Below are 71,593 nucleotides of genomic sequence, written 5' to 3'. Positions count from 1 at the left end.
CTCCGGACATAATTCCCTAATGCCAGCTCACAGTGGGGAGCTGGAGCTGAGAGACAGAGTGTGGGGGAAAATGAAGGGGCCAATCCCACCACAGCAAACATAGAAATTCGGGGAGCCTGTTGCTTCTCTGTAATTTGAGTGGAGGGTTTTCAACTCCTAGGGTTCCCCAACAACCTATGTCCCTCTAATCCCATGATCCTGGACCAGGCCTACCATAAACCATGTCCTCCAAAGAGGAGGCCCTAAAGCCACCTGGGATTTGGGAGTGGGAGATAAGAGTCCCCCATGAGCCAGTTGGCTGATACCAGCTTTAAGGCTGAATATCCCCTTCGGGTCCACAGCTCAGTACGGCAGGCCTTGGGGAGACCCCCGGGGGTGGTCTGGGTAGTTCCCCTTGCTTGTGCCAAATTAAAACTTTCCCCTCCAAAGCACTTAGTACAGTGCTGTGCATAGAGTAAGTGTTCAGTGAAATACAACTGACTGACAGTAGGCAGTCAATAAATTAGACTGTAAGCCCGTCAATGGGCAGGGACTATATCTGTTGCCGATTTGTACATTCCAAGCGCTTAGTATAGTGCTCTGCACATAGAAAGCGCTCAATAAATACTATTGAATGAATGAATAAATAGATTTGACTGACTGAACCTCAGCAGTGGGGTAGGCCCGACCAAGGAACAGATAAATTAAATCCCTCTGTCCCTTTATTCCATTTTCAACATGGGGGCTTGCTTCTCATCTACCAAAGGGGTTATGCCTTCAGCCATTCTGGTTTGGAGAAGAAGGGACCGCAGGGATTGACCGGGGATAGCGCAGCAGGGAAATCCAACATTAATAAGTGTTCACAACTCATTTTAGTAAAGAGTCCCAACATCCCCTCAGAGAGACTGCCAGAGCAGAATCACTGCTATAGCTCCTCTTGGCTGTACGGCCTTTGTGAACAGGAATCGTGTCTACCAATTATTTTCACCCAGACACTTAGTACAGTGCCCAACCAGCGTGGTTTAATGGAAAGAGCGTGGGCTTGGGAGTCAGAGGACCTGGGATCTAATCCCATTTCTGCCACTTGTCTGTTGTGTGAACTTGGGCAAGCCACTTAACTTCCCTGTGCCTCTGTTACTTCATCTGTAAAATGAGGATTAAGATTTGGAGTCCCACGTGGGACAATCTGATTACCTTGTATCTACCCCAGCACTGAGAAGCAGCATGGCTCAGTGGAAAAAGCCCGGGCTTTGGAGTCAGAGGTCATGAGTTCGAATCCCAGCTCTGCCACTTGTCAGCTGTGTGACTGTGGGCAAGTCACTTCACTTCTCTGTGCCTCAGTGACCTCATCTGTAAAATGGGGATTAACTGTGAGCCTCATGTGGGACAACCTGATTACCCTGTATCTACCCCAGCGCTTAGAACAGTGCTCTGCACATAGTAAGCACTGAACAAATACCAACATTATTATTATTATTATTATAACAGTGCTTGGCATATAGTAAGTGCTAAACAAATACCATAATTATTATCATTACGATTGATTGATTGATGCTAGCAATCAGGGGACCCCACCTACATCCAATCAGGGGCAACAACAAGAAACAGCAATTGTGTTTTCAGGGCGGCCCCATCTTCAGACCCTGGGTCGCCCTTGGAAATGGAGCCGAGCTCAAATTCTGGGAATTGGACTGGAATCCTATCAGAGGGGACTGTCCCTCCCCCGCTAGAACCCAAATAGCTGCCTTGAAGGCAGGGATCAAATGTGCCTGGAATAGGCCTGTTTCTAAGGGACTGACAGTGGCCTGACCATACTGGAATGCAGGGATGTCCCCAGGGGACTGGAAAGCCCACACCACCCCCTCTCCAAACCACACCACACCATCCTCTCTTGACACCACTTCAGCCTCTAGACCTTGATTCTGGCCACACAGCAGCTAGACCTGGAAATAGTTACAGGAGAGAAGGGCTCGCATTCCTCAGACATACATATGCAGGGGAGGGACAGCAGCTGCCGGGGTCAAATTGATTCATCTCGAGTCCGAGTACCCTCTACTCCTGACCCAGGCTTCGTGCTCCGACTCAACGGCACCAGGAAATACAGCTGACAGTTTGAATGCACTGTCTAAGAAAAATGCACAACTATGTGGGACAGGGACTGTGTCCGTCCTGATTCGATTGTATTTACCCCAGGCTTAGGACAGTGCTTGGCACATAATAAGTGCTTAACAAATACCGTCATAATTATTCTATTAGTCAACTGTATTTACTGAGCACTTACTGCATGCAGAACACTGTACTAAGCACTGAGGAGAGTACAAGACAAAGAAAAACAGATATTCCCTGCCCACAGTGAGCTTACAGTCTCATTCTTGAGAGGAAATTGAGTTTGTGTTTCATTGTTTTTTTTCTTTCCTTGGGAGGAGCGCTTTATTTTTGTCTGGTGATTGTCTCCCTGTCACACAAAAGACCCCTCTCCACTGGCTCTGTAACGGAGACACCCTGCTCTGGAACACAAACGGCTTTTGAGAGGCTTAGATGCCTAGAGGTGCCTCGGAGGGTTATCGTCAGCTTCTCCTCCGCTTGGTCTATTCCTTTCACTCCGCTAGAGAAGCAGTGTGGTCTAGTGGAATGAGAGGACCTGGGTTCTAATCTCACTTCTGCCAATTGCTTGTTGTGTGACCTTGGGCAAACAGCATGGCCTACTAGATAGAGCATGGACCTGAGAGCCAGAAAGACCTGGGTTTTAATCCTGGCTCTGCCACTCATCTGCTGTGTGACCTTGGACAAGTCATTTCACTTCTCTGGCCCTCAGTTCCTTCATCTGTAAAATCCCCATTTAAGGCTTAAGACTGTGAGCCCTTTGTGGGATAGGGACTGTGTCCAATCTGATTTGCATGTATCTACCCCAGCATTTAGTAAAGTGCCTGTCACAAGCACTTTAACACATACCACAATTACTCGAGCTGCTGAGCGCTGCTGGTGAAAGTCCAAGCACCAAGCCGACCTCACACACTTCAAATTTATCCTTTCCTGCCTTAACTCTGCCCTCTCCTCCACCAGGCAAAGCTTCTTCTCCTCCCTCATCGACACCCATGCCCGTCACCCCCGCTGATTGTTCCAGACCTTTAACTCTCTCCTTAGGTCCCCTGTTCCTCCCCCTCCCCCATCTCTCACCCCCAGTGATCTGGCCACCTATTTCCTCACGAAAATCAACATGATCAGGTCTGAGCTGCCCAAAGTCACCCCTCCGCCTCTCCCCTCCCCCCCACCGACCCTCTCCCCTACTTTCCCATCCTTCCCTGCAGTATCCTCAGAGGAGATCTCCTCCCTCCTCGCAAGTGCCACCCCCTCCACCTGCGCCTCGGACCCCATTCCCTCTCACCTTATTAAAACCGTCGCCCCTGCCCTCCTCCCTTCCTTAACTTCTATTTTTAACCACTCAATCTCCAATGGCTCCTTCCCCTCTGCCTTCAAACATGCCCACGTCTCCCCCATCCTCCAGTTATCGCCCTATCTCCCTACTACCCTTCCTTTCCAAAATCTTAGAACGAGTCGTCTACAATCGATGCTTAGAATTCCTTAACTCCCATTCTCTCCCGGACCCCTCCGATCTGGCTTCCGTCCCCTCCACTCTACCGAGACTGCTCTCTCTAAGGTCACCCTTGACCTCCTTCTTGCCAAATCCAATGGCTCCTACTCCATTCTGATCCTCCTTGACCTCTCTACTGCCTTTGACACTGTCGACCATCCCCTCCTCCTCCACACCTTATCTCACCTTGGCTTCACGGACTCCGTCCTCTCCCGGTTCTCCTCTTACCTCTCTGGCCGGTCATTCTCGGTCTCCTTCGCCGGCGCCTCCTCCACCTCCCATCCTTTAACTGTTGGAGTTCCTCAAGGGTCAGTTCTTGGCCCTCTTCTGTTCTCCATTTACACTCACTCCCTCAGTGAACTCGTTGGCTCTCACGGCTCTGACTACCATCTCTACGCAGATGACACGCAGATCTACATCTCCACCCCTGTCCTCTCCCCCTCCCTTCAGGCTCGCATCTCCTCCCGCCTCCGGGACGTCTCCACCTGGATGTCGACCCGCCACCTAAAACTCAACATGAGCGAGACTGAGCTCCTCATCTTCCCTCCCAAACCCGGTCCTCTCCCAGACTTCCCTATCACCGTGGATGGCACGACCATCCTTTCCGTCTCTCGGGCCCGCCATCTCGGTGTCATCCTTGACTCGTCTCTCTCGTTCACCTCACACATCCTATCCGTTACCGAGACCTGCCGGTTTCACCTTTACAATGTCGCCAAGATCCGCCCTCTCCTCTCCACCCAAACGGCTACCTTACTGCTATGGGCTCTCGTTATATCCTGGCTAGACTACTGTGTCAGCCTTCTCTCTGATCTCCCTTCCTCCTCTCTCGCCCCGCTCCAGTCTATTCTTCACTCCGCTGCCCAGCTCATCTTCCTGCAGAAACGATCTGGGCATGTCACTCCTCTTCTTAAACAACTCCAGTGGTTGCCTATCGACCTCCGCTCCAAACAAAAATTCCTCACTCTAGGCTTCGAGGCTCTCCATCACCTTGCCCCTTCCTACCTCTCCTCCCTTCTCTCTTTCTATCGCCCACCCCGCACGCTCCGCTCCTCCGCCGCCCACCTCCTCACCGTCCCTCGGTCTCGCCTATCCCGCCGTCGACCCCCGGGCCACGTCCTCCCGCTGTCCCGGAACGCCCTCCCTCCTCACCTCCGCCAAACTGATTCTCTTCCCCTCTTCAAAACCCTACTTAAAACTCACCTCCTCCAAGAGGCCTTCCCAGCCTCTTCTCCCTCTACTCCCTCTACCACCCCCCCTTCACCTCTCCGCATCTTAACCCTCTTTTCCCCCCATTTCCCTCTGCTCCTCCTCCTCTCCCTTCCCATCCCCTCAGCACTGTACTCGTCTGCTCAACTGTATATATTTATTACCCTATTTATTTTGTTAATGAAATGTACATCGCCTTGATTCTATTTAGTTGCCACTGTTTTTACGAGATGTTCTTCCCCTTGACTATTTATTGCCATCGTTCTTGTCTGTCCGTCTCCCCAGATTAGACCGTAAGCCCGTCAAACGGCAGGGACTGTCTCTATCTGTTGCCGACTTGTTCATTCCAAGCGCTTAGTACAGTGCTCTGCACATAGTAAGCGCTCAATAAATACTATTGAATGAATGAATGAATTATTGTTATTGTCTGTGCCTTAGTTACCTCATCTGTAAAATGAGGATTTAGAGCCTCCTCCCTCCAATTTAGACTCTGAGCCCCGTATGAGACAGGGACTGTGTCTAACCTGGTAGACTTGTAATTACCCTAGCACTCAGAGCTGTGCTTGACACATAGTAAGCAGTTAACAGATACCAAAATTATTATTATTATCCCCAACCTCTGCACTTCTTCCAGTGTTACCTTCCCTAAGTAGAAGCAAGAAGAAGAAGAAGAAGCAGAGAAACAGCGTGGTACAGTGAAAAGAGCATGGGCTTCGGAGTCAGAGGTCATGGGTTCGAATCCCGGCTCTGCCACTTGCCAGCTGTGTGACTGTGGACAAGGTCACTTAACTTTTCTGTGCCTCAATTCCCTCATCTGTAAAATGGGGATGAAGATTGTGAGCCTCACGTGGGACAACCTGATTACCTTGTATCTACCCCAGTGCTTAGAACAGTGCTCTGCACATAGTAAGTGCTTAACAAATACCAACATTATTATTATTATTAATAAAAGCTAATCAGGTTGGACATAATCCATGAGCCATATGGGACTCACACTCTCAAGCCTTATTTTACAGATGAGGCAACTGGGGCACAGACAAGTTAAGTGGCTTATCCAAGGTCACACATGAGAGAAGTGGAGCCAGGATTAGAAACCGGTCCTTCTGACTCCCAGGTACATGCTCTATCCACTAAGCCACGTTGCTTCACATGGCCACTAGAACACATTTCTGCAGTGTGACCTGGGCAAGTCACAACCTCTCTGTGCCTCAGTTTTCTCATCTGTAAAATAGGGATTAAGACTTTGAGCCCCACGTGGGACAAAGACTGTACCCAATCTGATTACTTACCTTCTATCTACCCCAGCACTTGACACATAGTAAGTGCCTTAACCAATACCATTATCATTATTATTATTATTATCATCATCTTCACTCCCAAATCTTTCTCTAGGTCCCTGCTGCTAGGCCTCATCTTCATAAACCATTTGCAGGTGGACTTTTGGGTTTTTTTTTTAATGGTATTTGTTAAGCGCTTAACTATGTGCCAGGGACTGTACTGAGCACTGGGGGGGATACAAGCAGATTGGGTTGGACAGTCCCTGTCCCACGTGGAGCTCACAGTCTCAATCCCCATTTTACAGATGAGGTAACTGAGGCCCAGAGAAGTGAAGTGACTTGCCCAAGGTCACACAGCAGACAAGTGGCGGAGCAGGGATTAGAACCCACGACCTTCTGACTCCCAGGCCCGTGCTCCATCTACTACACCAGGCTGCTTCACATGCTGCTTTGTTGACTGGCAGGAGGTCAAGCTGGGGCAAGAGTCGGGGGCCCAGACAGCAGAGAGGCCTGTCAGGGTTGAGTGCTGGGAACAGACCTTTCCGATTCCTCCCAGCACGTTCTTCTGGCTTTGGGACCCTGTTACGGGGAGGAGATTGTAATCTCATTGTGGGCACGGATCACGGCTACCCACCGGGTAGCATCATACTCTTCCAAGGGCACAGTACAGTGCTCTGCACACAGCAAGCACTCAATAAATACGATTAATTGAGTGATTTGATTGAAAGGGGTTGTGAGGGCTGGCTGTAATCCTCAGGTGCGGTGCCAGCATTTGCTTCATAGTTCAGTGCAATCTGCCCTGAAGATGCAGTGAGACACTTCAGGATTGGGTCTCCCCAGGAGCAAGGATTTCATTCACTAGTACTTATTGAGCACTTACTGCGTGCAGAGCACTGTACTAAGCATTTGGAAAGTACAATTCAGCAACAGATAGAGACAATCTCTACCCAACAACGGGCTCACAAAGGGCAGACGTTGTGAGGCTGCTTTCCCTTTCTCTCACCAAGCTCCTTCTGGCTATCCCTCTGCTCAATCCTGTGAGCCCCTCACCCCCCACCCTTATTCCCTTCCCCAAATCCCCTTCTTTCTTTCACTTCTTTCATTCCACTCTCCATCCCACTTACCATTCTACCATTGCTCCAACCTTTCCCGGTTGGACGGCCAACAGCCTCCCAGACAACAGACAAGGAGGCAGGGAAAGTGTCTACCAAGTCTGTCATCTTGTACTCTCCCAAGCACTTAGTACAGTGCTCTGCACTCAGTAATTTCTCAATAAATGCCATTGATTGATGATGTCACACAAACTAGGTTTGGCTCACAATATAATGTGAAGGCATCCATAGCTACCATTTTGCAGAAGTACACAGATTTCATGCACTCTTACAGAGTTTCTCCCCAGGGACCACCAAAAGCCCACTTTTTCCAGAACCTGGGCATTCCCTACCCTGGCCTTTGTGAAGCCTGGCACTGTGTCTGAGCCAAGGAACTCAGCGTCAGGAATTGCGGCAGAGGGAGACTCATGTTGAAATCGAATAACACAGAAAAGTGCCATCAGTCTTCCCCTTTATGCTGTAAGCTCATTGTAGTCAGAAAATGTGTCTTATTGTTATATTGTCCTTTCCTCAAGCACTTAGTACAGTGCTCTGCACACAGTAAGCACTCAATAAATGACTGATTGATTAACTGAATTTTGCTGGGAAACCAGATGTCAGTTACCTCATGTCTACTGGAATAGGTGGGAACAGGTGGAAACAGGGTCCCTATGGTGGGGGAAGATGTGGGTCTCCTGGGTCAGAGATATGGTAGGGAAAGGCTGAGCTCGGGATCTGTGGAAGGAAAAGGCTCTGGGCCGAGGGCCAAAGCTGCCCCGGGGTAAGGCCTAGAGCAGTGGCAGAACTGGGGTCAGGGAGGAGAAGAGTCTGGGCCTGAGAGTCAGAAGATCATGGGTTCTAATCTCAGATCTACCTCTTGTCTGCTGTGTGACCTTGGGCAAGTCACTTTACTTCTTTGTGTCTCAGTTTTTATAAACTGTAAAATTTATACAATTTACTGTAAAACTATAAACTTATCTGTAAGTGGAGATTAAGACTATGAGCCCCATATGGGAGAAGGACTGTGTTTCCAACCAAAGTGCTTATATCCACCCCAGCATTTAGTACAGTGCCTGGTACATAGCAAATACTTAACAAATATCATTATTATTATTAAGGCAGGGAGGATGAGACTGCAATTCATTCAGTCAATTGTATTTATTGCACACTTACTCTGTGCCAAGCACTGTACTGTAACAGTCACTCACCTGGCCTAATGAAGACTGAAGTGCGCTCAGGAGGAAGGAAAGTCGGGTCAGACCAGCCCACAGTACAGTGTAAACTCTTAAAGGGCAGGGACCATCTCTACCAACTGTACCGTCCTCTCCCAAGGGCTCAATACAATGGTGTGCAAACAGTAAGTGCTCAATAAATACCACTGATGGATTGACTGACTGCTTGTTAGCTGTGGAGTTGGGCAGCTGAGGCAATTTGAATCCGCTGACAAGAAAGAGCCACGGCCTGGGACTCACATAACTCACACCTGGTGAGCATCATCTGCACTCCCTGATAGGCAGCCATTTAAGGTAGTCAATCAATCAATCAATCAATCAATCAATCAATCATATTTATTGAGCACTTACTGTGTGCTAGGTACTGTATTAAGCACTTGGGAGAGTATCACAATAAACAAATTATTATCTAATGTAATCAATTAATCAGCTTTTGTTGAGTACTTACAATGTGCAGAACACTGTACTGAGCACTTAGGGAAGTATGCTATAACAGATGTTTGGTGGTTTTTTTTAATGGTATTGGTTAAACACTTAACAGTGTGCCAGGCACTGTACTAAGGGCTGGGATAGATATAATCTAATCAGGTTGGACACAGTCCCTGTGCCATGTGGGGCTCCCAGTCTTAATCCCCACTTTACAGATGAGGCACAGAGAAGTGAAGTGACTTGCCCAAAGTCACAAAGCAGACAAATGGTGGAGCCAGGTGGAGCCTCTGGGACCCAGGCCCGTGCTCCTTCCACTAGGCCACACTGCTTCTCACAAGCTCCTTGCCCATGAGGAACTTACGGTGTAGAGGGGGAGGCCTATGAGAGGTCCATGTTCATTTATGCCCCTGCTGCTCGGTGCCACGGTCTGCTTTACTCTGGTGTTTTTGGATTTGTTTTATGAGGAGTCTCTCTCCCGTTATCGGACTCCTTTTCTTCCCTGCTTCTGGAGGCAGCTACTGTGTTCTGATGGCCACTGGTGGCCCCGCTGGACAACAGACAGGCCACACCCACCTTGTCAGACACTTTACACTGAACACATAGCTGTAACTTAATTATGTCATGAACACCATTCTGTGGAAGTCCGTCTGAGGCCACCTGAACCCAGATAATTTGTCTGGGCTCCCCTTCATCTCTGTCCCTCCATTACCACTTGCTACAGGGTCTTCGCGCTCCCTGTGAAAACAGGCAACGCTTCCAGGCCATGGGACCTGCAAACTGGTCTAGTGGGTAGAGTACAGGCCTGGGAGTCAGAAGGACCTGAGTTCTAATCCTCTTGCTTCATATGTGACCTTGGGCAATTTACTTGACTTCTTTGTGCCTCAGTTAGCTCATCTGTAAAATGGGGATTAAGACTGTGAGTCCTTTGTGGGACAGGGATTGTGTCCAATCCAATTACCTTGTATCTACTCCAGCGTTTAGTACAGTACCTGGGACATAGTAAGCGTTTAACAAACACCACAATTACTGTTCAGATATCTGGCCACCCTATGTCTGGCCACCATGGTTGGCCATTCTTCATTCTTCATTCTTCACTCTGCTGTCCTGATCATTTTCCTACAAAAACCATTCAGTCCATTTTTCCCCACTCCTCAAGAACCTCCAGTGTTTGCTCATCCATCTCCACATCAAACAGAAAATCCTTACTTTCAGCTTTAAAACATTCAATCACCTTGCTGCTCTCCTACTATAACCCAGCCCACACACTCGGCTCCTCTAATGCCAACCTGCTCACTGTGCCTCGATCTCATCTATCTCGTCACTAACCTCTAACTCATGCCATGCCTCTGGATCGGAACACCCTCTCTCTTCATATCTCTCTTCATATCTCTTCTCTCCCTCACTTTCAAAGTCTTATCGAAGACAAATCTCCTCCAAGAGGCCTTCCCTAACTAGGCCCTCATTTCCTCTTCTCCTACTCCCTTCTGTGTCACTCTGAATTGTTCCCTTTATTCACCACCCCCATACTGCCTCAGCCCCACAGCACTTACGTACATATCTGTAATTTATTTATTTATATTAATGTCTGTCTTCCCACCTAGACTGCAAGCTCGTAGCGGGCAGGGAATGTGTCTGATATATGGTTATATTGTACTCTTCCAAGTGCTCTGCATGTAGTAAGTGCTCAATAAATATGATTGATTGATTGATTGGGCTCATTCAGCAGTGTTTCTTTTTCAGCCTAAGCCTCTTCCTCTTCCCTCTCACCACACACAGTTGTCCTCCCAGACCCCCGCTTTATCCCTTAAGCCACACTGCTCCTCCTGGCCACCAGACGAGTGAATAGCACTGTACTCCACTGGCCGTCGGTGGCTGCAGGGGCCCATCTTTGGCTTCCTTTTGGAGGCCTGAGCATCCACCCTGACGACTTCCCCTGAGTGGATCCAGATCACTGTTAGTCTGGAATGAAACCAAAACCAGGCATCGGGAGCCAGGCTGAGGTCAGTCCCTTCCTGCCCAGACATTCCTTCTCCCTGAATGGACCTGCTTCTGTCTGGTAAACAATTCCTGGCCCATCCAGAGCCAGGGTCCTCCCGAACCCGTCTCCTTTGTTCTCTAGTCCTTACGGTCTTCTCCAATAGCTCCGGCCTCCTCCTTGAGCAGGTTCCCTGGGTTCTGATCCCTCTGTTCAGCCCCCTATACCTCCTCCCAGTGCCGATCGGCCCTGACAGTCAGAAGGTCATGGGTTTTAATCCCGGCTCCATCACTTAATAATAATTGTGGTATTTATTAAGCACTTACTATGTGCCAGGCACTGTACTAAGTGCTGGGGTGGATACAAGCAAATTACACTGGACTCCGTTCCTGTCCCACATGGGGCTCACTGCCTCACTCCCCATTTTACAGATGAGGTAACTGAGGCCCAGAGAAGCAAAGTGACTTGCCCAAGGTCATCCAGCAGACACGTAGCAGAGCCGAGATGAGAACATATGACCTCCTGACTCCCAGGCCCCTGCTCTACCCACTACACCATGCTGCTTTCTACTTGTCTGCTGTGTGACCTTGGGCAAGTCACTTCACTTCTCTGTGTCTCAGTTCCCTCATGTGTAAAATGAGGCTTGAGACTGTGAGGCCTTTGTGGGACAGGAACACAGGAACCATATCCAACCTGACCTGCTTGTATCCATCCCAGTGCTTAGAACAGTGCCTGAAAATAGTAAGTGCTTAACAAATACCATTTTAAAAAAATTTTTTGATCATCAGCACAGAGGAAGAGCTAGCCCTGAAGAACTCCTCCAGATTGCAACTGTGCTGGGCTGACCCCTGGATGATAATAATAATAATAATATTTATTAAATGCTTATTTAAGTGCTTACAGTGCCAAGCACTGTACTAAGCGGTGGGGTAGATATACAAGATAATCAGGCAGACACAATCCCTATCCCATGTGGGGCTCATAATCTAAAACTGGATGGGAAGAGGCACCACTGAAGTGAGCCCCTTCTGTCTCTGTGGAAAGAGCTGGTTTAGCTAAGGGCTGAAGCAGCACGGCCTAGTGGGAAGAGCACAGGTCTTAGAATCAGAAGATCTGGGTTCTAATCCCAACTCCACCACTTGTCTGCTAAGAGATCTTGGTCAAGTCACTTAACTTCTCTGTGCCTCAGTTGCCTCATCTGTAAAATGGGGATTAAGATTGTGAGTCCTATAGGAGGCTTGGACTATGTCCAACCTGATTAGCTTGTCTCTACCCCAGAGCTTAGTACCGCACCTGGAACATAGTAAGCACTTAAAAAATACCGTTAAAAAAAAAAAGGCTCCCCTTCTCACTCTTCTTCCTGGGACCAGGGTCAGTCACGCCAACACTATTTCCCAGAAGCAAGATCTTGCTTCCCCACCTGGCTCACCACTGGCAAAGGAGCAGAAGTCCCCACCCTTGAGAACGTGTGGAGAGGCAAGATACTTCCCTGAACAGCATTAGGAGGGTTGGAAAAAGGGTGAGGGTTAAGGGGTAGAGATGATCTTTCATTATTTCCCACACCAGACCGTAAGCAGGGCATCTGTCTGCTTTCTCTATTGCACTGTACTCTCCCAAGTGCTCTTGCACATAGTAACCCCTCAATAAATATCACTGATTGACTCACTGATTGATCGATCTTCTGCCGACTTTGAAGTTATTAGCTGTGCAACATGTGGCTTGTTGCAGCTCAATAAAGGAGCTGCATCCATCAAACCCAGGAAACACCACTCTCTCTCTGTTTTGGTCTCCCTGATGTGCCTTTCTCTCTCTTTCTCTGACTATTATTTCTCCCTTTCTCTCTATTTTATCTCTCTCTTTCTCTTTCTCAATCCCTCTTTCTGGCTCTCACTTTTTTCCCCCTTTCTCTCTCTCTCCCCTTTCTCTCTCCCCCTTTATCTCTCATCCCCTTTCTCTCTCTCTCTCCCCCTTTCTCTCTCTCTCTCCCCCTTTCTCTCTCTCTCTCCCCCTTTCTCTCTCTCCCCCTTTATCTCTCTCTCTCCGCCCCCTTATCTCTCTCTCCCCTTTTCTCTCTCTTTCGGGCTCTCCATCTGTTACTAAATAAAACAATATCTTGCCGCCTTGAGTCAGGAATGTCTACATACCATTTCCATGACCATCAGATCAGATGCTGGGAAGGCTGAGGGAAGGGAATACCAGCTGACTACTAGGAAGTTATTCTTCCTGAATGACTCTTCTTCTTCACACCTACTGGACAACCACACAGCATAGGTATGGTAGGGGCCTATACAGGCAAGAAAAACTGGAGGGAAGACTCACTGAACTTAAAGGCAAATTAGTGCCACGGTCATTATCCGATAAATCTGGACAGTGAGCCTGACCGATCCAGATGACTTTTTGTTCTGAACTGTCAGTCTTCACCACTGAAAATCACCTGGTAACATCACAGAAAAGGCTTAATCCTCTGGAAAGTTTGGGAACATCGTGGTGGCTAGCTCTGTTGAATTTTCAAACTCTCAGTGGCTTCTAGTGCCAGATATTTTTTTTCTTTTTTTTTTTAGAAAAAAACATTTAGTCCACTCCTCTAATTCCTCTAGATTATGAGCTCTTTGTGGACAGGGGAACTTGTCTACTAACTCTGTTGTACTGTTCTCTCCCAAGTGCTTAGTACAATGTTCTGCATATGGTAAGTAGCCCCCAAATAACATTGATTCATTACTTTTCACACAGTAAACACTTAACAAATAGCACAAACACCTCTCCTACTTTACCTTGCTGATTTCCTTCTCCCACCACCCAAGCCACACACTTCCCGCCTAGAACATTACCCTACTCTCTCTACCTCTATCTTCTCTATCCCACCACTGACTCCTTCCCCTCATCCTCCACTGGCCTGGAACTTCCTCCCTGCTTCATATAATAATTGTATTTAATAATGATGGCATTTTTGTTAAGTGCTTACTATGTGCCAAGCACTGTCCTAAGTGCTGGGGTAAATTTGAGGTAATCAGGTTATCCCACATGAGGATCACAGTCTTAATCCTCATTTTACAGTTGAGGTAACTGAGGCCCAGAGAAGGTAAGTGACTTGCCCAAGTCACACAGCTGACAAGTGTCAGAGCCAGGATTAGAACTCACAACCTATGACTCCCAATCCCCTGCTCTTTCCATTAAGCCACGCTGCTTCTATTTGTTAGGCGCTTACTACTGTACTAAGTGCTGAGATTGATACAAGATAATCAGGTCCCACATGTGATTCACAGTCTAACTAGGAAGGAGAACAGGCAATGAATCCCCATTTTGCAGTTGAGACAACTGAGGTGCAGAGAAGTTAAGTGACTTGCCCAAGGTCACACAACAGGTAGGTGGTGGAGCCAGAATTAGAACCTAGCTCCTCTGACTCTCAGGCATGTGTTATTTCCACTAGGTCATGTTGCTCCACCATGATCTGTCATGTGCAATATGACTCTTCTCACCTTCAAAGCCTTATTAAAATCACAGCTCTTCCAAGAGGCATTCCCCAACTAAATGCTTGTTTCCCGTATGCCCTCTCTATTCTGTGTCACCTGTGCACTTGGATTTGTATCCTTTAGTCACCTGATATTCACCTCACCCTCGCCACAGCGTGGCTCAGTGGAAAGAGCACGGGCTTTGGAGTCAGGGCTCATGAGTTCGAATCCCAGCTCTGCCACTTGTCGGCTGTGTGACTGTGGGCAAGTCACTTAACTTCTCTGTGCCTCAGTTCCCTCATCTGTAAAATGGGGATTAAGACTGTGAGCCCCACGTGGGACAACCTGATTCCCCTATGTCTACCCCAGCGCTTAGAACAGTGCTCGGCACATAGTAAGCGCTTAACAAATACCAACATTATTATTATTATTATATATCCATAATTTATGTACTTATATCATTGTCTGTCTCCCCCTCTAGACTGTAAGTACCTTCTGAGCAGGGAATGTACCTACCAATTCTTTTATAGTGTACTCTCCCAAGTAATTAAAATAATGCTCTACACACAGTAAGTGCTCAATAAATACAATTGATTGATTGGTTTAGTGAGTGGAATTAGCCTTCAAGAGTTCCCCTGAGTGGCTCTGAGTGGAGTAAGGGCCATAGCCAATTTTCATCACTGTAAGCCCTTGGAGGGCAGCATCACGGCTATTAACTATATTGTTTTCTCCCAGCACTTAGTACAGTGCTATATATCCTGCTTATATATTACGGATACACATATAATATATTTTATACTCAATAAATCTTATTGATCAATTGATAGACTCATAACCTCTCCTCCAGATCCAACACAGACCTTTATTTCCATACCATCCAGTCAGTATTTCACAGGTAACATCTAAGACTAAAATGTCTGTATCTTCCTGGGGACTTTTTCACTAAAATTGATTTTTTTTAAAAAATGGTATCTGTTAAAGGCTTACAATGTGCCAGGCACTGTACTAAGTGCTGGGGAAGATAGAAGTTAATGAGGTTGGAGACAGTCCATGTCCCACATGGGGCTAACAGTCTTAATCCCCATTTTACAGTTGAGGTAACTGAGGCCCAGAGAAGTGAAGAGACTTGCACGAAGTCACACAGCAAACAAATGGTGGAGCCAGAATTAGAACCCAGGATCATTCTGACTTCCAGGCCCAAGCTCTATCCACTTCTCTTTTCTTTCCCCACCGCTAAGATAATGCCAGGCCCTCCTCCACCATCTCCATTCCTCCTTTTGAGGCGCTGCTCAAGTCTCCATTAACTTTCCGGGAATGGTCCACAGCCACTGGGTCTAGGTCAGCGAGACCTTTCTGCTGCTGGGGTAGCTAATGATACTAATGACAATATTTGTTAAGCACTTATTATGTGCCAAGCACTCTACTGAGTGCTAAGATAGAGACAAGATAATCAGGTTGGACATGGTCCCTGTCCCGTATGAAGTTCACAGTCTAAGTAGAAGTGACAACTGGAGTTGAATCCCCAGATGAGGAAAATGAGACAATGAGAAGTTAAGTGACTTGCCCAGGGTCACATAGCAGGTGAGTGGCAGAACCGGGATCAGAATCCAAGTCCACTGATTCCCCAAACCGTGCTTTCCTCAGTAGGCCACACTGCTTCTGGGACTGGAAGTTGGGTGGCCAAAACACTAGCAGCAGTTTTCTCTTTCAGGTATCCTTCTTCTCTGCTCCCTTCTGGGCTGGTTACGTCTGTCTCTTTCCCAGCGAGCAGAGATGTTGACCAGAGATTTCCTGGTAGCAGGGGGTGGGGCCACACAAGTATTTCCCTCCCTGCTGGACCATCACAACACTGGCATTTCAGGACTGCAACTGTAACTTCCATCCCAATAAAAATCCTAGGGAAGCTCATGAGGTAAAGCAGCGTAGCTTAGTGGAAAGAACAAAGGCTTGGGAGTCAGAGATCATGGGTTCTAATTCTGGCTCTGCCATTTGTCAGCTGTGTGACTTTGGTCAAGTCACTTAACTTCTCTGTGTCTCATTTACCTCATCTGTAAAATGGGGATTAAGATTGTAAACTCTACATGGGACAACCTGATAACCTTGTATCTATCTCAGTTATTAGAACAGTGTTTGGCACACAGTAAGTGCTTAGCAAATACCTTTATTATTATTATCACCATGGCTTAGTAGATAGAGACTGGATGGTCTCAGAAGGACCTGGGTCCTAGTCCCTACTCCGCCAAATGTCTGTTGCATGACCTTGGGCAAGTCACTTCACTTCCCTGTGCCTCAGTGACCCCCATCTGTAAAAGGGGGATGAAGACTGTGAGCCTCATTTGGGACAGAGACTGTGCCCAACCTGATTACCTCAAATCAACCCTAGAGCTTAGTACAGTGCCTGGCACATAGAAAGCACTTAACAAATACTATAAAAAAAAAGTGGCATCCACCCAGAAGAGAACGGGAACTGCACGTTGATAACACAGCTTGGAGAAGCTCTCCTGTCCATTTCTTCTCCTCTAGTCGGGGGACAGACCTGGGAGGTAAAGGGGTGAAACGAGAAACAGTGTGGTCTATCAATCGATCAGTGATATTTATTGAGTGCCTATTATGTGCAGAGCACTGTACTAAGCCCCTGGGAAAGCACAGTACGACAGAATTAGGAAACAGTTCCTGCCCATATTGATCTTACACTCTAGAGGTGCTAGTGGAAAAAGCAAGGGCTTGGGAGTCCGGAGGACCTGGATTCTAATTGTGGCTCTGCCAATTGCTTGTCGTGTGACTCTGGGCAAGTCACTTAACTTCTCTGTCCTTCAGTTTCTTCAACTATAACATGGAGATTCAATGCCCTCTTAGATATGAACCCCAAGTGAGACAGGGACTGTGTCCAACCAGATTAACTTGTATCTACCCCAGTCCTTAGAATAGTACTTGACATATAGTAAACACTTAACAAATACAAAAATAATAATGATAAAGTAGCTCAAATTCAACAAGGCTTTCATTCTGCCCCTCCCAGCACATGCATCCCCCAACATGAAAAACTCCACCCTAGACCAGACACTTCTTGGTGGGGCCTGGGGTGGCTAAGGGTGGATAAGGATAAGGTTTTGGGGTAGCCAAAGGCCCTGGAGGAAGAGGAGGCTGGGGGTAACCAGGATGACAGCCAACAAGAACAAGACAGGGGAACGTGTGGTTATATGGACTGTGTCCAATCTGATTAGCTTGTATCTATTCCAGCGCTTTGTACAGTTCCTGGCACATAGTAAGCGCTTAACAAATACCATTAAGAAAAAAGATTGAGGAGAATCACATGGCACAAAAATAAAATGAACAAAAACAGCCTTTTTCTATCATTCAGCATCCGCGTGGTTAGCATGTTGACCAAGAATCAGCAGGTTAGGATTTCACTTCAAATACCAGCCTGATCCTAGGACCATGAACAAGAACACTGAAGAGAAGAGCTTGAGATTACACCCTCTCACTGCATTCCATCTTGACCAGTCCTGCTCTACTGGCCTTTATCTAGCTCTGCTTCCACAGAAAATGAGGGATGTGGCCAGCTTAGGAGATGGCTCAGAAGTGAAGCATAGAGATGAAGAAATGGGCTGGGGAATTGGAACAATGATGAAAATTTAGAGGAAATGGACTCATTCAACCATGAGAAGGCTTTCCCCGAAGAAGCCCTCTTTTCCAGCTCCCTCTGCCTCATCTATGCACTTGGATCTGTCTCCTTTGGGCATCTGGTATTTGCCCCACCTTCAGCCCCATGGCACCTATCTAGACATCTATAAATTATTTATATTAATATCAGCCTCCGCCTCTGGATTGTAAATTCATTGTGGACAGGGAACATCTACCAATTCTGGTGTACTTTACTCTCCCAAGTGTTCAGTACAGTGTTCTGTACACACTAAGCACTCAATAAATGCCATTGATTGACTCATTGAAAAGAGAAACCCAGATTGGGTTAATAATGGCTTTCAAAACCCTGGGATCACTAACTTCCCTGAGAACAAAACACTGAGGAAGCAGACTTAAAATCCAGCATGATGGATTTAGGTTAGAAGCATTTCCTAACAGTGATGACCACTAGACACCTGAGTAAAGCATCTGTTTATCTGCATGGTTTGCCTAGAGGTAGAAGGGGTTGACGAAGGCACTTTCAACCAGGAGATCTTTCGATTCCACGACTGTAGAGGAATTTTTGCTTAAGACTGTCCTTCTTTCATAAAACTACAAACTCCCGAGCTATCTGGTTGGAGTCTCCCATCAGGAATGACCATAGTTGAGCTCAGAAATTTGCATTTTTAATGGATCCACTCTTACCTCTCATAACTTGGATTCAAAGGGGAAATGAATTTCCAGTCTGAGTTTGCAGTCACAGATGTACTTATCGCCTGTCCCAAGAGAGTGTCATACATAATTGGATGTGAGGCAATTCCAAAGTCGCATCGATGCCTTTTTTAAGTGTTACTATGACAATCACTAGGGAGACGTTTAAAAATAGCCTCAATGCCAATTCCATTTCATCTCGCCGACCACCGGGTGAAACCTCACTGCTTCCTGCAGAGTTAGCTTTTGGGCACGTTTATGGCAAAACCACCCATTTTGCATCCTGATTGGATTTTGGTCATTTCAGACCTTTGATTAGATGGTTGGGGCACCTTAGACCCTTGAGAATGAATAGAGCTGATTCCCAGGGAAAGAAATACACATCCTTTGTCTTCACGAAGCCTCACAGATCGCCCCGGGTCCTTAGAGAAATGGAGTTGGGTGGGTAAGAAATTCTGCTGTAGAAAAGGGGGAAGTGTCTCTAAGTTGGGTTCTCCTTGCTCTCCAGGCTAGAGGCCTTCCAGTGGGACAGAAATAGGAGCCTCTTGGAGTTGAGATTAATGACCTCTAGCTTATCTCCCCTCTCAAACCCTTCCCCCCCCCCCACACACACCCCCATCGGACTGGCCACTCTGTCAATGAGTCAGTCAGATGATTATGCATTCCCGGATGACTGACCAGGAGTGAGGGGTGTGCAGAGACAGAGCAGGGCTGGGGGGATACTCAGAGTCCCACTCAGAGTCCCCTGCAGGAACTGGGGTTCTCAATATATCCCCCAGGGGTCTAAGGGGGTGAATCAGGGTTCCCTGGGAGGGAGTGATGTCAGAGTGACTACCATCTGGGGGTGAGCCTCCCTGCACACCCCCTTTTTATACAGGAACACTTCCCCGTATCGCTGCCGCCCCGCCAAGCAGGATAGTAGATGGAGTGAGGGCAGCTAGGGGACAGGATTTTAGGTGACCAGCTGCTTCCTAGCCTCCACTCCTACTTCAGGAAGCAACTGGCCATCCTGGTTTTCCAGGCATCTCGTTTTCTGGTCTCCGTCCATTCATTCAGTTATTCAATCAGTCGTATTTATTGAGCAGTTACTGTGTGCACAGCACTATACTAAGCGCTTGGAAAGTACAATTCAGCCACAGAGGCAATCCCTGCTCAACGTTGGTCCAGTTCTCCCTATTGGATACAGCAAGGACGGAGCAAGCCTGTGTTGCGCTCTCCCTTGCAAAGCAGGAAAGCCAAAGCCCACTGTCCCATTTTAGAGTGGAAGCTTGTTGTGGGCACGGAATGTGACTGCTAACTCTGTCATACTGTACTCTCCCAAGTGCTTAGTACAGTGTTCTGCACATAGGGAGCACTCAATAAATATGATTATTGTTGATGATGATAATAATGATTATGGTAACTTGTTAAGCGCTTACTATGTGTCAAGCACTGTTCTAAGCACTGGGGTAGATACAAGTTAATCAGGTTGGACACAGTCCCTGTCCCACATGGGGCTCACACTCTTAATCCCTGTTTTACTGGTGAAGTAAGTGAGGCCCAGGTAAGTTAAATGACTTGCCCAAGGTCACCCAGCAGACACGTGACAGAGCAGGGATAAGAATCCAGGTCCTTCTGACTTCCAGGCCCGTGCTCTATCCACAAAGCCATGCTGCTTCCAAGGATGAAGCCAGTGGATCAGGGAACACAGGCCTTGGAGACAATTCTCACCTTAGATTTTTGCATTCAGCTCTCCCCAGGGACAGAGACTGTGTGTAATATCGTACTCCCCCAAGTGCCTAATAGAGTGCTCTGCGCACGGTAAGTGCTCATAAATACGGTTGAACAAATTGAATGAATGAATGAATTCCCACCTGTTCATTCTCTCTCAGCACTTAGTGCAGTGGTCTGCGGGCAGAAAGTGCTTAAGAAATACTCTGAAGCACTTTCTGCAGGCAGAGCGCTCTACCTTTTCAGGGAGCTTGCTGTGTTGTCACTCTCTCCATACCCCCGCCAGCCATTTTCCAACCTTTCCTGGTCTCCTAGTGCAGGACTTTCTAGGGTGGTGTGGGCGGGACAGGGGGAAGGCCACTTGGTAATAGTCTGTAAGGCTCTGTTAGCAAAACAGGGTGCTACGTAGCACTGGCATTATAACCGACGATGGGACGGAGAAGCCGTGCCAAACCCTCTGCTCTGGGTCCTGTCAGGGGTCGGAGTGGATCACGTCAGGGGTCTTTTTAGCAGCGGAGACATCATCCTGGCTCCGCCACCCTGCAGAGAATTCCAAACAAATATAGACACGCGCCACTGGGACGTGGCGTCCCCTTCTGGGAAACTGTTTCCAGGCAGGACTGAGCAGGAAGGCAGCTCTCGGGGAGAGCGAGCGCTGTGAGAGGGATGCCAGGCCCATTGGTGCTTTCTTCTTAATTAGTCACGGGGAAAGCCGGGCAGGAAGGAAAGAGAGGAGCGATATATTCTCAGGCAGCTGTCCCACTGGGCCCTGGGGTGGGATGCCTGGAAGGGCTGAGCTGTTGAGTCACTCCCATGGTATGAGCATCTAGTCTTTCTGCCCGATTCCCACATTCTGAGTGATTGCACTGAGACAGTCCTCCCCACCCCTCTGCTTCCCTGGCTGCCAGACACTTGGTCTGGAATGAACATATTCACCTGCCTCTGACTTGGTCAAAGGTGGGGGCTGGAGGGGGTTACTTGGATTCCCAGGTTGGAAGATTATCTCATTCCGGTCTCTCCTAAAGATATATAAGGTGAGGCGGTAGGGTGGGTCTCAGCAGAGCAGACCTGAGGATCGGAGGAGGGGGACTCATCCCGAAAGAGGACGGCACGGAGAGAGCTATTGTGCGGAGCAGAAATAGAGTTTCCCCCTTTTCAAGAGGGACGGCACGGAGGACAGAGACAAGATGATGCTGAGAGTGGAGGAACTGGTAAGTCCAGTTGAGTCTTATATTCATCAATACTGCTCTTCTGGGATTCAGGGGTGGGGAGGAGCTGTGGAATTGACCCTGACTTCTCCTGGCCAAGACATCACCCACTTTCAGATTTGAAACTTCATGGCTAAAGATAGTTATAAACTGAATTAAAGGGATGCGGGTTGTAAGGATGGAGATGCCCGGTACTGAATTAGCTCTATAGTTGATTTGTGATTATTGTCTTACTGATTATACTAGTGTTAAATTGCATAGATCTTCCAGTTTCTTGGGCAATAGTTTTAACTTCAAAAAAATACGTCCCACCTCTCAAATTTTCCAGCGATATGAGGTAGGGGCATGGTTTTTCGGGAAGGATAGTATGCCAAAATGGGTTAAGCCAACATGGGCTTGTCAGAATGGCTCAGCCTCCTAGTTTGTATATTCATATAAATATTGAACAAATCAGATTCTACTCCCGGGGATTCCAGCAAGCTTATAGCTCCTCCTCTGCAGAGGTGGAATTTCTCGGTAGAATTGGCAGCTGAGAGTGGACAGTCAGCATCCTTTCGGGTGGTACTAAGACAAACACTCTGCTCCCATGATAGGTGACTGGGACAAAGAACGATGGTAAAGAAACAAGAAATTTCCTCCCAGAGGATTTCAAAAATGGAGACTACGAATCTGCTAAAACCTTAGAGAAACAAGAGGATCGGAAAACACTTCGGACACATCACTTTCGGGCTCTGGAAAGTCAAACCGAGGAAACTGAGAAGCAGCGAGAGGCTGAGGTAAAAACTGTGCGGTGTTTCCCTGTTCCCCCTTTCAGTCCAGAGGACAGAGAAACCAGACAGAGGCAGATACTTGGAAAGAAATCTTGAGTAAAACCAGGAGAAAAAATAGATTTCCACCTTTTTGAGAGGGGAATGACTAGTGGAAATTTCCTAATAAATGCACTTGGACTCTGAGACATCATTTTTCAGTATTATGTGACCTTGTCTACACAGCCCAGGTGAAGTGGAAAATTGAGCAATCAATCAATCAATCAATCAGTCAATTACCCCAGGCACTGTGTCATTATCAGTAGTTTTGGAATTGCAACTGACTAAAACACTGGGGCAATTTAGGCCAGAACAACAGCCCTTTAAGACCAGAATTATCCAGATAATTGCCTTCAGTCTCCACCCTACCTCTGTTATGAAGACATAGCCAATGCTGCAGGTTTAATTTCCATGTAACTATAAACATAGGTTTAAGAGAAAACCTATGAAATCGGGATTACAACTCACGCGTTTGTCAAAGAACCAGAGTCATAGAACCTCCGATAGTACCCTTAGAGATTGATTTTCCGAGCACTATTCGAACAATTTGAAAACAGCCAGGGCCATCCATTACCATTTTATGGGATACTGAAGTGTGATTACAGTATGAGAAAAAAGAAGATAACCCCCACGGTCCCATCCAAATAATAACAACATTAACTCTGGGGGATCGGAGTGCTTTTCTGCAGAAGCTCACGTGTTCACATTTCGACGCTTGTTTTCTTTTAGCTCAAGAAGAAAAAACTCGAGCAGCGATCGAAGCTTGAAAGTTTAGAAGATCTTGAAAAAATCATTCAGCTGAAGAAGAGGAAAAAATGCAAGAAAGTTAAAGTCCCAGTTTTAAAGGACCCAGAACCCGAAAAGATAGTAAGGATTTCTCTGTGTCTCATGAAGACTAAATCATACACCCTCCTACTTATTCATTCATTTATTCAATCGTATTTATTAAGCCTTTACTGTGTGCAGAGCACTGTAATAAGTGCCTGAGAAAGTAAAATACGACAATAAAGAGTGACAATCTCTGCCCACAGTGAGCTCACAATCTGGGGTGGGGGTGTGGGGGAGAGACTTAGATTGTGAACCCCATGTGGACAGGGGCCCTGCCTCACCTGATTGTCCTTTCTCTACCCCAGTGCTTAGTAGAGTGCTTGGCACACAGTAGGCTCTTAAATACCGCCATTATCAAGGACTATTTGCTCGGGCAAATATCGGAATCCAGAGGTACCTAGTCCTGCAAAACATCTCCCGGGTAGAGAAACCCGGTCGACCTTCCTTGTTGTTCCGTTTGCCTCCAGCCAGAAGCTGTGGACATCCCTCTATTTCTGAAGGCCGCCCTGGAGAACAGATTGCCAGTAATAGAAAAGTTCTTGTCAGACCAGAAGACTCCAGATGTCTGCGATGAGGTACGCCCTCGGTCGTGTTTCTGGAAGAACACTTATTACCATGGAACCATTTCCCTCCCTTAACGTGGCCTTGCTGGCGGGGTCTAGGAGTCCAGAAACCATTCTCCCGCCCCCTCCATTCTTTCCCTTCTCCTAAGCCACATGGCCGGATAAAGAGGACAGAAAGATCCAAGAACAAAAATCCCCAGACAAACCAGTAGGCCTGGGCTGGGACTTGAGGTGCCGAGGCAGAACAAGGAAACTGGTGACAAGGTTGCCACGTCACCTGGAGGGGCATGTGGGGCCCAAGAAGGAGTGTCACATGGCAGACATTCCTCCCGCAGGGCTGGGGCTGGGTATTTCTGTCCTCAAAAGACCTCTCTTCTGCGGCCCCACACTTCTCTGTGAGAGAGCCAAACATGTGTGTGAACTTGGGCAAATCATTTAACTTCTCAGGGCCTCAGTTACCTTGTCAGTAAAATGGGGATTAAGAGTGTGAGCCCCATGTGGGACAGAGACTGTCCAACTTGATCAACTTGTATCTACCCCAGCATTTAAAACAGTGTTTGGCACATAGTAAGCTCTTAACAAATGCTATCATTATTATTATTATTATTATGAGTCAGCTTGGAACTCCCTTGCCTCACACTCACCACAGCCCCACTGCTCCTAGGTAGACTCTCAGCCTCCACCATAAACAAAGTCAGCACACTGTCTGCTCTCACTCTTCTTGGGGGTCAAGGAAATATTTACCGCCCACTTTCTCTTGCGATTCCGACAGTACAAAAGGACGGCCCTTCACCGAGCGTGTTCAGAAGGACACTTGGCAATTGTGGAAAAGCTGATAGAAGCTGGAGCCCAGATTGAATTCAAAGATATGGTAAATATATATTCTGTTTTTGCTTTGCAGTGTGGCAATGCATGAGGAAAAGTGAACCCAAGGAAAAATGATAGATGGACCATATTAGATCAAATAACCAAGTCGGGGCCAATATCCATAGGGAATAAATGCAGGACAAGTGGGAAGAGGTGGGAAGGGAAGGGAAGAGAAGCAGCGTGGCTCAGTGGAAAGTGCACGGGCTTTGGAGTCAGGACTCATGAGTTCGAATCCCAGCTCTGCCACTTGTCAGCTGTGTGACTGTGGGCAAGTCACTTAACTTCTCTGTGCCTCAGTTCCCTCATCTGTAAAATGGGGATTAAGACTGTGAGCCCCACGTGGGACAAGCTGATTCCCCTCTGTCTATCCCAGCGCTTAGAACAGTGCTCGGCACATAGTAAGCGGTTAACAAATACCAACATTATTATTATTATTATTATTATTAAGGGAAAAGGAGAGGGGGGAAATGGATAATATTATATGGCAATATTGACCTGATCACAGCTGTTGTCTCGTCAGGGACATCAGAGATATGAAATACAGTAAAGGCTATCTGATATATCATGCTTTCCTTCTTGTCAACTCTCGATCATGCTTTGCACTAAATTGGAACATTGGATCCTTGCCTTGCAGGGTCAGGAAAGTTCTACAGGAGAACATGTACCCTCACTGTCATCAGTGACAGTGGTTCTGACTGCACAGCAATCAATCAGTGGTATTTATTAAGCACTTATCATGGGCATAGCACTGTACTAAGCGCTAGGGAGGGTACAATACAACAGAGTCGGTAGACACGTTCCTTGTCTGTCTCCCACTCTAGGCTGTAAGCTCGCTTTGGGCAGAGAAAATGTCTGCTAATTCTGTTGCACTGTACTCACCCAAACGCTTAGTGTGGTGCTCTGCACCTAGTATGCACTCAATAAATATGATTGATTGACTGAAGGAGCTGAAAGTCAGGAGCATCAGGCAGGCCCATAACAAGTGGTCACGACTGGACCACTTAAAATCAAATTATCTACAAAGAGATGGACAAGTTTGTGTGATACAAACTCAGGGTTTGCTTCCAAAGCATCATCTAAGGCTTCCCTCCATCTTTGCTTCTCCTCTTCCTCCCAGAAAAAGTAGAGTCCAGTATTCAACCAACAGCCGGACTCAGGCAAAATAAGATGGTCCTCTCCCAAAGCCACAGACTCTGCCAGCTACCATCCCCCCCAACTCAGTATATCTATTTCTGATGAGTTTCCCTCAAGTGTAGTGGCTAGAACACAGGCCTGGGAGTCATGGCTCAGTGGAAAGAGCCCGGGCTTGGGAGTCGGAGGTCGTGAGTTCGAATCCCAGCTCTGCCGCTTGTCAGCTGTGTGACTGTGGGCAAGTCACTTCACTTCTCTGTGCCTCAGTTACCTCATCTGTAAAATGGGGATTAACTGTTCACCTCACGTGGGACAACCTGATTACCCTGTATCTACCCTAGCGCTTAGAACAGTGCTCTGCACATAGTAAGCGCTTAACAAATACCAAAATTAAATTACTATTAGAAGATCATGGGTTCTAATCCTGCCTCGGTTACTTGTATGCTGTATGATACTGGGGAAGTCATTTTCCTTCTTTGGGCCTCAGTTCCCTGAGCAGTAAAATAAGGATTGAGACTGTGAGCCCCACGTGGGACAGGAACTGGGTCCAACCCCATTTACTTGTATCTACTTCAGCACCTAGTACGGTGTCTGGTACATAGTAAGCACTTAAAAAATGTCACAATTATTATTATTATTACCTGTTCTTGCCCCTTCCCTCATCCTAATCCTCTACCCCACCCTCCAATCGAGGCTTAGTTTATTCTCTTCTTCCATACTGCTGTTGCTATTACTCCTGCTCCTTTTCTGGTTATTTCTCTTCTTTCCTCTGTCCGTGGGAGCCTCGCACATTCCCACTGTTTCTCTTGAGACTTCTCCACATTCTCAGCCATCCTAACTGCCCCCCTCACATACAAACAGCCTTTAGGGAACCTTCCTCCTTACCATCTGGGGTCTCAACCCTCAGCAACTTGAAACTCTGAGAAGCAGCATGATCTAGTGGAAAGAGCACAGGCCTGGGAGTCAGAAGAACCTGGGTTCTAATCCCAGCTCCACCATTTGTCTGCTGCATGATCTTGGGCCAGTCACTTAACTTCTTTGTGCCTCAGTTACCTCGTCTGCAAAGGGATTTAGACTGTGAACCCCACATGGGACAACCTACTTAACTTGTATCTACTCCAGTGCTTACAATAGTGCTTGGCACATAGTAAGCGCTTAACAAATACCATAAGTATTAAAATGGGGATTCAATATGTGAGCCCCTTGTGGGACCAGACTGTGTTCAACCTGATAAGCTTGTTTCTTCTCCAGTGTTTAGTACAGTACCTGGCACATAGGAAGTGCTTAACAAATACCATGCCCCATCCCCATCTCCCCAAACAGGACGCAGGCTAGCAGAGACAGCTGTTTCACAGGGAGGGACAAGTGGGCGGAGGGGGAGGGGAGTGAATGAAGAAGCACTGGGAAGAAGGGTAATTCCTAAATAGCCACACGGTTTATACAATTGGTATGGGCAAAGAATGAATTTTGATGCTCAAATCATCAGCTCACAGGTTTGATTTTAGATTCTCAATTTTTGAGGCTTTCTTCCGGAGCTGACTAGTTTCAAGAGGTGTCTAGAAAAGGCCGCTATCTAAAACAGATTCCCGCTGAATCTTGGGACAGTTGCAGTTGCGTTCCTTGACCCACGACAAGGTCAAGTGCCTAACCCCTCCAGCAGGGCTGGTGAAATTCTCCCGGGAATTCATCCAGCCTGCCCAGCCTGGGAGTGGTGAGGGATGGCAGATTCTAGGGGCTGGGCTGGGAGGGACAGCTGCCCGGGGGCCATTTCAATGAAGAGATCCAGAAAAATGACCATGAGCCAGAGGGAGTGGAGTCAGAGTTGGCCTGACCTCTAGTGAGATTTTTGAGCACCGCCACCGGAACGCCTCACTTGGAATTTCACTGGCCGTTTTGTGTTCCCTCATTTCAGCTGGAGTCCACCGGCCTCCACTGGGCGAGCCGAGGAGGAAACCTGGACGTTCTGAAGTTCTTGCTGAACAAGGGAGCCAAAATCAACACCCGAGATAAGGTAGCCTCCCCGACTGACTTGGAGAAGAAGCAATTCCAGTCCATTGCTGGAATGGGGCTAGTGGGCTGGTCTATAATGCTCTGGGGTTTGGGTTTTCCCGATTTCTGTCTATCCAACAATCCATCAATCAGTCAATAGTATTGATACCTCTCGCTCACATCCTGGCTCTGGCCTGGAACCTTCTCCCACTTCAATTCCAACAGACAATGACTCTCCCCAACTTCAAAGCCTTATTGAAGGCACATCTCCTTCAAGAGGCCTTCCCTGACTAAGCCCTCTTTTCCTCTTCTCCCACTTCCTTCTGTGTCTCCTTGTCTTGCTCCCTTTATTCATACCCCCAGTTCTCAGCCCCACAGCACTTATCTATCTATACCTTTTTTAAACTATATTAATGTCGGTCTCCCTCCTCCAGACTGTTAGCTCATTGTGGGCAGAGAATAGGTCTGTTTTATTGATATATTGTGCTCTCCCAAACGTTTAGTACAGTGCTCTACACACAGTAAGTGCTCAATAAATATGACTGACTACAATAAAACAGAATCATTCCTTGCTCACAAGGAATTTACAGTTTAGAGGAAGTAGATTTTTTTTTGTTTTTAGTGCTAGGATTTTCTAGAGATGTTAGATGTCCCAAGAAGTATTTTTTATCTTAAAATGCTCTATATGATAAAAAGAAAAAGAGAAATTATCAAATGACCCCTCCCCCCGCATCTCTCCTATTTGTCTCTAACGGATTTATTTGCTCTGGCTTAGCTGCTCAGCACCCCTTTGCACGTGGCAGTGAGGACAGGGCGCTATGAATGTGCGGAACACCTCATCGCCTGTGAAGCGGACCTCAACGCCAAAGACAGAGTATGTACCTGAGCTCCAATCTTTATTAATAGTAATGATAATGATAATAATGGTATTTATTAAGTGCTTACTCTGTGCCAGGCACTGTACTAAGTGCCGGGGTGGATACAAGCAAATCGGGTTGGACACAGTCCCTTTCCTGCATAGGGCTCACGGTCTTCATTGATAATAATGATAATATTAATAGTACTCGTTAAGTGCTTACTATGTGCCAAGCACTGTTCTAAGCACCGGAGTAGATACAAGTTAATCAGGTTGGACACAGTCCTTGTCCCACAAGGGGTGCCCACTCTTAATCCCCATTTTATAGATGAGGCAACTGAGGCCCAGAGAAGGGAAGTGACTTGCCCAAGTTCACACAGCAGACAAGCGGCGGAGCTGGGATTAGAACCCGTGTCCTTCTGACTCCTAGACCCGTGCTCTATCCACCAGACCATGCTGCCCCTATGGCTATGATTTCTTTCTTACCTGTATCCACCTCTAATCAGTCAGACCCCCGAGCGAAGCCTGCCCTAGCCTTGGTCGGTTCTGAGGTCAATCTCGGCATTGTCGGTTTTGCTGTTCTCAGGAAGGAGACACCCCTTTGCATGACGCAGTGAGATTGAATCGTTATAAAATGATCCGACTCCTTATTCTTCACGGGGCCAACCTCACCATCAAGAACTGCGTAAGTACCAGTCCCAGCCAATAATAATGATAATAATAATAATAATAACGATGGTGTTTGTAAGTGCTTACTATGTGCCAGGCACTGTTCTAAGCTCTGGGGAAGATATAAGGTAATCAGGTTGGACAACAGTCCCTGTCCCACACAGGGCTTATAGTCTTAATCCCCAGTTTACAGATGAGGGAACTGAGGCAAAGAGAATAATAATAATAATTGTGGTATTTGTTAAGCTCTTTCTATGTGCCAGACACTGTACTAAGCACTGGGGTAGATACAAGCAAATCGAGTTAGACACAGTCCCTGTCCCATGTGGCACTCACAGACTCAATCCCCATTTTAAAGAGGAAGTAACTGAGGCGCAGAGAAGATAAGTTACTTGCCCAAGATCGCACAGCAGACAAATGGCAGTGACGGCATTAGAACCCAGACCTTTCTGACCCCCACGCTTGGGCTCTATCCTCGTGCTTCTGATTCCCAGAGAGCCCTGTAAACACCAGTCACTTCCAGTAGCGAGGCTGTGCCAACTCCTTCTGATAAGCACTGTCTTTTTCCTTCATGGTTCATTGAAATCTTTTGACCATTTAAAAATGCGCTCATTCGTCCCCCAAATAAACAGCTCTGGGTTGCTTTTGAACAGTGCGCGTGGCCCTCTTTACCGTGCAAAATTCGGACAGCCTTGCCACCGTGTTTAATCCCTCAGAATTCTTACCTTTGGGAGGGAATTGGGAGCTTCTGGGTGTAACAGAGTTAGAAGTTCACAGTCAGGGCCGCGCTGCCCCTTGCTGCACAAGAGACGTAAATAAGACCATGAGCAATGTGGAATGTGTCTATTTATAGTGGGAAAAATGGGCAGTTAAGTGCAGGTTCAGAGGTTATTTCAAATTCACTTGGACGTAGGCCAGCTCCAAGCAAATCAGCAATTCCCAGGTTAGAGTTTTTGGCATCAGTTTAAGTTGGAGTATTTATTCCAACTCAATCTGTGCCAGGAAAGACTGCTTCTTTTTCTTAGGATCCAGGACATTCTGTTCTTTTTGCCATCCAACCTCAGCTCACTCTTGCAATGTGCCCGCTTCTTCCCTTCAGTCCCAGAGGGGCTGCATGAGAAACAAGTGGATAGAGCACAAGCTTGGGAGTCAGAAGGACCTGGGTTCTAATCCTGCCATGTCCTCAGAGGGGAGAGAGAAAAGAGAAGTGGGTAGAGCATAGGCCAGGAAATTAGAAGGACAAGATCCCAGCTCTGCCCCCTGTCTTCTGTGTGACCTTGGGCAAGTCACTTCACTCCTCTGTGCCTTAGTTACCTCATCTGTAAAATGGGGGTTAAGATTGTGACCCCAGTGCGGGACATGGACTGTGTCCAACCTGATTAGCTTGTATCTACCTCAGTGCTTAGTATAGTGCCTGGCACATAGTAAGCACTTTACAAATACCACATTTATCATTATTAGTAAGGGATTAGCAAATACCATTTAAAAATAAAGGGGGCACAAGAGTGCAAGCTGAGGGTAGGAGAGCACCCTTTCTTTCTCAGACTGGATTCCAACTCTTCGCAGAGAAGGGCCCAGGAGGAGGGAAGGTGCTAGAAACAGGCTGGCTACCGGAAGAACTTTATATTCTGGGCACCTGGGCTCCTGTAGTGACGTTTGCATTCATCTCGTGTCTGTTGTTATATCGTACTCTCCCAAGCGCTTAATACAGTGCTCTGCACCACAGTAAGTACTCAATACCACTGACCGACTGACTATGGGGACATCCTCATCCATCTCTCCCTGGGGTCTTTCTTCAGAGGACAAAGTCTGGCTCAGTACAGCAATTGAGTTGCATAAAAATAAGATGCACCAGATATGGAGTGAACAGCTCCAGGGTTAATTTAGCAGCTCCCCAGTCCCCACATCTTTATGCTGCAATCTCTGGTTGGGCCCCCCTTAAGGGCACCGTTGTCCATGAGACCAACTGCATACGAGCACTACATAGAGAGAAACAAATCTGGAGAAGCAGTGTGGCCTGGTGGACAGCATATGGGCCTGGGAGTCAGAGGACCTGGGTTCTAATCTCAGCTTGGCACTTAGTAATAATAATAAAAATAATAATGTTGGTGCTTGTTAAGCGCTTACTAGGTGCAGAGCACTGTTCTAAGCGCTGGGGGAGATACAGGGTAATCAGGTTGCCCCACATGAGGCTCACAGTCTTAATCCCCATTTTACAGATGAGGGAACTGAGGCACAGAGAAGTTGCGACTTGCCCACAGTCACACAGCTGACACTTATGGGCTGTGTGACCTTACGGAAGCCTTGGTTCCCTCATCTGCAAAATGGGGATTCAATACCTGTGCTCCCTCTTACTTAGAATGTGAGCCCCATGGGGGACTTGATTATCTTTATCTACCCCAGCGCTTAGTACAGTGTGTGACACATAGTAAGCGCTTAACACAATTATTATTACTATTATCCAGATACCAGGCAAAGTCCCCATCGCCCCCCAGAATTTCATCTCTGTGTAATGAAATTATTTCTCATCCTTTACTCATCATCACAATCTATTGGATTAGAAAAAAAATCAACTCATAGAAAACAATCTTGCTTAGAAATTTTGAAATCACTCTTCCCTAAGGCAGAATTTTGTACTCAGTGTGACATTTAGGATAACTTTATTCTTGGAAAGATACAAATTGCATAAGCGAAGGACTCAGAAAAGAACAGCAGACACCCCAAATTAACCATTTGCGATAACCGTAAAGTATCTTTAAACGTCACCATTGCCGCTAGCACTCAACTTCACCTTTAATTAACTTCATGTGTGAGTCTTCTCTGCTAAAGAAAAATTAAAAAAAAATCCAACAGAAAACATTTCCATCATTCTGCATTTAAGAACGTAGGTAGAATTCCCAAGAGAATGTCCACGTTTCATACGAAATCTAGGGAAAGCATGAAACCCTGGTGAGCTTGTCCTATAAGTTTGTACTATTCTAGCCACTCGTAGAATCAATCAGTGGCATTTATTGAGCACTTACTGTTCAGAGCACTGCAGTAAGCTCCTGGGAGAGTACAATACAACAGAATTAGCGGAAACATTCCTTGCCCATAACGATTTTAACAGTCTGGGCCCGGGGAGAGAGCTTCTCCTGGACTTCGGGATTATGGGAGCAGACAGCATGGCGTAGCTGACTGAGCACTGGCCTGGGAGTCAGGAGGTCATTTGTTCTGAACCCGTCTTCCCCACTTGTCTGCTGTGTGACCTTAGACAAGTCACTTCACTTCTCCGTGCCTGAGTTACCTCATCTGTAAAATGAGGATTGAGACCATGAGTCCCACACCACAGCTCTTAGTACAGTGCCTGGCACATAGTAAGCACTTAACAAATGGTACTTTTAACTGCTTACTATGTGTCAGACCCATAAATATATATATGTGTATATACACTGTACATATAGAGAGAGAGATATAGATAAAAATCTATATCTATACCTAATGAGAAGCATACCCAAAAGAGGTATTGAAATGCAGCTTCTACATTCGCTTGGTGGCAAACTCATAATACTTCCCTAATAACTACTAGCCTCTACCACTAATGCAACAGGCCCACATATTAACAGTCAACTCCCCTTCTGTTTGGGACAGGAAGGAAAAACCCCAATGGACCTCGTTCTCCAGTGGCAGAACGGCACGAAGGAGATCTTCAGCAGCCTGAAGGAGGAAAGCTTCCACCCATTCCCCCAGCCCTGCTCCACAGGAAGTACATAAAGCCCCCAGATCGCCACGAACTGCAGTCGTAAAGGCCGGGTTCCAGCTGCCTTCACTGATAGGACTAAAAAGGGAAAATTATACAGAAATTCATTTGGAAGGCCTAGTTTAATTAGGGCTTAAAAATCCCACTCGGTGTACTTAAACTTACCCTATTTATTCTTCTTATTTATTTATTTATTAATGTATTTTGTTAGTAATTTCATGAATATTCCAATGCTAATCAAGGCTTATTATGTAACTTTATCAGAGAGCTCCAGGAAGCTTAATAGAGACAATCTTCCTGGAATCCTGTCCCCAAATGCACATGCCACTTTTGAGTTGCCTCTTCAGGGGGAAGGGAGCACAGCAGGTCGGAAGATGGAGAAGAGCGTGGGTTGGAGGAGGGCGGCTAGTCCTCAGGCCCAGTTGCGAGGCCAAAATTCAGTTCTGGTCAGAGGTAGGCCAGGCTGGGAAAAGAGATGAGGGGGAGGTGAAGAGGGTCCAGGGCAACAGGGCCTCTGAGACCCCCAAGCTAAGTCACAGAGGGATAGAGAAGGAGGGCAGAAACTTGGACAGAGAGCCAGAGACAGGTAGAGACCCAAACCTACAGGCAAGCTGACTGAGGCCTAGTGAGAGACTGGAGGGACAGAGCAGCAGTGTGGCCTTGTGGATAGAGCAGGGGCCTGGAAGTCAAAAGGACCTGGTTTCTAATTCTGCTCCGTACTTGTCTGCTGTGACACCTTAGGCAAGTCGCTTTGCTCTGGGCCTCATCTGAAAGGTGGGGGATAAAGACTATGATTCATTCAATAGTATTTATTGAGCACTTACTATGTGCAGAGCACTGTACTAAGCACTTGGAATGTACAAATCGGTAACAGATAGAGACAGTCCCTGCCCTTTGACGGGCTTACAGTCTAACTGGGGGAGACAGACAGACAAAAACAATAGCAATAAGTAGAATCAAGATAAATAGAATCAAGATCAAGACTATCAAGACAATCAAGAGTATGATCCCTGTGTATGACAGGGATTGTGTCCAACCTGATTAACTTGTATCTACCCTAGAGTTAGAATGGAGCTTGGCACATAGTGCTTAACAAATACCATTAAAAAAAGGTATATTTCAAAATATTGGGACTATGTTGTGGGTTTCTGCTAATTTTAAATTAGCCAGCATCATTGGCAAAGCCTGTTACACCCAACACTAATAGGTACTTTTCCATGGTGCACCCTGGTGATAAACATTTGCCTGAACTCTTGTCTCTACTGGTTTTTAATGCTGGTTCAGGACCTGGCATGGGCTGGGACTCTGAGAATAGGAGCAGGATTGGGAGAATGTATGGAAGCAACATGGTCGAGTGGATATAGGACAGGCCTGGGAGTCAGGAAGACCTGGATTCTAATCCCAGCTCTGTCTTTGTGTGTTGTGTGTCCTGAGGAAGTCATTTAACTTCTCTGGGTTTCAATTCCCTCATCTGTAAAATGGGGATTAAGACTGTGAGCCCTGTGTGGGACCGGGACGTGTTCAACCCAGTTAGCTTGTATCTACCCCGGCACTTAGAACAGTGCCTGGCACAAATTATTACTGGGGAGGTCAGGAAGCCATTATCATCATCCATGGCATTTATTGAGCACTTACCTTATGCAGAGCACTGTACTAAGTACTTGGGAGAGTACGATACAAACGGAGTTGACACACATTCGCTGCCCGCAACGAGCTTACGGTTTAGAGGGACTGCCCTCAAACCAAGCAGGCTGGTGAATCAGAGTCTGGTGCAAAAGGGAAAAAGGATATTATTCTGAAGGGAAGGGCTGGGCAGTGGAAGGCAACTAAAGTAGTCTGGAATTGAAGGTTTTCAACACTTCCTCAACTGAAAAATGTAAACAAAGTCTACCTGTAAATTTGCATTTCTTCATAAGCCTATTTTGTACAGTATTAATAATTAAACCTAATAAACTGAGATGCTCTTTTTAGTTCCTTGCCTTAGACCGTCACTTACGCGGAGGAAGCCAATTGTGTCAGCTAAATGATGGGGTGGAGAGTATTAGGAGGAAATACCACCCTTTAGCCCAAATGGGTCTTGCATCACTGCTGAGCAAAAGAGATTTTGGAATGTGGCTGGGGGAGTTTAATTAGTTACCTAGGAAGAATTGTTAGTGGATTTTTAATTATTATCAGAGGCTAAACAGCCAAGAGAGGGAAGGCGGACAAGAGGCAGAGAAGGAATACGGGCAGGAAAAATAATAATAGTAGTTTTTACTAATGTTGAACTGTTTGCAGAGCACTGTACTAAATAATTATGATATTTGTTAAGCGCTATGTCAGGTACTGCACTAAACGTTGGGAGAGAATATACAGGTGGGATTTAGACCCGATCCCTGTCCCCCATGGGGCGCACAATCTAAGAATTTAAGTGGGAGAAGGGATTTTATTTTTCATTTGTTTTATGGTATTCGTTAAGCACTTACTATGTGTCAGTCCTGTACTAGGCTTGGGGTTAAAACAGGCTAATCAGATTGGACACACTCCAAGGCTAATCAGATTGGACACACGTCATGTCCTACATAGGACTCGGTCTTAATCCCCTCGACAGATGAGGTAACTGAGGCACAGAGAAGTGATTTATCCAAGGTCACACAGCAGGCCAGTGGCTGATCTGGGATTAGAAATCCATGTCATCTTACTTCCAGGCCCGTGCTTGATCCACAAGACCATGTTGCTTCCCAGTAGGCCATGCTGCTTTCTGGAGATAGACACATCAGGAGCAATGAAACATTTGAACACAACGTAGACAAAATGGACTCAAAGTCCTGGCAGGGATGGAGCCCAAGAGTGTGAGGGAGCAGCTTTCGTCAGCCCACGGGCCCAGTAGCATGTTGGAAACATTGTGACTCTCAGTGGCGGGAGGAAAGGTGGCAATTGCCACGGTGTTTATCTTGGCTTGCCGACGCAGGAGTCGGAGCAGTTTTTATCTCTGACCTCGTGCGTACAGAGTACGCCAGGAGGGTTCTGCGATGAATGGGTGCGTTTTGTACTACGAGATGTTAATCAGACAAAATTCTTCAAGATGATCTGATTGACGAGCAGTTCCTAGCAGCTCCTGATCAACTGTCTTCATAGTTTAAATTACGAAAACTGTAGACAGTAAGCTCCTTGTGGCCCGGGAACATGTCTACCAACTCTGTTGTACTGTACTCTCCCAAGTGCTTAGTACAGTGCTCTGTAAATACAGAGTACAGTAAGCGTTCAATAAATACCATTAATGGATTGATTGAAATCTCCTGATCTTTCAATGACGGGGTGATGACAGGGAAGAGGGAAGCGCGCCTTCCCCCCAGAGCAGACCGCCATCTGGGCCGCCGCAGCCACTCCGAATGGAGAGGAGGTAAAGGTAAAGCTGTGGAAGGGACTGTGGCGGTGAAAGGGGACGGAGGCTTTTCCCTCTGCTGGATCCGGGGGTGGGTGCAAACTGAAGCCAGTTGGCCCTGGTTCCTTGGAAGGGATGGTGCCTATTCTGGGAGTTCTCCTCCCAGAACCACAGCCCTCAGGGGACAGAGGCAGAAGAGAGGGAGCTCTAAGAAGAGCTGAGTGGGGAGAGGGAGATACGCATGGTTTCTCTTGCTGGACTAGGGGGTGGATGACAAACCGATTTCAGATATGACTGGCAGATGTCAATCACGGGGAAACAGTCATAATCTAACTACTATGTAATCCTTCTACAAACCAACAAGCAGACTTCATTCCTCTAACGCCAACCTACTCGCTGTATCTTGATCTTGTCTATCTCGCCACCAGCCCCTCACCCACATCCTCCTTCTGGCCTGGAAGGTCCTCTCCCTTCCTGACAGATCATCACTCTCCCCACCTGCAAAGCCTTATTAAAAGCACCTTGCCTCCAAGAGGCCTTCCCCAACTAAGCCCTCACTTTCTCTTCTCCCATTCCCTTCTGCGTCACCCTTGCATTTGGTTTTGAACCTTTTATTCACCCTTCTCAGCTCCACATCACTTACGTGCCTATCCAAAAATTAATAATGTTGGTATTTGTTAAGCGCTTACTATGTGCAGAGCACTGTTCTAAGCCTGGGGTAGATACAGGGTGATCAGGTAATCAGGTTGTCCCACGTGAGGCTCACAGTTAATCCCCATTTTATTCATTCATTCATTCATTCATTCAATAGTATTTATTGAGCGCTTACTATGTGCAGAGCACTGGACTAAGCGCTTGGAATGAACAAGTCGGCAACAGATAGAGACAGTCCCTGCCGTTTGATGGGCTTACGGTCTAATCGGGGGAGATGGACAGACAAGAACAATAGCAATAAATAGAGTCGAGGGGAAGAACATCTTGTAAAAACAATGGCGACTAAATAGAATCGAGGCGATGTACATTTCATTAACAAAATAAATAGGGTAATGTAAATATATACAGTCGAGCGGACGAGTACAGTGCTGAGGGGATGGGAAGGGAGAGGGGGAGGAGCAGAGGGAGATGGGGGGAAAAGAGGGTTAAGCTGCGGAGAGGTGAAGGGCGGGTGGTAGAGGGAGTAGAGGGAGAAGAGGAGCTCAGTCTGGGAAGGCCTCTCGGAGGAGGTGAGTTTAAGTAGGGTTTTGAAGAGGGGAAGAGAATTAGTTTGGCGGAGGTGAGGAGGGAGGGCGTTCTGGGACCGTGGGAGGACGCGGCCCGGGGGTCGACGGCAGGATGGGCGAGACTGAGGGACGGTGAGGTGGGCGGCGGAGGAGCGGAGCGTGCGGGGTGGGCGGTAGAAAGAGAGAAGGGAGGAGAGGTAGGAAGGGGCAAGGTGATGGAGAGCCTCGAAGCCTAGAGTGAGGAGTTTTTGTTTGGAGCGGAGGTTGATAGGCAACCACTGGAGTTGTTTAAGAAGGGGAGTGACACGCCCAGATCGTTTCTGCAGGAAGATGAGCCGGGCAGCGGAGTGAAGAATAGACCGGAGCGGGGCGAGAGAGGAGGAAGGGAGGTCAGAGAGAAGGCTGACAGTAGTCTAGCCGGGATATAATGAGAGCCCGTAGCAGTAAGGTAGTCGTTTGGGTGGAAAGGGCGGATCTTGGCGATATTGTAAAGGTGAAACCGGCAGGTCTCGGTAATGGATAGGATGTGTGGGGTGAACGACAGACACGAGTCAAGGATGACACCGAGATCGCAGGCCCGAGAGACGGGAAGGATGGCCGTGCCATCCATGGTGATAGGGAAGTCAGGAAGAGGACCGGGTTTGGGAGGGAAGATGAGGAGCTCAGTCTCGCTCATGTTGAGTTTTAGGTGGCGGGTCGACATCCAGGTGGAGACTTCCCGGAGGCGGGAGGAGATGTGAGCCCGAAGGGTGGGGGAGAGGACAGGGGCGGAGATGTAGATCTGCGTGTCATCTGCGTAGAGATGGTAGTCAGAGCCGTGACAGCCAACAAGTTCACCGAGGGAGTGAGTGTAAATGGAGAACAGAAGAGGGCCAAGAACTGACCCTTGAGGAACTTCAACAGTTAAAGGATGGGAGGGGGAGGAGGCACCAGCGAAGGAGACCGAGAATGACCGGCCAGAGAGGTAAGAGGAGAACCGGGAGAGGACGGAGTCCGTGAAGCCGAGGTGAGATAAGGCGTGGAGGAGGAGGGGATGGTCGACAGTGTCAAAGGCAGCAGAGAGGTCAAGGAGGATCAGAATAGAGTAGGAGCTATTGGATTTGGCAAGAAGGAGGTCACGGGTTATCTTAGAGAGAGCAGTCTCGGTAGAGTGGAGGGGACGGAAGCCAGATCGGAGGGGGTCCGGGAGAGAATGGGAGTTAAGGAATTCTAAGCATCGATCGTAGACGACTCGTTCTAGGATTTTGGAAAGGAAGGGTAGTAGGAAGATAGGGCGATAACTGGAGGGGGAAGTGGGGTCGAGAGCGGGTTTTTTTAGGATGGGGGAGACGTGGGCATGTTTGAAGGCAGAGGGGAAGGAGCCATTGGAGATTGAGTGGTTAAAAATAGAAGTTAAGGAAGGGAGGAGGGCAGGGGCTATGGTTTTAATGTTGGTATTTGTTAAGCGCTTACTATGTGCAGAGCACTGTTCTAAGCGCTGGGGTAGACACAGGGGAATCAGGTTGTCCCACGTGGGGCTCACAGTCTTAATCCCCATTTTACAGATGAGGGAACTGAAGCACAGAGAAGTTAAGTGACATGCCCACAGTCACACAGCTGACAAGTGGCAGAGTCAGGATTCGAACCCATGACCTCTGACTCCAAAGCCCGTGCTCTTTCCACTGAGCCACGCTGCTTCTCAATAAGGTTTTAATAAGGTTTTAATAAGGTGAGAGGGAATGGGGTACGAGGCGCAGGTGGAGGGGGTGGCACTTGCGAGGAGGGAGGAGATCTCCTCTGAGGAAACTGCAGGGAAGGATGGGAAAGTAGGGGAGACGGTTGGGTGACTTTGGGGAGCTCAGACCTGATTTTACGGATGAGGTAACTGAGGCACAGAGAAGTTAAGTGACTTGCCCACAGTCACACAGCTGACAGGTGGCAGAGCCGGGAGTCGAACCCATGACCTCTGACTCCGAAGCCCAGGCTCTTTCCACTGAGCCAGGCTGTAGTAATGTCTGTCTCCCCCTCTAAACCTGTTGAGGGCAGGGAATTTGTCTATCGGACGCTTAATACACTGCTCTGCACACAGTAAGCACTCAATGAATATGACTAATTCAGCTTCTTCTAATAAGTATCGGTAGAACCGAAAGGACGTTAAGACATCTGCAACCCAATCGATTGCCTCTTCTGCAAATCACACTCCTATCACGTACCTATCGGGAGCAGATACCTTAGGTGGTAAGAGGGAAGGCTAAAGTTGAAAATAAATCCCTCCCCAAGATAGAGCATTCCCCATGATCTGTGGCTCATTCCAAAATCTGAGCCAAGTCAGCCATTCCAGGAGTCTTCTCTTATGGTTGAAATCTCCCTGAGAGGCCACATTAGGGAAGTGCTGCTAGCATGGTCTGAACGCTCAGCTGGGTGGGAAAGGCTGACCCCAAATCCCAGGGCCTGAGAAGACCCTTACTCCTCTAACTCCCTGCAGCCAGAGCCATTAGCTCAACAGTCCACCGAGTTAATGGCATATTAGCATTCAGATTGCTTTTTAGCATGGAAGTAAATGCTTACACTTAATAATTGTGGTATTCGTTAGAGCGGTTACTATGTGCCAAGCATGGTACTAAGCACTGGGGTAGCTACAAGGCAATCAAGGCAGACACAGTCCCTGTCCCACATGGGGCTCGCAATCTAATCAGGAGGGAGTAGGATTTAATTCCCATTTTACGTATGGGGAGACTGAGGCACGGAAGAGTGACTTGCCCAACGCCACACAGCAGACAAGCGGCCGAGCCAGGATTAGAAGCCAGGTCCTCTGACTTCCAGGCCCGAGCTCTTTCCGCCGGGCCACGCCACCTCTCGAGATTCAAAGATTTAGATCAATCCAGAGACATTAGGTGTAGAATGGGTTATTAGAGGAAAGTTAGGAATTGTTCAATCAATAAATCGACGGTATCTATTGAGCACTTACTGTGTGCAGGATGGTGGGGAGTCCTCTCCTCGAAGATGGGCGACAGGGAAAGTAACGATCGTACTGTTCTGACATCGTCTCCTGTCACCATTGGAGACAAAGAGTTGGACCCAAAATGGCAGTCTTACATAATTTATCTTCCTCCACCTACTCAAGTTTCATATTTTCATCACTTGAGGCTTTCTGATCTAAGACAGCTTGATTGTGGAAGGAGCTCTCTCTCACTGAAGCATTCAGGCACTTTTGCCAAGAAGGTTTCTGGTTCTTATTTCCACTTCAGCACCATTTCTCACGTGGGACTCACAGTCCAAGTAGGAGGGAAAGCAGGTATTGATCTCCAGTTTGCAGATGAGGGAACTGGGGCACAGAGAAGCTAAGTGACTTGCCCAAAGTTACACAGCGGTAAGTGGGCAGCATGGCTCAGTGGAAAGAGCACGGGCTTGCGAGTCAGAGATCATGGGTTCTAATCCCAGCTCTGCCACTTGTCAGCTGTGTGACTGTGGGCAAATCACTTAACTTCTCTGTGCCTCAGTTACCTCATCTGTAAAATGGGGATTAAGACTGTGAGCCTCACGTGGGACGACTTGATTACCCTGTATCTCCCCCAGCGCTTAGAACAGTACTCTGTACATAGTAAGCACTTAACAAATACCAACATTATTATTATTATTATTATTAAGTGGCGGAGCTGGGACTAGGACAAAAAAAATAGTATTTCTTAAGTGCTTACTATGTTCCAGGCACTGTACTAAGTACTAGGATGGATACAAACTGGGTTGGGCAAAGGCCCTGTCCCACATGGGACTCACAGTCTAAAGTCCATTTTACAGATGAGGTAACTGAGACTCAGAGAAGTGAAGTGACTTGGCCACAGTCACACAGCAGACAGGCGGTAGAGCCGGGATTAGAACCCTGGTCCTTATGTCTATTGGGTGACAAATACCACGATTATTTTTTATTATCATATTATTATGATGATGTGGCAGAGCCAGGATTAGAATTTAGGACCTTCTGACTCCCAAGACAGAACTGTGCTCTACCCATAATTTCATTATGTAATTATGAAATGTTTCAAAAAGCACTTTGAGAACCCTGATTTCCACCCTAATTCCCTCATTGTTTCTTCTGCTCCCTCTCTTCAGGGGATCACCTGGATCTACCCAAGGCATTATGGATGGGAGGTGGGGAAGCTGATATGGAGGTCAAAAAAAAAAAAATTTGGTTTGGATGGGTTGGGAGGGAAGAGGGAGAAAATGAACAAGATTATTTAGAGGAGTTTAGTTAACACAATGCAAATTTTAATTTTTCTTCAGAGAATTCTGGAATAGCTGCAGTATAAAAATAAATAGTATTATCGTTCATTAGGCACTATCTTACCCTATTTCAAAGCCTGGTACAGGTTATTGTATACAGTAGAAATGGGGAGCTTAGGAGAAAAAAGTGGAAGTTTTCACATTGTGCTTAGGAAAACCATTTAATGAATTTCACATTTTCTCATTCCAGTAACCCCCGCCCCTCCTATAATTTTTCATGTTCAGAAGGAATACAAGTCTATTTCTTCTTTCTCCATTTACTATCAGGCTTTTACTGATGGACGCCTAAGTTACATTCGCTTTCTTACTTGCATAAAACAGCAAAGTTTGGCAAAAATATTGATTCCTTCACAAGCTAAGTAGGTACTCTTGAGAAGGAGTTTTTGTGTTGGCTGACGACTCATGCAGTGGCAGAAAGGAAGGGTGGCCTGAGGGAGCCCAAGAGATTCTTTTCAATCTTCACACTTGGCTCTCTTGCAGGCTGGACCAGCGTCAACATCTTCAGACGTCTGCGGCTTCCTCACCGTGTGGACGATGCCAAAAGCAGTCTTCCTTGTTTCTGGAATAAAGGAGAGAGGATTTAATAGGTCCTGGGACTAGCTGCTTACATGTGAGGGCAAGCAAAAATGCAATCAAAGTGTCTCTAGTGCTGGTCTGCTCCTTGTGGGCAGGGAATGTGTCTACCAAATCTGCTGCATTGTAATAATTATAATGATGGTATTCGTTAAAGGCTTATTATGTACCAGGCACTGTACAAAGCACTGGGGTGGATACAGGCAAATCGGGTTGGACACAGTCCCTGTCCCACATGGGGCTCACAGTCTCAATTCCCACTTTACAGATGAGGCAAGTGAGGCCCAGAGAAATGAAGTGACTTGCCCCAGGTCACACAGCAGAGAAGTGATGGAGCTGGGACTTGACTCTCTCGCAAGCACTTAGAACAATGCTCTGCACACAGTAAGAGCTCAATAAATACCACTGATTAGACAACTTCGGTAACATTTCCCTGATCTCCAACAGCCTCTACTTCATCCTAGTCCTCAACTCCTCGGCTGCCTACGACACTGTGGACCACCCCTTTCTCCTGGAGACATATCCAACCTTGGCTTCACTGACAGCGTCTTCTCCTGGTTCTCCTCCTATCTCTTTGGCGACTAACTGTGGGACCCATTTCTCTTTCTCTTCTGTCATCTATGCACTTGGGCTGTACCTCTTATTAATAATAATAATAATGATGGTATTTCTTAAGTGCTTACTATGTGCCAAGCACTGTTCTAAGCACTGAGGTAGATACAAGGTAATCAGGTTGTCCCATGTGGGGCTCACAGTCTTAATCCCCATTTTACAGATGAGGTAACTGAGGCCCAGAGAAGTAAAGTGATTGCCCAAAGTCACACAGCTGACAAGTGGCAGAGCCGGAATTAGAACCCATGACCTCTGACTCCCAAGCCCGTGCTCTTTCCCCTAAGCCACGCTGCTTCTTAAGCACTTTAATATTAACCCCGGCCAACAGTCTCAGAACACTTAAATGTGCATATCTTTATACTCTGTCGTTTCCCTGATCTGTAATTTATTTTAATGTCTATCTCCCCCTCTAGTCCGTAAGCAGGAATTGTGTCTACCTACTTTATTACATTCTCCCAAGTGCTCAGTACCATGCTTTCCACACAGTAAGTGCTCGGTAAATACGATTGATTAATTGTTGATTGATGTCTCACAGCTCCCAAGACAAGATCATCATATACCACGACACCAGAATTCTTTCTTGCACCTGCACTCACCCATCATCCAACCTCAGAGGGGCAGACACCCCAATGCCTCTGTTGCCTCAAGCTATGGGGCGTTCATCCCCCAACAATTCGGAGGAGGAGGGGAGGCGAGGGTGGGGATGGGGAGGACTCGGACCAATCTTTTCCAGGTGAGCCGCCCCAGAGATCAATGATGGCGTCTGCCTGTGGGGGTGAATGGAGCCCACCGCTGGAGCCCAAACAGCTTTCTTCCCACGGCTAGTCTTCGCGGGGGCCCGGACACCACCCTGGCGGGAACCAGACATCAGGAACTCCGGGGACCTGCAAACGCCGAACCTTTGGAAGCGTCAATGTGTTGGAGAAGGGGCCGCGGTTTGAAACCCAGGACCGTGCTTGGAGATTGGACTGCTCCCCCAAGGGCTGTTCATTACAACTTACTTATTCATTTATATTAATGTCTGTCTCTTCCTCTAAACTGTACGCCCGTTATGGGCAGGGGACATGGTCGCTAATCCTGTTGTACTGTGAGAGTAATGATCACTGTGGCATTTGTTAAACATTGACTTACATGCCAAGTATTGAGCTGAACATGGAGAAGCTACAATCAGATTAGATCCTGTCCCATACAGGGCTCACGGTCTAAGGCGAAGAAAGGCAGATATTTTAACCCCATTTTACAGATAAGGAAGTAGAGGCACAGAAGGTAAGTGACTTGTCTAGGTCACCCACAACAGGCGAATGGTAGAGCTGGGATTAGAATCCAGGGTTTCCAGGCCTGTGCTCCTTCCACTAGGCATCTTGCTCTTTCATTCACATACTTTCCATTCCGCTTGCTTTTCACTGCTATTTTTTTACTGCTCCTACAGTTTACAGCCTGTAATTTATTTCTCTTTCCTAAGTATCCTTTCTCTCCCACCAAGAATGTGCGATGAGCTGGGGCAGGGTCCCATTTCAAAGATTTTGTTTTCACCCCTGCTTTCAATGCAGCACTAGCACAACGAAATCATCAATAAAGTACCATACTACCACCAGTCTAAGAAACCCCAAACAAATGGGGCAGTTTGGCCACCTCCAGCCCATATGTGGATTCCCCAAGGTCATTAGTAATAATGATGGGATTTAGTAAGCACTTACGTGTCACCTGACACCGTCCCCATCCCACACAGTCTAAGCAGGAGGGAGAACAGGCACTGGATCCCCATTTTACATATGAGATAACTGAGGCCCAGAGAAATGAGTTGCCCAAGGTCACACAGCAGGCAAGCAGCAGAGCCGGGATTAGACCTAGGTACTCTGACTTCCAGGCCCTTGCTCTTTCCTCTAGGACACAACTGCTCCCAGCTGAGTCTTTCGTCATGACCTGGTCTGGATACCGGACATTCCTAGAAAGGTCCCCGGGAGACTTTGGAGTGTTACCTACTGAGCTGCTCAAGGAGAGGAGCCAATTACTACTCCCACTGTTGCTTCCGCTGGTCCCACAGTACCAGGGGGCAGATCTGGTGCCCCTTAGCTGGCTCTCCACTCCACATCTTCATTCCTCCCCGACTTCAGCCCAGCCGGCTCGCTTCGCTCCTCTAACATCAACCCACTCATCGGGCCTCCTTCTCATCTGTCTCGCTATTTACTCACTCCCTCTTTCCCCCGTTACATCCAACAGACCACTCATCTCCCCATCTTCAGAGCCCTATTAAAAATCACATCTCCTCTAGGAAGTCTTCCCTGACTAAACTTTCATCTTCCCAACCTATTTCCCTTCCTACTGCGTCACCTGTGCACTTTAGTTATTCAACTGTATTTATTTCATTCGATCGTATTTGAGTGCTAACTGTGAGCAGTGCACTGTACTAAGCGGAGCACTGTACAAAGCACTTGGGAGAGTACAATATAACAGGAAACAGGCACGTTCCCTGCCCACAACAAGCTTACAGGGGAGTCCACATCCCCTAAATCCCCTAAGCACTCAGGTACCTGGCCCTCCCATACCTGCTCTTCTGTACAGATCTTTGTAACTTAATGTGTGCCCTCCCCGGCTATACTGTAATTTCCCTGAGGGCAGGGATCGTGCCTACCGAGTCTAGTGTACTGTAGTGTACAGGCGCTTAATACAGCACTCTGCACTTAGTAAGCACTCAATAAATACCACCGACTGACTGAAGGCCCACTAGGAGGTGACGTAGAAGTCTGTCCCAGACTCGGCCTCGGTGAGAAGGCGATCCGCCCTATACTGTCGGACTGGTGGCGAGAATCCCAGGGGAAACAAAGTCATCGCATAACTGACTGGACTGTCTGAGCCCATTTATATACTTTGGCCACCCCCTCTGCTCCACAATGGATCACAGTTCCTTCCTTCGTGGTCCCTGCTGCTTCTGTGGCGAGCTCCTGGAAACCATCTGGCTCCTTTATTTGCTACCACGCATAAACCTGGACTTTACAACTGCTGAAAAAGGAAACCTGAATCATCAGGCTCTTTGATCACTTCCCAACTTGTTTCTGCTGCCTCATCGGGTTCATCTAGCATTTATTTCCAAAATAAACTTTCTCCTGCTGAGCTCCCTCATTTCTAACTTGTATCATCTCTGTCTTTCCTGAAGAGATGGAAAACCAACTGCATCACTCAAACACAAAAGGACCCAGAGAATCTTTCCCCGCATAAGGTCAGCTCACTGTGGGCAGGGAACGTGTCTGTCGACTCTGCTATATTGTAATCTAGCACAGGGCTCTACACACAATTAAGCACCCAATAAATATGAGACTGATAAAGTACACAGGCTTCTCTACTTCTACTACGGTAGTTACAGAATTCAGGTCACCTGAACTGAGACTAACCTGGATACTCAAAAATAAAAATTGTTGACAATAAACAAAATCAGGTAAGGGCTTATCTGAGGACAAAACTGCAGTTAGCAGTTTTCTGAATTTTTATCATCAACGGTACTTATTGAGTACTTAGTACATGCAAAGCGCTATACTAAGCGCTTGGGAGATTATCTGATCTTCCCTAGTTCGCAGCTAATAGGTATTTAGCATGGGACGGGGGTAGGAGATCGGTTTATTGTGTTAATAGTAACAGTAATATAGTACTGATAATAATAATGGTATTAAACAAGTACTAATAATTGCAGTATTTGTTAAGCACTTACTATGTGCCAGGCACTGTACTAGGCGCTGAGGTGGATACAAGCAAATTGGGTTGGACACAGTCCCTATCCCATGTGGGGCTCACACACTCAACCCCCATTTTACAGATGAGGAAACTGAGGCTCAGAGAAGTGAAGTCACTTGCCCAAGGTCACACAGCAGACAAGCGGAGCTGGGATTAGAACCCTTGACCTTCTTACTCCCAAGCCCGTGTTCTAGTCACTATGCCATGATGCTTCTCTAGCATGCGTCAAGCACTGTGCTAAGCACTGGGGTAGACAGAAAATAATCACACGGATAAGATTACCAAGGGGCCCTCGGTAAATTATCAAAACCTTGGGCCAGAATGACCAATCAATCAATCAATCACAGTATTTGCTGAGTGCTTACTCTGTGCGGGGCACTGAACAAGAGGCTTGGGACAGTATCATACAGCTGATGAAAAATCTCTGCCCTCAATCTAATAATGATAGTACTGATAATAATAATTGTGGTATTTGTTAAGCGCTTACTGTGTACCAGGAACTATACTAAGTGTTGGGGTGGAGAGAGGCAAATTGGGTTGGACACAGTCCTGTCCCACGTCGGGGTCATCTACCGACCACGACAGCGTCAGAAAAATTCAGCCGACAATTCTCAATAAATGGAAACTCCACATTTAGTAACTAGTTTATAGATGTCCCTGGGCTTCCCATTTGTGCGAGGAATCGATACACGCTTTAGAACTACATGTATTAGCACTCACTGGAAGAATCCTACAGCATCTAGCATCTTGCGTGTTTGCTACTCATAATGCCTGAAGTGAGTGATAAGCTTTAATATCCCGGCTAGACTACTGTGTCAGCCTTCTCTCTGATCTCCCTTCCTCTTCTCTCGCCCCGCTCCAGTCTATTCTTCACTCCGCTGCCCGGCTCATCTTCCTGCAGAAACGCTCTGGGCATGTCACTCCCCTTCTTAAACACCTCCAGTGGTTGCCTATCAACCTTCGCTCAAAACAAAAACTCCTCACTTTAGGCTTCGAGGCTCTCCATCACCTCGCCCCTTCCTACCTCTCCTCCTTTCTCTCTTTCTACCGCCCACCCCGCACGCTCCACTCCTCCGCCACCCACCTCCTCACCGTCCCTCGGTCTCGCCTATCCCACCGTCGACCCCTGGGCCACGTCCTCCCGCAGTCCTGGAATGCCCTCTCTCCTCAGCTCCGACAATCTAATTATCTTCACCTCTTCAAATCCCTACTTAAAGCTCACCTCCTCTGAGACGCCTTCCCAGACTGAGCTCCCCCCTTTTTCCCTCTGCTCCCTCTACCCCCCCCTTCCCCTCTCCACAGCTAAACCCTCTTCTCCCCCCTTTCCCTCTCCCCCCCCCGTCCCACCCCCTCAGCACTGTACTCGTCCACTCAACTGTATATATCTTCATCACCCTATTTATTTTGTTTAATGAGATGTACATCACTCTGATTCTATTTATCTGCCATTGTTTTTATGAGATGTTCTTCCCCTTGACTCTATTTATTGCCATTGTTCTTGTCTGCCTGTCTCCCCCAATTAGACCGTAAGCCCATCAAAGGGCAGGGACTGTCTATCTGTTGCCGATTTGTACATTTATTCCAAGTGCTTAGTACAGTGCTCTGCACATAGTAATCGCTCAATAAATACTATTGAATGAATGAATTTCAGTGCAGTAGTTACAAATGTGTCAATCCATCAATCGATGGTATTTCCCGCATGGTTACTATAATAATAATAATAATAATGTACTATGTGCAGAGCACGGTACTAAGCATTTGGGAGAGTACAGTGTGGCAGAATTAACAGATGTGTTCCCTGCCCAAAACGAACTTACAGTTTAGAGGAGGCAAATATATCTGTAAACATATTAGTTACAGATGTGTTTTCAGAAATAAAAATTCTACTTGGGTCAAATACCCAAATTCATTGCTAAGCAGGGGAAGGTACTCTTCAAAGCAGTCACGACAGTCACAATTTGCCCCTAGATTAGAGTAACCAACTTATGTAGAGAATGCGTAGCTTGATTCAGAGTTCAAAAATCAAACACAGTGTTCAAACAAAAACCACATATCAAGACAGGCAACCATGCTAATGGATCTGCTGCTGATATTAAGATGGATGGTACACAAGTCCAATTACCTCTAAACATCAAATCATGTACAAATCTATTTGTAGTCAATGTATTCCGCAAAAAAATAGCCAGGCTTCAGTTACTGTCTGGATCCTGTGAATTCATCTGCCTCTCACCCTCTGCTATATTCATAATGGCTCATACCAAGGAAACAGCAGAGAATGACTGAGTGTGCAAGATCCTGATTTGAAACCAAATTTTCATTTTCTAAAATCTGTGCATTCACCTTCTTCTACAGTCCCCGATCCAGGAGTGAGCAATGTTGGATCACAAGAAAAACTACAAAGAAAATGATTTCAATAACAATAATAGTAATAATAATAATTATAGTACTTGTTAAGCCCTTATTATGTGCTAAGCATAAGGCGTAGTGGATAGAGCGCCGGAGTCGGAAGGTCATGGGTTCTAATCCCAGCTCTGCCACCTGTCTGCTGTGAGACTTTGGGCAAGTCACTTCACTTCTTTGTGCCTCAGTTATCTCATCTGTAAAATGGGGATTACAATAGTGAGCCCCATGTAGGACAACCTGATTACCTTGTATCTACCCTAGCACTTAGAAGAGTGCTTAGCACATAGTAAGTGCTTAACAAATATCATTATTAATTAATTAATTCTAAACACTGGGGTAGATACAAGTTAATTAGGTTGGACACAGTCCCTGTCCTAAATGGGAGTCATAGTCTTAATCCCTATTTTAGAGGGAACTGAAGCACAAAAAAGCGAAGCGGCTTGCCCAAGGTCATACAGCAGCCAAGCTTTAGAACCCAGGTCCTTTCGACTCCCAGGCCCAGGCTCTATCCATTAAACCACGTTGCTTCTCCAGACACATGAATTCCAACAATCACTTGGGGAGGAAACACTGCAAGGCAGAATAGCCTTCCAAACTCAAATCCAAGTAAGGTACATGTCAGGGAGAAAATTCTGAGATAACAGATAAGAGCCTGAGGAAATGCTAATCCCAGTGAACTACCTCCAGGAAATGTGTGCCCCCAGGATTTGATGGGGGAAAATCAGGAGAGACTTTAACAGAAAAGCAAACACACTTAAACGTTAAACAGTTACATCATCTCACCTCCATGAAGAAGGGCCGCTCTGCAGTTGGTGGACACTGCTGCCTTGGCATCATTTTCAGACAGACCAAACAACAGCCCTCTGTCCCGTTGGTCAAGGATTCCATCACTACTCAGCCAAGGAGACGGGCCTGCACCAGCCGGTGACTCAGAGCTAGCAAACCTGCAATTCTAAATGCCGGTTCCTCACAGTGGGGACCCAGGCTACCACAGGGACTCCCACTAGATCTCCCACCGGAGCCCCCCACCTCCTCCAGAGCTCCCACCAGAGTTCATCAGAGCCTCCACTGAGACTCCCCCCAGACCCAGAGGCCCCACCCGAGCTCAAACTGGAGCTCACATAATGATGTGTACATATATCTATAATTCTATTTATTTATCTGGATGCTATTGATGCCTGTCTACTTGTTTTTTTGTCTGTCTCCCCCTTATAGACCATGAGCCCGCAGTTGGGTAGGGACCGTCTCTATTTGTTGCCGAATGGTACTTTCCAAGCACTTAGTACAGTGCTCTGCACACAGTAAGCACTCAATAAATACGACTGAATGAATGAACTCCCACTAGCGTCCTACTCACCCACGCTGGAGCTCACAGAATTCTCAATGGAGCTCCCACCACAGCTTCCAAAACACATGGGTGAAGTCTCTCTCAGAAAATACTTCTGCACTCAGCTGGGGTACAATAACCCCTAAGAGTCTGGAACCACCTGGAGAAACTATATTATACAAATCCCCAAAATGAATGAAAGTCCGGGGTTTCTCTTTGAATTGATTTCCTTTAAACGATGAAATAGAATTTCACTAGAAATTGAACTGAACTTGCCTTTTGACTCTCTTCTCCATTCACAAGAAATGTCACAACAGAGTAATAACATCTCTCAAACAATAGGTAAAACAAACCAATAGGAACGATTGCTTAGAGTCAATTAGCCTGTCCAATGAACTTGTCAATAATTTAGAGTTGAGAGATTCAAGGAGAAACTGTTCTCATCCTTTTAAAGTGACATTTCAAAGATTAGTCCCAACAATGTCATATTCAGAAAAGGATACAGATTAGCCACATCATAAGGTCCTCTGATTTCTAAAGGCTAAGACACAAACACACATGGTAAAAAATAGAACATTTTCTCAATTTATGTTAGCCAAAAAGAAGTATAGCATTTACAGTTTTTTAATAGTACTTGTTAAGTGTTCACCAGTGGCAGGCACTTTACTCAGTGCTGGAGAAGATACAAGATAACTAGGTTGGACACAGAGTCCCTGTCCTACACAGGGTTCACAGTCTTAATTCCCACAGGAGGCACAGAAAAGTTAAGTGACTTGCCCAATATCACACAACAAATAGTGGAGCCGGGATCAGAACCCATGCTCTTTCCATTAGGTCAGGCTGCTTCTTAATGCAGTTAGGATTAACAATCACTCCATATTGATTCCAGCCAAAATACCGGAGCAGGACTAAGAAGTACAAATACCGAGAGTGTCAGCATGCTAATGGGTTCCTGAGCTCTGAGGCTATAAACAGAAGTTGAACTGATTAAAAACAAACTAGGAGTTATTTCACTATGAAGGAAAAGAGAAAACAGCACTTCCTTGGATAATGCCAAAACTGCCTGCTGAGCATTGTTCTTTATAATGTGCTTTTGCAGAACCCCATCTCTAACGGATCAAAACACTGAAAAGAAAAACACTAAATGCCAGACTTACCCTTTCTGCAGCACTCGACAGAATTACATTCTACAAAATGAGAAAAGATCAATATTAACCTTAGATAAATGTCACAAAGAAAATGAAGAATGTTCTAATACAAACAGTGCAGCGTAAGACTTCGCCATAACCCAGCCTCTTTTCTACTAAAGATAAGACAACTAAGAGAGTAGTAGAGGGAAGAGAGAAGCCCAGAATTTACATGGAAGGAAAGGCCAAATTTCACACACAGAAGGAAAGAAGTCTAAGGGGAAAGCCATAGGAAAAGGATCATTATGCATCATGAGAGAAGCAGCATGGCTCAGTGGAAAAAGCATGGGCTTTGGAGTCAGAGGTCATGGGTTCGAATCCCTGCTCGGCCACTTGTCAGCTGTGTGACTTCGGGCAAGTCACTTAACTTCTCGGTGCCTCAGTTACCTCATCTGTAAAATGGGGATTAAGATTGTGAGCCCCCAGTGGGACAACCTGATTCCTCTGTGTCTACCCCAGCGCTTAGAACAGTGCTCGGCACATAGTAAGCGCTTAACAAATACCAACATTATTATTATTATCAGTTAATAAGGAGAGATCATTTTTGCCATGAAGAAGCCCTAACATTTTTAGACCATAAATATTTCTTTGGAAAGATGTCAGAAAGGAAATGGAGGCAACAGGTGAAGACAATGTGTTCAAGAAGGTGGGACATTAATAATAATGGTATTTGTTAAGCGCTTACTATGTGTAAAGTACTGTTCTAAGCGCTGGGGGGATACAAGGTGATCAGGTTGTCCCACATGGGGCTCACAGCTTTCATCCCCATTTTACAGATGAGGTAACTGAGGCACAGAGAAGTGAAGTGACTTGCCCAAAGTCACACAGCTGACAGGGAACAGAGTCAGAATTCAAACCCATGGCCTCCGACTCCCAAGCCCGGGCTCCTTCCACTGAGCCACGCTGCTTCTCTAAGAAACCCCAAAACTGGGCTGGTAGAATGTGTGAGTCTGCCCCTTCACAGGGGTGCAAAGTCTCAAAACCCTATGGGAAATGTCATCCCAGGTACGGTTTAGGACGTACTCGCTAGCAGCTACCCCGATAGAATAATAATTATGGTATTTAAGCACTTACTATGTGCTAGGCACTGTACTAAAAGCTAGGGTGGATATAAGCAAATCGGGTTGGACACATTCCCTGTCCCATGTCGGGACTCACAGTTTCAATCCCCATCTTACAGACAAAATAACTGAGGCCCAGTGAAGTGACTTGCCCAAAGTCACACAGCTGACAAGTAGCAGAGCTGGGATTAGAACCCATGACCTTCTGACTCCCAGGCCCGTGCTCTATCCACTACACCATGCTGTTGCAGAAGCACTGAAAGCAGAAGCCCAGAGCTAGTTCTCCATAGAAACCTGCCCCCTGGAACTATCCTGGGATAGCTAGCTCCTTCTAGCAGGGCACGGTCCAAAATGGTGAGGCCCTAGAGCAGCTGCTAGAGGGGTTTGTTTTTTAATGGTATTTGTTAAGTGCTTATTATGTGTCAAATACTGTTCTAAATGCTGAGGTAGGCATAAATTAATTAGGTTGGACTCATTCCCTGTCCCGCATGGGGCTCACAGTCTAATTAAGACGGCGGGACGCTAGAGTTGCCTGAAAGTAGGCCAGACCCGCCCGAGATCCACCAGAGTCCTACGGGAATTTACTGAAGCACAGATCCACTCCGAAGGGATCTCCAGACAACCGGTTTCCACCGGATATTTTTTTACGAACTGATTTACTTTACACTGTCTTTTCTCAGAAGTCAGTTCTGGAGGAAAAGTTCTGGGGGCCAGAGAGGTCATGAGAGGGGAGAGGAAGAGAGGAGAGGAGTGTTATCATACCTTTCCTTTGCAGATCTGCATCAGACTGAGGGCATTGGAGATGGTGTATCTTCTCATCGTAGAGTCTTTGATGGCTGGGGTGTAAATAACTTCAAAGGCAATACCTCTGTCGATTGCCTTCACATGAGAGAAATAAAATAATCAGAGGCTAAGAAGGAAAACATTCCCCAGCTGCTCCACTTCCAGTGCTGGGATTTCTTTTTCAGTCATGAGAGCGTATGAGACAGTCATCAAAAGGAAGAGAGAACAATAAAATCCAGATGACTGATGGGGCTCTTCTCTGACAGAGGGATGTAAATCTCAGCTGAGGAGAGGCAGGGAGCAAACAGATGAAACCAAACCAATGCCAGCTCAGACCAGTGGTTTCCCCAGCCCATAATCTGAGGAAATTTGCATTTTCCCCTTTCTCCCGTCCAGTTCACATGGTCGAAGACAGCACCTTGGAAAATATTTTCTTTAAAAAGATATTTATTAAGCCCTAACTATGTGTCAGGTACTGTACTAAATGCTGAGTTAGATGTAGGATAATCAGGTTGGACATAGTCTCAGTCCCACATGGGGCTTCACAGTCTTAATCCCCATTTTACAACTGAAGTAACCGAGGCACGGAGAAGTTTAAGTGATTTGATGACTGTGATATTGTTTTACGTTTACTACGTTCCAGGCACTGTTCTAAGCTCTGAGATGGATAAAAGCAAATCAGGTTGGGCACAGTCCCTGTCCCATGTGGGGGTCACAGTCTCAACCCCATTTTACAGATGTGGTAACTGAGATATAGAGAAGGCACGTTGCTTGCCCACGGTTACACATCAGACAAGGGGCAGAAGTAGGATTAGAACCTAGGCCCTCTGACTTCCAGGCCTGTGCCCTATTCGCTTAGGCCATGCTGCTTCCCACACTTATATAGCACTCATTTTAGTTTTGAAGAAAGGAAATCTGATGTTGTCTATGACTGTACCTTATTCTAGTTTGATAAACCCTTTCAGAGTATTCAGAGGGGCTCAAGGAATGCCTGATTGTTTCTTGAAATAAACAGACCTATTTTGGGTTGAGTTAAAATATAAGCTTACAAGCAACCCAGAGTTGTGTTGTCAAAAACTGTTTAATGCAAATTTCTTTGAGATCATTACATGATCATTCATAAGAAGCTTTCTAAAGTGTCTCTACATGAATTGTTTTCAAATCTTACAGACCAATTGTTCTGGATTGGGAAAATCACATTTTTCTCTGATAGAACAGTTTCAATGAGGAATATAAAGTCCTTATATACTAAGAGAAAGCACATAAGAGTTGGAATCAGAAGAGATGCAACTCTAAAATTAGGTAGAGCTTTTGAGAAAATAGCTGAAGAAAACAGGGTTGAGTGCTAAGACTATGTGTTCTTCCCAAGATTTTTTGGTTCCGAAGAAACTAGTTTCCAAAGAAACTAGTCCTGAACCTCGTCTATCAATCAATCAGTGGTGTTTACTGAGTGCTTATTGTGTGCTGAACACTGTACTAGGTGTTTGGGAAAGAACAACAGAGTTGGGAGACACATTCCCTGCCCGAAAGGAACTTCAGTCTAGAGTAGGAGACAAGCATTCAAATAAATTATTGGTAGAGTATAGAGTATAGAGAGATTTTTTATGGCATTTATTGTTTACTAGGTGCTGAGCACTATACTAAGTGCTGGAATAATAATAATAATAGTAATCATTAAGCGCTTACTATGTGCCAAGCACTGTTCTAAGCACTGGGGTACATACAAGGCAACCAGGTTGTCCCACGCAGGGCTCACAGTCTTAATCCTCATTTAACAGATGAGGTAACTGAGGCCCAGAGAAATGAAGTGCCTTGCCTGAGGTCACACAGCAGAAAAGTGGTGGAGTGGGGTTTTGAACCCACGTTCTTGGACTTCCAAGGCCAGGCTCTTGCCACTAAGGCAAGTTGGACACTGTCCCTATTCTACACAGGGCTCACAGTCTAAGTAGGAGGGAGAAGGACTTAAGTCTCATTTTATAGATGAGATAACTGGGGCACAGAGAAGTTACATGATTTGCCCGAGGTCACACAGCAGGCAAGTGGTGGAGCGGGGATTAGAAGCCAGGGCCTCTGACTCCCAGACCCATGTTCTTTCCACTGGGCCTTGCTGTTTCATGTACTTAAGTACTGTGGGGCCGGGGATAGGGTGAATATCAAGTGCTTGAGGGGTACAGATCCAAGTGCATAGGCAACATAGAAGGGAAAAAGAAGGGGGAAAAAGAAAGGACTAGTCAGGGAAGGCCTCTTGGAGGAGATGGAATTTTAGGATGGCTTTTGAAGGTGGGGAGAGTGGGGGTCTGCCATAAGTGAAGGGGGAAGATGTTCCACACCATAGTGGGGACACGGGCAAGGGGTTGATGATGAGATATATGAGACTGAGGAAGCAGCATGGCCCAGTCATCTCGAGGATGTGTTTCGGAGCCAGAGGACCTGAGTTCGAATTCCGACTCCACCACTTGTCTGCTGTGTGACCTTGGACAAGTCACTTCTCTGTGCCTCAGTTTTCTCGTTAAAAGGCGAATTCAATTCTACTCTCTATTTAGATTGTGAAGCCCCATGTGGGACAGGGACTGTATTCAACCTGGAACTACCCTTGTGTTTACTATAGTGCTTGACAGATGGTAAGCACTTAAAAATATGATGATCATCATTATTACTGAGGTACAGTGAGAAGGGTAGCATTAGGGAAGTCAACAATGCGGGTTGGGTTGAACTAGGAGATCAGCAAGGTAAAAAGTTAGGTGATTTGAGTGCCTTAACGCTGATGGTAAGGCCTTTCTGCTTGATTTGGAAGTGGATGAGCAACCACTGGAGGATTTTCAGGAGTGGGGAAGATGTGGACTGAACAATTTTAGAAAAATGATCCAGGAGCAGAGTGAAGTTTGGACTACAGAGGGGAGAGAGAGGAGGGAGGGAGGTCAGCAAGGACGCTGAGGCAATAGTCTTGGTGGGATATAAGAGTTTGGGTCAGTGTGATGGCAATTTGGATGGAGAGCAAGGGCAAATTCTAGAGACACTGTAGAGGGTAGAACCGACAGGATTTGGAGATGGATTGAATATGCACGTTAAATGAGAGAGGAGTCGAGGATGATGTCAAGGTTGTGGGCTTGTGAGACAGGCAAGATGGCGTTGTAATAAACGGTGATGCAAAGACAGGGAGAGGACAGGATTTGGATGGGGCGATGAAGAGTTCTGTTTTGAATATGTTAAGTTTGAGGGGCCAGTGGGACATTCAAGTACAGATACCCTTGGAGGCAGGAGGAAATGAGGAACTGCCAAGGAGAAAGTCAAGGATGAAGAGGCAGATTTGGGAATCATCCACGTAGAGGTGATAGTTGAAGCCGAAGGACCGAATGAGTTCTCCAAGGGAGTGGGTGTATAGATGGAGACTAGAAGGGGATCCATGAGGGTCACTGAATCATGAGGGACTCCCACATTTAGGGAGCGGGAGGCAGAGGAGGAGCCCGTGATAGCGACAGAGAGTGAGCAGCTAAGAGACAGGGATGACGGGGTCATTAAAGTCACTGTTAGCTAACGTTTCCAGGAACAGGGGTTAGTCCAGAGTGTTGAAGGCAGGTGAGAGGTCGAAGAAGATTAGGATGGAATAGAGGCCGCTGGATTAGGCAAGAAGGAGGTCATGGCCAATGTGCATCAGGCACAGTATGCAGAGTGAAAAACCTTTTTCTGTTTCTTTCTGTTGGCTTGATATAGAAAAGGGGGCTGATAGGTAGCGGGATTTCCCTGCTTCTAAGTTCCTGGCTGTTGTAGCCAAGAATCTGGGATTTTAGCTTTTTTAGGGGGCTAATCAGAGTGCTGGGTGATGACGAGAACACTCATTTCCCAAATAGGACAGCATCACTTGTAGCACTCAGGCTGGACAGATGTGAAGATGATTATATGGCACTGGGCAAGGTTGTGCAGTCTCATGATAGATGGTTTAATGAGAAGAGTATCAGACACATCTCTTTTTTTTGGGGGGGGGGGGGGGGGGAGTCCTTTCATACCAGACCAGCTGGGAGTCAGAGGATGGTTTTGCGGACAGACGATCCCTGGGAACGATCTTTCTAAATCTGCCTTCTCTGCCAAGAGGCCTTCCCTGACTAAGCTTTCCTTTCCACTTATATCCATATCCATCATTTATTTATTTTTATTATATTTTATTATGTCTCTTTCCCCTTCTAAACTGGAAGCTTGTTGCGGGCAGGGCATGTGTTAGTAATATTTGGAGAGTGTACTCTCCCAAGCATTTAATACAGTGCTTTGCACACAGTAAGTAGTCAATAAATACCTCCCAACACCCGCAAAAAAGTGGCTTCTGGAAATACTGCATTAACCTCCCTTGACTGCATATGCTCCTGCCATTTTCCAGCTCTGACTGGAGGACAACTGTCTATTTTGGGTTCCCACTGTTGTCATTTCTTGCTCCCCAGCTCTACGCTGGCCTGGGTGTCATTATGGTGCTTGGTAAGTGCTTATGGGGTGCTGAGCTCTCAGTGGTGACACAGGAAATGGATGAGGGGACAGTGGGGTCTGCTGCTATTGAGGGATCAAAGATATTCCGTTTTGGGACTACACCTGTTCTCCTTACCAGCTGTGTCCCAATGTGTGCTGCTAGGTGAACGCAGCGTGGCTCAGTGGAAAGAGCATGGGCTTTGGAGTCAGGGCTCATGAGTTCGAATCCCAGCTCTGCCACTTGTCGGCTGTGTGACTGTGGGCAAGTCACTTAACTTCTCTGTGCCTCAGTTACCTCATCTGTAAAATGGGGATTAAGACTGTGAGCCCCACGTGGGACGCCCTGATTCCCGTGTCTACCCCAGCGCTTAGAACAGTGCTCGGCACATAGTAAGCGCTTAGCAAATACCAACATTATTACAAGAGATTGGGGATGGCTCAGGGCAAACCGTCACTACTTCTGCAAGAACGACCCAACAGTGTGTCCTGCCAACGGAGAGTGTACCTTTCCTCTTTGAACCACTGGTGCCCAGGCACTTTGGACTATAGGTTTGTTATGGGTAGGGAATATGTTGTACTGGGCCCCTCCCAAGGGCTTATTACAGTGCTCTGCACAAAGTAAGCACTCAATAAATACCACTGATTGATAGATCGATGGGGCATGGTGCATTCTGAAGGGCAAAAGGGACCAGAAAAGGTGCCTTACTGTAATTCTTATGGGCATGAGCAGGTGTACAAGAGATTGTCAGAGTAACACTCCCAACTATGCTTTTCACACATCCTCAATTTTTTTTAAAGTACGTGTTTAATTTTTTTCTATAGAACATGTTAAGTGCTTACTACGTGTCAGGCACTATACTAAGGGTTGGGGCAGATACAAGCTAATCAGGTGGGATACAGTCTGCGCCCCACCTAGGGCTCGCAGTCTTAATCCCCATTTTACAGATGAGGTATCTGAGGCACAGAGAAGTGGTGTGACTAGCTGAAGGTCACACGGCACCCAAGTGGTGGAGCTGGGATTAGAACCCGGGTCCTTCGACTCCCAGGCCCACGTTCTATCCACAAGGCCATGCTGCTTCCCAAGTTCCTAGTATGGTGCTTGGCATGCTTCAATAGCGGGAAGCAGCACATGTGGTGGATACAGCACGGGCCTGGAGTCAGGAGGTCACCGGTTCTAATCCCGGCTCCTCCGCTTGTCTGTTGTATGTCCTTGGGCAAGTCCCTTCTCTTGTCTGTGCCTCAGTTACCTCATCTGTAAAATGGGGAAAAGGGAAAGGAGACGGTGAGCCCCACTTGGGACAGGGACTGTGTCCAACCAAATTTGCTTATATCCACCTGAGTGTTTACTACAGTGCTGGCACATAGTAAGTGTTTAACAAATACCACAATTATCATTATTAGTAATAACATTAACAATAGTAATACTGCTCTTCCATAGAGAGATAGCCATAGTGAAGCTTTATTCCCTCCTCTTTTCCAAGTTCCAGGCTCTCTGGAGCCTTCCCTCCTTCAAACACCTCCTCTGCATCTCAACTACTATGCGGAAGTGGCAGAATGGCCCTCTTTCTAGATCCTTCTATCGTCTCAGGATCCCTAAGATGGATCCCTAATATGGGGTATTGGGGTATATGGGGTAAGAGCTGGTCTGCTCCTTACTGTCTGGGACGGCCTCAAAATATCAGTGCTCCACACAGTCATTCAGGAATGTGAAGAGAGTATGGCATCACCGATAGTTAAGCAATGCATTCCTGCTTCGGGAGGGTTCTGAGCAGGGTTCAGAGCAAGGAAGAAAGTAGAAGGGCTATGTTACCAAGAGGATAAGCTGCCACCTAAATTCTGCCGCTTCCCTTATCTGAAATTTTTTTTTTTCCATCTCTCTTATTAAGATTGTAAGCTCCGTGAGGACCGGGATCATGTCTGCCAACTGTGGGCAGGGAATGTCTCTATTATTATACTGTACTCTCCCAAGTGCTTAGAACAGTGCTCGGCACACAGTAAGCGCTCAATAAATATGATTTAATGAATATTGTACTCTTCCAAGTGCTTAGTACAGTCCTCTGCTCACAGTAAGCACTCAGTAAATACTATTATTATTATGGTATTTGTTAAGCACTTACTATGTGCCAGGCACTGTACTAAGTGCTGGGTGGATACAAGCAAATCAGGTTGGACACGGTCCCTGTCCCATGTGGGGCTCACAGTCTCGAGCCTCATTTTACAGATGAGGTAACTGAGGCCCAGAGAAGTTAAGTGATTTGTTCAAGGTCACACAGTAGACAAATGGCGGAGCCAGAATAAGAACTCATGACCTTCTGATTCCCAGGCGTGTGCTCTATCCACCATGCCATGCTGCTTCTCCCAGCATCTCTCTAAATAGAGAATTTAGTGTTGCTACTAAGGCCCAGGAAGACCTCTCGGTTATAACGGAAGTAGAATCAAGGTCACTGCCCTTTGGGTGTTAATTAGCATCCAAGTTGGCAAGAGCTGGGGCACTGAGAGGACAAGAACACCCAAATCAGAACTAACCAATCAGTTGGTGAGCACTGTAGCTTAGCAGGGACCCAAGGAGACCCTTGTATTCTAAAATACTACAATTCAGACTTTTTAGCAATTCAGATTGACCTCCATTACCCAAATTGGTTAAGGTTTCACCATTTCAGGAAAGAGATTTTGGAGTATTTTCAAAGTTCTTAGCTCAGTGGATATCACTGGAGGAGAAAATGAGAAGCAGCGTGGCCTAGTGGAAAGAGCACGGGCCTGGGAGTAAGAGGACCTGGGTTCAAATCATAGCTCCACCACCTGTCTGCTGTCTGTCCTTGGGCAAATCACTTCACTGTGCCTCAGTTACATCATGCGGGACTGTGAGTCCCATGGGGAACATTATTAGCATGTATCTACCCCAGCGCTTAGTACAGTGTTTGGCACACAATAAGCACTTAACAAGTACCTTAAAAAAAATTACAGACATAACGGGCTGCAGGTGTAAGATCCGTAATCATAACTATTAATGTAGTTGTATAATTGTTAAAGATTTCTGCTGGACACAAAATAGTGAGCAAGAAAGGATGGTATTTCTTATATTCTTAGGCTTCAGTTTATATTCCAGTCAAGCATGTTTTTGCCACCTTCACTTTTTTCCACCTATAGTAAAAGTTCAACAGTGAAAGAATTTTATAAAGTGCCAAACCTTACCACATTGATAGGGGGTCTTCGGAAGTAAAACGGCAGCTTTTCTGTTACACTTATGCATACCAGATCCACATCTAGGTTTGTGCAAGCAACCTATAGCAACAAAACAAGAAATTTTTTTGTTGTTAGAGCAAAAGAGAAGGTGCTACGGAGAAATAACACAAGCGAATATGGGGTATTGGGCCCAAAAGGCAGCCAACAGAACTTAGCCTTTCCTCAGCCACAAAGCATCTTCAGGAGCCTGACCTAGAAAAGCAGGCTGGCCTAGCAGAAAGAGCATAGCTCTGGGAGTCAGATGACCTGGCTTCTAATCACATCTCAGCCACTTGCCTGTTGTGTGAACTTGGAACTAGGAATGGCCTGAAGAAGGAACCCCTTCTCACTCCCAAGTGTAATTTTACCCCTATATCTACCCCTTCTTTCTCTGCTATTTCCCTCCACTTAAGCCTCTAATCCCTTCATCTCACAAACAAGCCTTGCTCCCATCCTTTTTCCTCCTCTCACTCCTATCTCAACCTCTCTTCCCAACCCTACACCCACCACCCACAATGATCCGGGCTTCTTCTCAGCTACTTTCCCCTGCTTTAAAAAAAAAAACCCCAAAACAAACAAGAAAACTCAATCATGTCTCCTCCTCCACCTCCCTTTTCCCTTTCCTGGCTAACTCTCTCCCCACATTACATCATCTTCTCTTCATACAGAGTCTCTTGTACTTAGATGATTTGCTTTTTGTGCCTAGGGCATCACTCATTCATTCAATTGTATTCACTGAGAGATTACTGTGTGCAGAGCACTGTACTAAGCACTTGGGAGAGTACAATATAACAAACAGGCACATTCCCTGCCCACAATGGGCTTACAGTCTAGAGGAAGCTCAACTATCCACTTGTCCTAATCCATTTCATATCCTGTTTTGGTGGGCCCCATTTTCAATTTTTTTGGGTCGCTCTGCATCCTACTGCTGCCCTCCTGAGCGGCCTACATTCTGGCCCAGATTGGAAGCAGCTGTCAAAGTCAGGCTTGTGCATCATCCTATTGTGTTAAGTTCCCTCTAGACTGCATTAAGCACTGGGGTAGATACAAGCAAATCAGGTTGGACAGAGTCCAGGTCCCACATGGGGCTCAGTCTTAAACCCCGTTTTACAGATGAGGCACAAGGAAGTGAAGTGACTTACTCAGGGCCACACAGCAGACAAGTGTCAGAGCCAGCATTAGAACCCATGACCTTCTGACTGCCAGACGCATGCTCTATCCACTAGGCCAGGTTGTTGTACTGTACTCTCCCAAGCCCTGAGTACAGTGCTCTGCACAGAGTAAGTACCAGTACTATCGACTGACTGAGCCTCTGTTTTCCAAGGCCCTTCCTCCCTCCTCTCTAAGACACCAGTGAACACTCAAGCTATGTCACCAACAAGATTGAGGCCCTAAGTATGCTTACCCTCACCCTGCTCAAGACTGTCTCTCTCCTGCAGCCACCCTGTTCTCCTTCCCCGCCGTTTACAGGGAAAAGGTGCCCATCTACTCCAGAAAGCCAACCTCTCCTGTTGGCCCATAAAAGGCATGAGACCTTTTAGACCGTAAGCCGGGTGTGGGTAGGGACTGTCTCTCTTTATTGCCAAATTGTACTTTCCAAGTGTACAGTGCTCTGTATACAATAAGTGCTCAATAAATATGATTGAGTGAATGAATGAATGAATTAGACTGTTTCGATCCTAATGCAGGCCTTACCCAAGCATTACAGGTCTGCACCAACATCCGATCACGCATCTGTGATGGAGCCAAGACATAAGGTCACAATAATAATGACGGTATTTGTTAAGAGCTTACTATGTGCCGAGCACTGTTCTAAGTGCTGGGGTAGATGCAAGGCATTCAGGTTGTCCCACGTGGGGCTCACAGTCTTAATCTCCATTTTACAGATGAGGTAACTGAGGCATAGAGAAATTAAGTGACTTGCCCAAAGTCACACAGCTGACAAGTAGCGGAGCTGGGATTAGAACTCACAACCTCTGACTCCCAAGCCCATGCTCATTCCACTAAGCCATGCTGCTTCACAAAATTAGAGTATGCTTTCTTCAACATCTCCTACTTACATGGAAGAGTTTTTCTGTCTTCGGATGAACAGCGACAATGTCGTACAACCTGACACGTGAAGATGTTGCTCTCTTACCGAAAAAAAAAAAAAGGGAGAAATATCATATACTCATGGAAAATGCATGAAATACTACCAAACCTTAAGTCGTAATACAGACGCTGATAGTTAACTATAGCCGCTCACCCTCGCCCATAGGTATGAGACATCATGCTACAATTCAATACTTGCCTAATTTTGATCCCCATATATCAAAAAAAAATTAAAATCTGCTACAGAAAGCATAGTGAGGAGGGTAAAAAATGTACTTACCAAAGCATTGCAGTGAGATGGATCCGAGACTATGAGGGTTAATCTAGTTAAAATTTTAATTGGTTTTGATTTCCCCTGTAAGCAGAAGATTGTAAGGTATAAAAAAGGTTATGAATAGTGGGATTTGACTTACTGGCATTCTTACAATAGTTTTGCTCATGAAAACCCTCTCACTGTTTCAAAAGTAAGCAATTGGGAAAAGATGGTTTAAAAACAACTGAAATGGTACATAGTTCCTGTCATATAGGGTGAAATTCAAGAATACTGTGGGAGTCTACAAAGTCTCCTGAAGCACGCTTTCAGCCATCTGCAATGTTTGTCCCTTAACCAAAGGTCATTAGCACCTTCAGGGAATCAACTTACCACTACTTAAAGTCAGTCTCCAAAAACAATAATAATAATAATGTTGGTATTTGTTAAGCGCTTACTATGTGCCAAGCATTGTTCTAAGCATTGGGGTAGATATAAGGTAATCAGATTGTCCCACGTAGGGCTCAGTCTTCATCCCCATTTTACAGATGAGGGAACTGAGGCACAGAGAGGTTAAGTGACTTGCCCAAGATCACACAGCTGACAACTGGCTTAGCCGGGATTAGAGCCCATGACCTCTGATTCCCAAACCCATGCTCTTTCCACTGAGCCACGCTGCTTCTCTAATGAATTCGGAATAGCGGCAACTAGTTTACTTTACAGTGAAAAATACTGTTAACAGCATTAGCATTAACAGCATACTGTTCAGCGCTTAGAACAGTGCTTGGCACATAGCAAACGTTTAACAAATACCATCATCATCATTATTATTATTATTGCAGCTCAGATAACCAGTACACAAATGCATGATGGTATCTTCATTCTCTTATTCTTCCATGGCATTCTAACCACTCTGCTCTGTGACAAACTCATTCTTATCTTTTCTTTCTAATCCTATTTTTCTAAAACTAGCCAAGCAGTTAAGGCCAGTCAGATAAATAAGTTTTTTCAACAATAAAATGACACTTACCTGGATAATAGGCAAGGTTGAAAAGAGATCTGAGGGAGATATTGGTTTGCCAATTTCCTATCGCAATACAAGGATGAAAATGGAATTAGTGGTTTTAAGAAAATGCAGAAAATTTTACAAGAAAGAAACTGAATTTCAGTTCAACCCAAACTGGTTTTAAAATTTATCCTAAAAAGATACCTATTTACAAACACTTGAGTCTACATCACATAATCTACCAAACTAGATTAATGTAGATAAACTAGGTAAATGTAGCAATCAATCGATCGATGGTATTTGTTGAGCACTTACTGTGTGCGGAGAACTCAACAATGAGGTTGGGAGAGTACAGTGTAACAAGAGTTGGTAGACACGTTCCCTACCCACAAGCTTATAGTCTAGAAGAGGTAGGTAATATTTTTGTTGTTTTTCATGCTAGGAGCCCCCAAAGATGTTCCCAGGGGTATTTTTTATCCTGAAATGCTCTATGTGAAAGAGAGAAAAAGGCGCTGAGAATTATGAAATGAGTTATAACTAGTTAGGTCGTTCTGCCCTATTAAGTTTGGAAGAACCGTACCCCAGAAGAAATTAGGTGTCGGGTCAGAAACTGAGTCTCAGTAGCCAAGTTTTTTTAGTTTGTTTTATTTTTATGGCATTTCTGAATCACTTAATATGTGTCAGCACCATGCTAAGTGCTGGGGTAGATACAAGCTAAGTAGCATGTAGGCCCACGAAGGATAGTCCGTGTCTCATATGGGGCTAACAGTCTTAATCCCCACAGAGCAGTTACGGTCACACAGCAGACGAGTGATGGAGGGAGGATTAGAGCCAGGTCCTTCTGACTCCCAGGCCCGCACTCTATCCACTAGGCTACACTGCTTGCATTCACTTCAAGCAAAGACACTGATGTGCTTGAAGGCCAATGGCTCTGGTTTCATTAAAGTGATCCAAAGTAAATCAGGATCCTCATTTAAATTTCCACAAACTGTGGCCACATCACCACCAAAACTGTAATGCCTTTTTGGAGAACTGACGGCTAAGGGAGAGGAGTGGCGGACCCACCATCTGCTCTCCTTCGCCTAAATCTAGCGACCTCATCTATACCCAGCCACTGTAAACATACAATCTCTCTAAACATAAACCACATTTTTAAATTTAAGATTCACCTTTGTTATAGTTCACTTTCACCAGTATCTTTTCTAATAATGATGGTTTCTCTTAAGCACTTACTATGTGCCAAGCACTGTTCTAACCGCTGGGGTAGATACGTAGTAAACAGGTTGTCCCATGTGGGGCTCACAATCTTAATCCTCATTTTACAGATGTGGTAACTGAGACACAGAAAAGTTACGTGACTTTCCCAAAGTCACACAGCTGACAAGTCGTGGAGTTGGGATTAGAACCCCATGACCTCTGACTCCCAAGCCTGTGCTCTTTCCACTAAGCCAGGCTGCTTTTCTCTAATAGTAATAATGATAATAATTACGATATTTGTTAAGCATTTACCGTAGTAATGCTTAATGGCCAAGCACTGTTCTAAGCACTGTGGTAGATACAAGATTATCAGGACACAGTCCCTGTCCTAAATGGGGCTTACATTGAGGAAAACTGAGCAATAAAAAAGTTCAGTGACTTGGCCAAGGTCCCAAAGCAAGCAAGTGGTAGAGCAGGGCGGGATTAGAAGCCAGATGTCCAGAGACCCCACCCTATATTCTCCCCAGTAGACCGCTCTGCACAGTTGAATAATCTAATAGTACTAATTGTGGAATGCATTATGTGTCTACTAGGTGCTAAGCATTATGCTAAACCCCAAGGTAGATGCAATCAGACCAGACATAGTCTCTGTCTCACAGTCTATGGGGAGAAGGAGAACAGGTATTTAATCCCCATTTTACAGAGAAGGAAGAGGAGACAGAGAGGTTAAGTGTCTTGCTCAAGCTCACACAAAAGCAAGTGGCAGAGCCAGGATAAAATCCAGGTTCCTGCCTTCCAGTCCTACACTCTGTCCACTATTGGTTCTTTATGTGTCTGACTACATAAACAGTTTTCCCCGGCCTGATTTCTTCATTCACCTCCTCCCATCCCCACCACATTTTATTTCGTGCTACCAAAATATTTCAGACAAAATTTTACCTGCTTTTTTTCACTGAAGTCGACAACATGATTAATGGCAACAGTTGAATACCCAACTAAAAAAAAAACACATACACAAAGAATAAGTAACTAAGGCAAATGATCTAAAACAACTTCAAGAGGGGGGAAAGGTCAGAAGGGAGAACTGGACCCCTAAAACCTGCGACTCGACTCTTTAAACGCACGTATTTAAATTCAGTTGGTTGTAACTTCACAATATTGCTAAAGTTTTCCCTTTCCTTTTCATCCAAACCGGTACCTTGTTGACCCAAGTGCTTATCAAATCAGCCCAAAATTACAGCATCAGCCTCCTCGCTGACCTCCCTGCCTCCTGTCTCTCCCCACTCCAGGCCATAATCCACTCTGCGGCCCAGATCATTTTTCTAAAAAAGCGTTCAGGCCATGTTTCCCCACTGCTCAAGAACCTCCAGTGGTTGCCCAACCACCTTGGCATCAAACAGAAACTCCTTCCCATTGGTTTTAAAGCACTCGGGTCAATCACTGGTATTTACTGAGCACTTACTATGTGCAAAGCACTGCTCTAAGCGTTTGGTAGAGTGCAATGCAAGAGAACATGCCGACTGTTTCCTGCCCATAATAAGTTTACAGCCTAGAGGGGGACAGACATGCAACCTCCTAACTCACCCTGTTGCTCTCCTACTACAGCCCAGCCCGCTCCCTCCCCTCTTCTAATAATAATAATGACGATGGTATTTGTTAAGCGCTTACTATGCGGCAAGCACTGTGCTAAGCTCTGCGGTAGATACAAGGTAATAATAACAATGTTGGTATTTGTTAAGCGCTTACTATGTGCCGAGCACTACTCTAGGCGCTGGGGGAGATACAGGGTCATCAGGTTGTCCTATGTGAGGCTCACAGTTAATCCCCATTTTACAGATGAGGTGACCGAGGCACAGAGAAGTCAAGTAACGTGCTCACAGTCACACAGCTGACAAGTGGCCGAGCCGGGATTCGAACTCATGACCTCTGACTCCCAAGCCCGGGCTCTTTCCACTGAGCCGCGCCGCTTCGACGGCCAAAGGGCAGAGCAGGATTAGAACCCAAGGTCTCCAACGCTCAAGACCGTGCTCTTTCCCCTGAGCAGCGCTGCTTCGACGCCAACCTATTCCCTGCCCCTCACTCACTCATTTAAGCAGCGTGGCTCCGTGGCAAAGAGCCCGGGCTTGGGAGTCAGAGGTCATGGGTTCGAATCCCGGCTCTGCCCCTTGTCAGCTGGGTGACCGTGGGCAAGTGACTTCACTTCTCTGCGCCTCGGTTCCCCCATCCGTAAAATGGGGCTGAAATCCGGGAGCCTCACGTGGGACGACCTCATTCCCCTGGATCTCCCCCAGCGCTCAGAACGGTGCCCTGCACGTAGTAAGCGCTTCATAAATACCGAGGGGATGATGATGATTACAAGGCGATCGGGGGGGGGGTCCCGCGTGGGGCTCCCGGTCTTCATCCCCATTTTCCCGATGGGGTCCCCGAGGCCCAGAGGAGTGTGAAGCGACCGGCCCCAAGTCACGCAGCTGCCAAGTGGCGGGGGGGGGCGGGATTCGAACCCACGACCTCCGACTCCCCACCCCGCGCTCCTTCCCCGAAGCTCCCCCCTGGGGAAAGCCCTTAAGGGGCACCCTGCGTGTCATCTCCTCGAGGGCTCGGGGTGGGGGGGAGGGTGGGTGGAGGCTCACGCTGGGCCGCCGTCTCCACCAGCTCCCGCAGCGCCTTGAGGTCGCCGCTCCGCTGCACGTTGAGGTCGGCGAAGCTCGCCATGCTGCCGGCGGGGGGCGCGGGGGCGGGGCCGGGGCCGGGGCTGGTGCGCGTGCGCGCGGCGCCTGCGCACTGCCCTCCGCCTCCCTCCCGGGGCATTCTGGGAGAGGTAGTTTTCCGGGGCGGCGGCGGCGGCCTCCGCCTCCGCCTCCGCCTCAACCAGCCACACAGTCATTCGATCCTTCATTCCTTCGGCCGGTCATTCAGTCGTTCATTCATTGAGTCATTCAGCCAGCCCTTCAATCAATCATTCATTCAGTCAGCCAGCCCTTCAATCAATCATTCATTCATTCAGCCAGTCATTCAATCGTGCATTCATTGATTCATTCAGCCAGTCGTTCATTCATTCAGCCATTCACTCGTTCATTCATTCAGCCAGTCATTCGATCGTTCATTCATTGATTCATTCAGCCAGTCATTCAATCATTCATTCATTCAGCCGGTCATTCATTCGATCATTCATTCGTTGATTCATTCAGTCATTCATTCATTCAGCCAGCCAGCCAGCCAGTCATTCAAACATTCATTCATTTATTCATTCAGCCAGTCATTCAATCATTCTTTCTTTTATTCATTCAGCCAGTCATTCAATCATTCATTCATCCATCCAGTCATTCATTCATCCAGTCATTCAGCCAGCCTGTCATTCAGCCAGCCATTCGATCATTCATTCAGCCAGCCAGTCATTCAATCATTCATTCAGCCAGCCAGTCATTCATTCAGCCAGTCATTCATTCATTCAGCCAGTCAGTCATTCAGTCATTCAATCATATTTATTGAGCACTTACTATGTGCAGAGCACTGTACTAAGCACCTGGAATGTACAATTCTGCAACAGATAGAGCCAATCCCTGACCACCAACAGGCTCACAGTCTAGAAGGGGGGAGACAGAAATTATTGAGCGGCTACTATAATAATAATACTGATGGTGTTTGTTAAACCCTTACTATGTGCCAGGCACAATACTAAGGGCCGGGGTAGATAGAAGCAAATCAAGTAGATCACAGTCCCTGTCTCCTGTGGGGCTCACCGTCTCAATCCCCATTTTAGAGATGAGGGAACTGCAGCCCAGACAATAATAATAATGTTGGTATTTGTTAAGCGCTTACTATGTGCCGAGCACTGTTCTAAGCGCTGGGGTAGACACAGGGGAATCAGGTTGTCCCACGTGGAGCTCACAGTCTTAATCCTCATTTTACAGATGAGGTAACTGAGGCACCGAGAAGTTAAGTGACTTGCCCAAAGTCACACAGCTGACAAGTGGCCGAGCTGAGATTAGAACCCATGACCTTCTGACTCCCAGGCCTGTGCTCTATCCACTACACCATGCTGCTTCTCCCACAGAAGGGTCAGCTCTGCCCATGTGGGGACCCAGGTGGCCGGGAGTGGGCGTCCGCTGCCCACCTCCTCCACCTTTTTTCTCCATGGCAACTGAAGAAGATGCTCCAGGTCCTCTTCCCCAACCCACCATCTCTGTGACCCTCCACCCTGCCCAAAGCAGCGTGGCTCTGTGGAAAGAGCCTGGGCTTGGGAGTCAGAGGTCATGGGTTCGAATCCTGGCTCGGCCACTTGTCAGCTGTGTGACTGTGGGCAAGTCACTTAACTTCTCTGTGCCTCAGTTACCTCATCTGTGAAATGGGGATGAAGACTGTGAGCCCCATATGGGACGACCTGATCACCCTGTATCTACCCCAGCGCTTAGAACAGTGCTCTGCACATAGTAAGTGCTTAACAAATACCAACATTATTATTATTATTATGATATTTGTTAAGCACTTACTATGTCTCAAACACTCTTCTAAGTGCTGGGTAAGTGCAAGTTAATTAGGTTGGACACAGTCCCTGTCCCTCATGAGGTTCACAGTCTAAGTCCCTAGAGCATGGGCCTGGGAGTCAAAAAGACCTGGGTTCTAATCCCAGCTCTGCCACACGTCTGCTCTGTGACCTTGGGCAAATCACTTCACTTCTCACTTCAATTTCACTTCACTTCAATCACACTTCCCCCCTTCAAAGCCCTGCTGAAGGCTCACCTCCTCCAAGAGGCCTTCCCAGACTAAGCCCCCCTCCTTTTCCTCAGCTCCCCCTCCCCGCCATCTCCCCGACTCACTCCCTTTGCTCTCCCCTCCTCCCCGCCCCACAGTACTTGTGTCTGTATGCATATATCTATAATTCTATTTATTTATATTAGTGCCTCTTTACTTGTTTCAATGTGCATCTATCTATAATTTTATTTATTTATATTGATGCTATTGATGGCTTTTTACTTGGCTTGATGTCTGTCTCCCCCCTTCTAGACTGTAAACCCACTATGGGCAGGGATTGTCTCTGTTGTTGAATTGTACTTTCCAAGCGCTTAGTACAGTGCTCTGCACACAGTAAGCACTCAATAAATACAATTGAATAAATGAAATATGATTGAATTAATTCTCTGTGCCTCAGTGATCTCATCTGTAAAATAGGGATTAAAAAGAGTGTTACCCCATGTGGGACAGGAACTGTATCCAACCAGATTAATTTATATCTACCTCAGTACTTGGCACATAGTAAGTGCTTAACAAGTACCATAGTTATTATTTTTATTATTATTATTATTAATAAATGCCCAGAGGACATTCCTTGGCCCCGTGATATTCCAAAGATCCTTCTTGCTCCCGTGGCCCTTGGATGGGTATCACTGAACTGTGGAGGTAGAATGACCAAAAAAAGTAAAATGGGTTACAGGAATCAAGTTATTAAAGGGATTTGAAATATTTAGCCAGGGCAAGGTTAATGAAGGCATTTCTTGAGGACCTGTGTGTAGAACACTGTATTAAGTGCTTGGAAGAGTGCAATAAAAGTAGAAGACTTTGGCTTAGTGGAGGGAGCATGGGCCTGGGAGTCAGGGGACCTGGGCTCTAATCCCTGATCTGCCACTTGCCTGCTGTGTGCCTTGGATCAAGTCACTTCATTTCTCTGTGCCTCAGTTACCTCATCAGTAAAATGAAGATTAAGACTTTGAGCCCCACTTGGGACATGGATGGTGTCCAACCTGATTGGCATAAATCTCCATCAACGGTTAGCACAGTGCCTGACACAGTAAATGTTTAACAAATGCCATTTTTTTTTTAAAAAAAGATGTTCCTGCTCTCACAGAGCCTACAGTCTAATGGTGGAGACAAACAGGACAAATTATTTACTAATAATGGGAGCAGGAAAAAGAACAATAGTATGACTTGATT

At 46.5% G+C, this 71,593-nt stretch overlaps 2 protein-coding genes across 2 annotated transcripts; one reads left to right on the top strand and one right to left on the bottom strand.

Annotated features, from left to right (window-relative positions):
- Window positions 1–21,149: 21,149 nt before the first annotated feature.
- ANKRD1 (ankyrin repeat domain 1) lies at window positions 21,150–33,045 on the top strand. Its single transcript, XM_001506836.5, has 9 exons — window positions 21,150–21,486; window positions 22,077–22,259; window positions 23,019–23,156; window positions 23,585–23,692; window positions 24,453–24,551; window positions 27,591–27,689; window positions 28,443–28,541; window positions 29,110–29,208; window positions 32,823–33,045. The coding sequence occupies exons 1-9, from the start codon at window positions 21,463–21,465 to the stop codon at window positions 32,943–32,945; spliced, it is 972 nt and encodes a 323-aa protein (XP_001506886.2). The 5' UTR covers window positions 21,150–21,462; the 3' UTR covers window positions 32,946–33,045.
- Window positions 33,046–41,738: 8,693 nt separating this feature from the next.
- RPP30 (ribonuclease P/MRP subunit p30) lies at window positions 41,739–68,397 on the bottom strand. Its single transcript, XM_007672660.3, has 11 exons — window positions 68,296–68,397; window positions 66,605–66,660; window positions 64,493–64,549; window positions 63,493–63,567; window positions 63,182–63,253; window positions 61,092–61,181; window positions 53,427–53,543; window positions 51,574–51,603; window positions 50,920–50,957; window positions 49,873–49,952; window positions 41,739–42,334 (listed from the first exon to the last, which is right to left on the bottom strand). The coding sequence occupies exons 1-11, from the start codon at window positions 68,375–68,377 to the stop codon at window positions 42,228–42,230; spliced, it is 804 nt and encodes a 267-aa protein (XP_007670850.1). The 5' UTR covers window positions 68,378–68,397; the 3' UTR covers window positions 41,739–42,227.
- Between the last annotated feature and the right edge of the window lie 3,196 nt (window positions 68,398–71,593).

The sequence above is a fragment of the Ornithorhynchus anatinus genome, chromosome 3 (genome assembly GCF_004115215.2).
Source record: "Ornithorhynchus anatinus isolate Pmale09 chromosome 3, mOrnAna1.pri.v4, whole genome shotgun sequence".
In the NCBI taxonomy this organism is placed as follows: Eukaryota; Metazoa; Chordata; class Mammalia; order Monotremata; family Ornithorhynchidae; genus Ornithorhynchus; species Ornithorhynchus anatinus.
Note: the sequence above shows the minus strand (reverse complement) of the source record. Positions and strands in the feature narration are given on the sequence as shown.

Bases quoted from the DNA above. Each gene is read 5' to 3' on its own strand.
- RPP30 (XM_007672660.3), bottom strand. From the start codon at position 68,377: ATGGCGAGCTTCGCCGACCTCAACGTGCAGCGGAGCGGCGACCTCAAG. The intron at 51,604-53,426 runs GTATGATAACAC...CTCATTTTGTAG, and splicing joins TGCAGATCTGCAAAGGAAAG to AATGTAATTCTGTCGAGTGC. The intron at 49,953-50,919 runs GTATCCTTTTCT...CCAACGGGACAG, and splicing joins CCTTATGATGTGGCTAATCT to AGGGCTGTTGTTTGGTCTGT.
- ANKRD1 (XM_001506836.5), top strand. From the start codon at position 21,463: ATGATGCTGAGAGTGGAGGAACTG. The intron at 27,690-28,442 runs GTAGCCTCCCCG...GCTCTGGCTTAG, and splicing joins AAATCAACACCCGAGATAAG to CTGCTCAGCACCCCTTTGCA. The intron at 28,542-29,109 runs GTATGTACCTGA...TGCTGTTCTCAG, and splicing joins ACCTCAACGCCAAAGACAGA to GAAGGAGACACCCCTTTGCA.